At 39.3% G+C, this 72,089-nt stretch overlaps 3 protein-coding genes and 1 pseudogene across 3 annotated transcripts; 3 read left to right on the top strand and 1 right to left on the bottom strand.

Moving 5' to 3' along the window:
* Positions 1-4,578: 4,578 nt before the first annotated feature.
* On the top strand, positions 4,579-6,463 carry LOC124286498 (putative nuclease HARBI1). The gene is made up of 3 exons (XM_046722871.1): positions 4,579-5,109; positions 5,449-5,625; positions 5,930-6,463. Exons 1-3 carry the CDS (start codon positions 4,666-4,668, stop codon positions 6,461-6,463), a joined length of 1,155 nt encoding a protein of 384 aa, XP_046578827.1. The 5' UTR covers positions 4,579-4,665.
* Positions 6,464-7,921: 1,458 nt separating this feature from the next.
* LOC124286538 lies at positions 7,922-9,280 on the bottom strand. The gene is made up of 3 exons (XM_046722904.1): positions 9,190-9,280; positions 8,467-8,901; positions 7,922-8,386 (listed from the first exon to the last, which is right to left on the bottom strand). Exons 2-3 carry the CDS (start codon positions 8,822-8,824, stop codon positions 8,121-8,123), a joined length of 624 nt encoding a protein of 207 aa, XP_046578860.1. The 5' UTR covers positions 8,825-8,901; positions 9,190-9,280; the 3' UTR covers positions 7,922-8,120.
* Positions 9,281-17,985: 8,705 nt separating this feature from the next.
* LOC124286497 lies at positions 17,986-30,999 on the top strand (annotated as a pseudogene).
* Positions 31,000-55,661: 24,662 nt separating this feature from the next.
* LOC124286494 lies at positions 55,662-59,080 on the top strand. Its single transcript, XM_046722870.1, has 3 exons — positions 55,662-55,746; positions 57,153-57,332; positions 58,857-59,080. The coding sequence occupies exons 1-3, from the start codon at positions 55,662-55,664 to the stop codon at positions 59,078-59,080; spliced, it is 489 nt and encodes a 162-aa protein (XP_046578826.1).
* The last annotated feature ends 13,009 nt before the right edge of the window (positions 59,081-72,089 follow it).

Raw genomic sequence — 72,089 nt, 5'->3', positions numbered from 1 at the left:
GTGTTATTTCGTCCTGACATTTCAGTAATGTGAGGTGAGGTGAAATTGGGTTTAACGTCGTACTTTAGAATATTTCGCTCATATTACGACGTGCATGCGTGTGTATGTGTATGTGCAGCTGCTTGTACTAGCCCAGACTTAGCTGGTTTTATAGTGCTAGCCCACTGAGATACCATGCCGCAGTTAAGCATGAATACCCCACTCAGACACAGTATACTGACTCCGAGCCGACCAGTCCTTGTTGTACCCATTAATGCCGAGCGCCAAGCAGGGACCAACAAGTACCAACGCGTCCAGGGATCGAACCCGCGACCTTCCGTTCTCCGGGGGGACGCTCTAACCACTACACCACGGAGGCCGTCTGACATTTCAGTAATGTGATGGCCAATGGCAATACATTGTTCTTATTCCGTCTGGAACAATGTCAGTTGGATTAATGAATCACCCTTATGTCAAGCACAAGGATTTCCTTGCTGTTATTTCTCGTTGATTGTACAATTATTTTGATCAGATGTGACTCGAGATGCACTGTATGGTGACACATGTGCAAGGAGTGGCATCAATGGCAGGGATTGTAAGCATCATAAAACGTTTTGTTTGTTCATTTGTTTATTGTTTAACGTCGAACCCTGCAGTATTCCAGATATGTGGCGACGATCTGTGAATAAACAAGTCTGCGCCAGACAATTAAGGGTGGGTATTGCAGAAAATTTTCATATTGCGATATATTGCGATGCAAAAGCGTATATTGCGATATGTATTGCAATATACAATGTATTGCAAGAAGGGTTTTTTCAACAAGAAACTACGTATAATCGAGTTAATGCTTGATTTATAAAGCAAAAACACAACAAAATCACTATGCTTGATTAAGATTTATTAAACATTTTAATCATGACAAAAAACAAATGTAAATAATATTTGGCACAAATAAAAAAAAAGGAAAGGAACAACTTAAAAAACGGAAAAGATTTCCGAGTGTTACGAAGTTTTCCGAATGCATGTCAAAATACCGGTTTTCGATCAGAGTATCGCAATACGTATCGTTTTCATGTCTGGACCGGTAAACCGGTTATATTGCGCAGCACTACAGACAATCAAGTGATTTACGTCATGATGATCAAGCAGTTGAGATACAATGACATGTATCAACCATGTCAGCAAGCCTGGGCTGCTGAAGACCCGGATCTTCACCAGTGCCGGACAGTATAGACACACAGACATAGCGATGGACAACTGAACTGATAAAGAGACAACAATCAGCAAATAAAGAAACAGTAGTGTCGTTCAATTGAGATCACTTTCTTTAAATTATGTTATGATACAGATTTAGTCGCTTTGTTCCGCAAAGATATTGTTATATCCTGTTCAATAACTGGGTTTGCCTGTTCGAGATTTTGCCTGTTTGCGACTATAAACTAGATTTGCCTGTGTGCAACGATGCGCCAGTTTATGTATGGCGTCATGTATATGACGTGACTTGTAGTTTCACTTCTGGATTAAACGTTAAAGTAAAGAAGTTTGTTTGTTATCAATGTGGAATCGTTTAATGGAATCGTGTAATAGAATCGAACCTGTGAATGAACCTGAATACATAACAGATATATTCAAATAAAAGATGAAGAATGATCAAGCTGACCTGTCTGTTTTATGAGTGTGTAAGGGTAGGATTTTTTTTTTTGTTATCACATCAGTCATACATTTCCACAGTCGTTGGGAAATATTAAGAAAGAAACGTTCTGTTAGTTCACGTCAAATACATGGCAGACGGAGCACCCCCAAACAACAGCGAACGTAACATTCCAAATCTTTTGGGGAAACTAGCTTGTGTTTCTTCATTAACCCATGCGTTCTGTAAGAGGCGACTAACGAGACCAGGTGGTCAGGCTTGTCGACTTGGTTGACACATGTCATCCTATCCCGATGCTCATGCTGTTAATCACTGGGTTGTCTGGTCCAGACTCGATTGTTTACAGACCGACGCCAGATAGCAATATTGCTGAGCGCGGCGTTAAACAACAAATCAAACCAACCTTTATCCTGAATACAAGATAGGATAGTTTGTGTATGTGATACGAATGAGATTATACGTCGCTTGATGCAATATTCCAGCTTCAAGCTGGAGACAAAGCGATGGGCTGATATATTGCAAATCCGTTTGATTATCATACTCAACGTATATATCGGTGTTGAGGGGCAGGGTCGCCTTATCGAACAAAAAAATAAGTGTCCCAGAATATGCACAGACAATCTGACTTTACATTTGTATGTAAGGGAATGTACCATTTATCTACAAAGACGATATTTTCATCTATAATATTATGGTATTATAATCATATGTATGTCAATGAGGCTGCTATAATGTGTTGTGAGGTTACGACTAGTTGGGTATAGTTTACACAAACGTTAAACCAAGTCGTTTATTTCAAAATATATAAAAACATGATTTATGTTTGGCATGCTGCGTGTTGGTCCTGTATTTCCATTCGGTCTTTTCCGTATCAAATCATTTCAAAGTACAGTGGACTACCTCAAAACAGACATCGCTTGGACCGGTGGAAAATGATGGTTTAGAGGGATGTCGGTTTAGAGTTTTAAAAAACTCAGAACAAGCACTTAACATGTAATTTCAATTAAGCCACTGAACAAGTAATTGTCTGTTTGGCATTTTAGAAGTTGGTGCGTAATCTGCAAATTACAGTTAGTCCTATTATGCCTTCGCAAGCCACCTCTCGTATAACCGTGTTGATTGCTAAATACACACCATGTGTTGGCTGATGCAATCTCTTGTGAAATTACAATGTCGTTTAGAGAGAGTCAATTTGCAGTAAAACATGTTTTTAAGGTAAAGTAAAAAGGACCGGATTTGAGCGTCGGAATTTGGAATAGAGGGATGTCGGATTAGAGAGTTTCTTAAATGATATTGTATAGGGACAAATTCGGGACCAAATAAATATGTCGGTTTAAAGGGAATGTCGGACGAGAGGGTGACCACTGTATCAACGTTAAAATAAAGGAAAAGAAAAACTCAAATATATTCATTTAATTAAACTTCAACACATTTAAATGGTTGTAAAAACATGTACTTATTTCATCAATGGAATGATAATAGTGACAACACATGTTATACTTTGGGATTACACTCTCTCAAGTAAGTACAGATTCTAGTACTTTTGTTAGTTTTGAGTCTCATCCGAAACACGAACCGTCAATCTCAGAGTCACCTAATCGCCAGCACACAAAGTCAGCGTTCAGTCTAAGCCACTCCAGGTCACTATATGGCTGAAATACTGCCGATGTGACTAGAAATCTTAACTCACCCACTCACTAAGGCACTCCACAAGAATATAGGTAATGGGTTTTCTGAGTGTGAAGCACTGCTTGACTGAAGTCCAACTTCCTCAATTGTAGGAAACACATTAACCTCTCCTGAATGATAATAGTTCAGGGACTTGAACTCTTCTTCGGTGAAATGTCTTGTTTCACGACGATCCAGATTACATTGTTCATGGGACTAATTCCATATCCCATTTAGAACATTGTCAAATTCGTGATCTCCCCCTTTGTCGCCATTCTCTTCCCACGGAGGTTACTTGTCATATCTTCCAACGAACCTCTGTTCTAATACGGCTCTTTCATGGTGCGAGTGATCAGGATTTGTGATTGTTTGCAATTAGATTTAGCGACGTTGTTTCCAAAGTGACCAAAGCCTCGGTAATTTCCGTATGCTTCGGGACAACTAGAACCTCTTCCCCAGCGCGATGCGCAAACGTTTTTTGTAGACAGAACTCAGTCATGTAATGGCGGATCAGTGGCGTCTCCATCGCCCTCGTTGACAACGAACAAACCAGCCATTAAATGTCTCGTGTGTCACATCAACACAAGTCCCCGGCAGAGGAGGGATATTTGTGGCCCCACATTTGCATGTATTATTAGTCAAGTTGAGCAAGTGTGGGGAAGGAATATCAACAAGAAACAGGGATCGGGATGTAACTTTGTCTGTCTATCATGTTACGTGAAATTAAGCTATGCAAAATCGAGTACGACATTGGCACCACGTTACAGAAACTGAAGGATAAGAGATTGTCAATGCCATGCTATTCCTGCATGGGTGACATTCATAATCAATCAAAATCGTACCAGTAAATCATAAGGCCCCATTTGCAAAGAACGGCGACCACTCTGCCTTCCCTCTGCGTTCTAACAATTTTCAGAGCGCCACTGAACGCTCAAAGGAGGCACGGCGAACGCAGAGCCATCGCCATGAAAGCAGAAAGAAGGCAGAGCCAACGCCAAGACTGTACTGCTCAAAACAAACGCAGAGCGGTCGCCGTCATGGGTGATTGATCAAAGGACGCAGGGGGAAGGCAGAGCGTTCGTTGAACATTCACTCTGCCTTCATTCAGCGACTAGCGCATCCCTTTGAACAACCATGGCATTCGCTCTGCCTCACCTCTGATTTTCCAGATTACATATAAATAGGTCTTGTACTGCCGATTTCCACGGTATTTGAGAACTGCCGAGCATGCGATCAGACTTCTCACCATGCCTCTGAAAATGGCCGACTTCGCGTGCGAACTCTTGTTCGACTTGAGAGTGTGAAGTGCGCATGTCTTGGCAGGTTACTCGCTCGAACTCACGTGGGTTGCTCTCTAGTCAACAAACATGGCGTCCTTTCGCACGTTTCACAGACTCTACATCCTGTTTAGCGATCTCATGGGTGACGATGAAGAAAACTATGCTCTATTTCTAAGTAAATTAAGACAGTGGGGCGTGGTCGCCAGCATACCTCGTTCTGTGCCAAAAGCAGTCGACTACACTGACATCATTGCTGAATTATCCGTGAATGATGATTACTTTTCTGAGCATTTTCGTGTGAGTCGACACACATTTGACATTTTACTGGAATATATTGAACCGTCCATTTCAAGACACAACAGAGGAGGAAATGACCCTGTGCCACCAGAAAAGCAGCTGTATATTTTCTTATGGTATCTCAGTAATCTTTGTTCCATGAGAGAAGTGTCACAACTGTTCGATGTCTCAATGTCTACTGTACATAAAGTTGTAACCAATACTTCCAAAGTGATTGCATCATTGCAGAATCGTGTAAGTTGTCAAGTTACGTTTAAGTATTAACAATTAGCCCACCTACATTAAATATTAGTAGTTGCAGGAATCATTTAACTGATAATCATATCTTGGATAATTTAATCATGTGTATCATAATTATTTTTTGTCAGTTACATTGTCTGGCAGATTGAAATGAAAATGCTACATTCTTGTATGAAACGAAAAGTGAAGAAACTACAATAAAGACATGCTAGAGAGCGATTTTCCAGCTATAAATTTCTCAGATTGTTCCACCACAAGCAACTGTTTTATCATATGTCGAAATGAATGTTGTAAAATGTTTAACTGTATGTATATTAATCCACTTTTTAACAGATGATTAGATGGCCAGATGAGCAGAGAAGAGCTGAAATAGCAGCAACAGTACAGCAGAACTCAGGTTTTCCAGGAGTCGTAGGCTTTCTCGATGGAACACACATCAGACTGTCATCTCCCATAGGACAGGACAGAGATTACTATAATCGTAAGGGTTATCCCTCTATGCAGCTGCAAGTGAGTACATACTATTGTCTTTGTTTCTTCTGCATCTGCTTGACTGTCCTGATATTTATTTTGATGTGATATTATTAAAAATATTATCATACTTTTCTTTTTTTTGGCTCATTGGTAAGAACATGATCCACTAATGTCATGCTTCATGGAACTAAAACAGGGATGTTACTTTTGCTAGTCTGTTGACCCATCATTCAGTATGCACCTTTGTACACTTTTGTTACGTTACATTGCCCTGCAGCTGAAACATTGCTGAAAGACAAAGTTGTAGAAAATGTCTCATTTTAGAACAATTTTCTTTCAGTTAGCTGTGGATCATGAACTGCAAATAATCAGTGCATATACAGGTTGGCCAGGATGCTGCCATGATGCCAGGGTTCTGCGCAATTCCATGATCTATCAAAAGGCTGAAAGAGGACAGCTTTTCAGTAATGGTCAACATCTTTTTGCTGACAATGCCTACCCTCTTAGAAACTGGCTTATCACACGTTTCAGATGTGTAGGAAACATCACACGTCAACAACGAAGATTCAACAAGAGATTCTCAGGTCAGCGACAAACTGTCGAAAGGGCTATAGGTCATCTAAAGGGCAGATTTAGAAGACTTCGAGAAATCCCATTTCACAACGCAGATGACGTCTGTCATATGATAATTGCAGCATGCGTTTGTCATAACATCTGTGTCCTTGCAGATGATGATGTTGAACACTTCATCGACAATGATGGATTACTGCATCCAAACAACTATCAAAACATTTACCAGAATGGTTACCATGGTGTAGCTAGACGATTGCAGTTAATGAGATATGTGATACTGATGAGGCTACTTTGGAGTTAATATGGATTGCATGTGAATAAAACATGCAAGCTTCTGTGATATAAATGTACCAAAGAAATCTCAGCTACTTACACTTTCAAAAGCAGTAATTGAGTTATTGTGGTCTGAAATATGTACATTTTTTTTCATCTCTGCAATGTAATAGCTGAAATCATGTTACAGTACTGGTTTCTTTAAGTAACTGAGGCTTAACTCTTTCCCTTTTCAGGGTCAGCAACTATTGCAGTCAAACCATGTAGAAATATAAAATGCAAAGAAAATATTTCAGTTGTGTTTATTAACAAAAAGAGAAACAACTTTCCAAAGGAGTTCTCACAAAACTAATGCTTCTTTAACATTGTTATTTGTCATCAGTATATCACAACCATAATGACAGTACGTCCAGACAGGAACAATGTCAAAAATGACATATTTGGCACATCATAGAATCTCTGTTAAAAAGTCTAAAAAACAAAATAAGAAAAATAGCACCGCAGCATTCTAGCTTCCTGGTCTTCATTAAAACAAAGACTGCATATATTTCGTTTACATGAGCGAGTGAGATTTTCTTCTACACACAATTCACCAATATACCCAACTGAACCTTGTACTAGGACCATAACATTGGTTTTATATCCGTATCACAAACTACATGAAAGTTTCAGAACAATCGGTTAGACTGACTGACTCAGTTTGGTTTTATGCTGCTTTTAGCAATATTCCAGCTATATCACGGCGGGGGACACCAGAAATGGGCTTCAAACAATGTACCCATGTGGGGATTCGGGTCACGGGTCTTCGGCGTGTCAAGCCAACGCTTTGACGACTAGGCTACCCCACTGCCCCCAATCAGTTGGAAGAGTTGCTTTCAGAACAAGTATCCCTTTAGGACTGATTGACATAATAAAACTTTGCAAACCAATTTAACAGAGGCAACATTTACTTTATAACTAAATCACCTCAGTCAATCTGTGAGTGAGAGAACAAGTAGTATCTGAGTATACACTACAGATGCTGAATCACTGCTCAGTTCTATGAACTCATAAAAACATGAAAACATAGTATTTTAATTATTGTAACTCATCAATAACCATCTGATATCACAGAAATGTGGAAATCACAGAACACTAAATATGATAACTGGATGGCATACATTTGCTAACAACTTCAAAAGAAAAAATGTATCTCTTATCCACTTCACTTTGTGGCAGATGAAAACAAATAAATCAAAATCCTGTTACAGGTATTTAAGCCTTTCAATACGCTGAAGTGAACTGTGCAAGAATCAAGCTCTACACACTGTGAAATCGTTATCCACAGTTACATTAACCTGCACTGATATCACAGAAATGTGGAAATCACAGAACACTAAATATGATAACTGGATGGTATACATTTGCTAACAAACTCAAAAGCCAAATATATCTCTTATCCACTTCACTTTTGGCAGATGAAAAGCAAATAAATTAAAAATCCTGTTACAGGTATTTAAGCCTTTCAAGTCAATATGCTGTAGTGAACTCTACAAGAAACAAGTGTTGATATACTAGTAAAATCCAGAGTAACATTAAACCTGCAGAGTTCAATCTTGTTTGTAATGCAGGAATAAAAACAAGTAAAACAAAACATGAACTCTAAATGCAACAGTTTGAACTTTTTGAGTGCAGTAATCTCCATTTCACTCATTCTTAGTTACCATACATGTTTGTTCGACCTCTCTCTGATAAAGATCCAGCATTCTATCTAATTTAGTCATTTTCTCAGTGTGTTGATGTCGGAGTTCTTGCTTCATTTCAGCATGCTGTTCCCTCATCAGCGCAATCATCTCCTCAGACCTTCTTTTCAAAGCTTTTCCACCTTTTTTCGGTTTCTTCTCAGTTGAACTTTGATCCATCTCCTTCATTAAAGATGCATTTGGGTCTTTGTCAGTGTCTATTGTAACACCTGGTTTAGTGCCAGCCTTATTTCCATACATATTATCAAACGATGTTTTGTGTCCTCTTTGTCAGTGTCTATTGTAACACCTGGTTTAGTGCCAGCCTTATTTCCATACATATTATCAAACGATGTTTTGTGTCGAAAATACTTCACTTCACTACCAGACGGCGCATCAATGATTTCTTTCCACTTTTTCTTCAGAGAAGAATATTTGTTGAATGCCTGTTGTTGTGTAACTTTACAATTGATAGTTTCGAGTTCAGCCACAATCTCCTTCCACGAAGTAGAATGATTTCTAGTAGAAATGAAATCATCATTTCTCTCATGTCTGAGACAAACAAGGTATTCTTCTTCCTTGTCAGTCCAGAAGTGAAGGGCATTAGCCATAGAAGATGTACTTGGCACTTCTTCATCAACACGATGAATATCTGGGGTGCTGGACATTGTTGCGGGAGTATCCGAGGGTTGACTTGAATGTCTATCCAAAAGGCTTGTTAATATGGACTGCTTTACAGCTGGATCTGAAACAATCATGGTTCCAGTGAAATCCTATATTATGTTTACCAACATTAACAACAAGAAGAACAAAAGAGCATCTAATCTTTGATTATTTTGAGAATGCAAGTCAAAAGTAATGGAAATATTACATTATATGACACATAGCATATATACTTCTCTTCAAAGGTTTAAACTTTTAAGGTTCAAACAGAATTTTTAGTTTAATCTCAAATGCTAATTAACAGTACATGTGGCAAAGATGGATGTTTAACAATATTTACCTTCAAACAATAATATTTAATTAGCCGTACCTGTTGTAGCCTCAGTCAAAAGATCAGCAATATCTCTTGGACAAGGAATGCAGACATCTTTGCCTCCTTTCTTAACTAGGAGCTTTACTTGGCTGCTGAAGAAACAATGTAATCAGGTAAACATAACCTCTTCAGAAATAAATGACATTCTCTTGCACATACTTGTACGTTTTCCCGAGATATGTAACTTTAAAATATGAACCGAAAATGATGGGCGAGTGTTATAGGTTTCATGTAAGCATCAATCTCTGAGCGAAATGGGTACAGTTAATCAAATTTTGTGTATGCCTGACCAAAATGCAAACCCCTGCCACCAGGGCTACAAGATTAGTGCTCTAACCATTCTCCTATGAATCAAACCAACATTTACAAGGCTAACATTGTCAGATACAGTATTCTTACCACCTTTGCAATGCATGACAATTTTTATATTCCCTAAAACTATTCTTGAACATAATCCCCAACATTTGTTCTTATTTCCAGGTAACCCTGCAGACAGTTCATACTGTCCTAGTGGAAGTAGACATGGTGGTGGTGTGTTAAAGAAATTCACCTATTCTTTTCAGACATTTTCAAGGAGAGTGAGTGAGTGAGTTAAGATTTTAAGTCACATCGGCAATATTTCAGCCATATCGTGACTAAAGCAAGTTATAAATCTATCAACAATTTAAGTGAAATGATAAAATTCTGCCGACGAAGGACAGTAAAATAACTAGATTATCACAAATATACATGTAAAACTAGTAATTGAATCTAAAACATTTTAACTAGAGGGGACAACACAATATAAAAATGGGCTATAGATCGCTAACCACTGAAGTTAGATCACCATACTAGAGACCATGGGGACTTACAGTACATTTGCTTCCTGCATGGGCCCTAGCTGGATTTACATCATCCCTTCAGCTGTTAGCAATTGAGATAAATCTAGCCATACGTTAAAATTACACATATTCTACGATTAAAAAATGGAAAGTTGAAATTTACTTTGAATGTTTTGGGACTTACGTACCCTCTCGGGAGGACAATAATTTTACAGTACTTTAACCCCCCCTCGAGGATACAGCCACTAACAATCTGTGTTACTAATTCGAACTTCCAATCATAAAATATTTAGCTATTTACAAATCTGTTAACAAATCTAATTCTTTTAAAAAAGGCAATAACTAAATGAGAACTAACATTATTAAAAAGATCCTTCAATGTTTTGACATTAAAATACTTATCCCTTGTGATGGAATATTCAATGCAGTCAAGCAAGACATGCTTGACTGTGATCCTTTCATCACAAGGGATACAAAACGGAGGATCTTCGCCTTTCAATAAATATTCATGAGTATATCTGGTATGGCCAATGCGACATCGTCGCATAATGACCTCTTCAAATCTGGACTGACAACCCAAGTAGGTGTAACCAATATAGGGTTTTATTGCATGTAACTTATTAATACCTACTTGGGCGTCCCACTTCTTCTGCATCAGATCGCGGATGTATGTTCTAATGCCAGCTTTATAATCAGAGTATGGAATAAGAAGTGGTGTCACAGATTTGTTGAGTGCTGCCTTGGCAGCAAGATCAGCCATGGTATTCCCAGAAATGCCAACGTGGCTGGGTAACCAACAAAAGACGATGTCGCACTGGCCAGTAGCAAGCTCATTATACAATTCAATAATGTCTAATAAAAGTGGATGTTTACAAGAAATATTTTTAATAGCCTGAAGACATGAAAGGGAATCGGAAAAGATTATGTACTGTTTATGTTTAGGATGTCGTTGAATATATTTAAGAGCCGTTAATATGGCGTTTGCTTCTGCTGTAAATATAGAGCTGTTATCGGGTATTCTAGAAGATATTGTTCTGGGATCCAATGACAGTGGCACATGCCACTGCGCCACCATCCTTGGACCCATCTGTAAATAAGGATTTGTATGTAGTATATTTATTTCTTAATTGACTAAATTCTTGTTTATACTGTAATTCATTTGTTTCTGATTTTTTAAATGTAGTTAATGTTAGGTCAACTTGTGGCCTAACTAATTGCCAAGGTGGAGAAGAAAGAAGACGGGAAGGAGCTATATTTTCCAGCTCAATGCCGGCAGCAGAAAGAAATGGTTTAATTCTTAAACCAAGAGGCGGAACAAGAGAAGGTTTTTTTGTTGTACAACTCCTCATAAGAAGGATTGAAAACACAGTTAAATGCAGGATTAGACTCGTTAGAATAGAGTTTTGTTATATACTGTAAAGAGAGTTTGATACGACGGTGGGTAAGGGATGGCTCATCAGCCTCAACATAGAGACTATCAATAGGAGAAGTTCTAAAAGACCCAAGACAAAGTCTCAGACCTTGATGGTGGACTGGATCTAAGAGTTTTAAGTTGCTTTTACAGGCTCCACCATATACGATGGAGCCATAATCAAGCTTCGAGCGGACAAGTGATCTGTAAAGGTGTAGGAGCGTAGTTTGATCCCTCCCCACCTTGAATTAGACACGACTTTCAATAAATCGAGTGCCTTCAGGCATTTAGTTTTAGGGATTTAATATGCGGAAGAAAGGTTAAATGAGAGTCGAAAATCAGACCTAAGAACTTGGCCTCTTTACAACCTTGATGGGAGTGCCATTTAAAAACAGTTCCGGTCTTTATGTGGTTTATATTTACGGCAGAAATGTATGCAATTAGTTTTTGATTTAGAAAATTTAAAGCCGTTTTCAAGACACCATTTATTTATTTTGTTTAAACACAACTGTAGTTGCCGTTCAATGGTATGCATATTCTTACCACGACAAGAAATATTAAAATCATCCACAAAAAGTGATCCATCGATAGAATCATTTAAAACCTTGGATAAACTGTTGATCTTAATGCTAAACAATGTGACAGACAAAATACTGCCTTGTGGGACACCCTGATCCTGATTATAATGGTCAGACAGGGTAGAACCCACTCGGACTTGAAATTGCCTGTCTTTTAAAAACTGTGATATAAAAAGAGGTAAACGACCCCTTAAACCAAAATCATGTAAATCCTTTAAAATGCCATGCTTCCAGGTGGTATCATACGCTTTCTCGAGATCAAAGAATATCGATACTGCATGTTGTTTATTGACTATAGCATTTTTGATAAAGGATTCTAATCGTACCAAATGATCAATGGTACTACGATTTTTCCTGAAACCACATTGAATATTTGTTATTAGGTTGTTGGTTTCAAGATACCATGTTAATCGATTATTTACTATTCGTTCCATGGTTTTACAGACACAACTCGTTAAAGAGATTGGTCTGTAATTAGACGGATCAGTATGATCCCGGCCAGGCTTTGGTATAGGGACAACAATGGCATTACGCCACGAAGGTGGGAAATTCCCTGAAGTCCATATTGTGTCAAAAATATTCAAAAGTGTTTCCAAACATGATTCAGGTAAATGTTTTAAGAGCTGATAGTGTATATTATCAGCTCCTGTTGCTGTATCATGAGCTTGCTCAAGGGCGGTATGTAGCTCATGTAGTGAAAACAATTCGTTATAGTCTTCACCATTATCTGATTTAAAGTTAATCCTTTTCTTCTCCTGTTGTTTCTGGTGTTTCTGAAATTCAGGAACATAATTCGATGAAGATGAATGTTTGGCGAGAGTTTCGCCAAGCTTGTTCGCAATATCGGTTTTATTAGTTAATATATTGTCACAATCCTTCAGATGGTGAACAGTAGATTTGGAACCTTTGCCCTTAATTCTTTGAATCATGTTCCACACCTTTGAAATCGGTGTGCGTGAATTTATCTTAGAAACATATTTCCTCCAAGACTGACGCTTATTCTGTTTAAATGTACGTCGAGCCTTGGCATTTAAAATTTTGACTTTATTTAAGTTATGAACAGTAGGATGTCGCCGAAAATATTTTTCAGCTTTCTTCCTGTTCTTTCTGGCCTGTTTACATGCATTATCAAACCATGGCTTACGAATATGTGGAACTGCAGAGGACTTTGGTATAGTTTGGTCAGCAATGTCATTGAGCATATCTGAAAACAACTGTATGGGATCTTCACTGTTCGCAAATGCATCATGTTGTAAGTTGTCAGTACACAGTGTCTCATATAATGACCAATCAGCCCTGGCAAAGTTCCTTCTTGATAAAGGTGGATCATCACCAGGGTTGATTGTTTTGAGAATAGTGGGAAAGTGGTCACTCCCACATAGGTCATCATGGACCATCCACTCAAATTCATTATATAAATTGGAGTCAGCAAGTGAGAGATCAAGGGACGAATATGTTCCCGTAGCTGGATGTAAATAAGTGGCTGAGTCATCATTAAAAATACATAAATTATTATCAGAAATAAAATCTTCAATTACCTTACCTTTATTGCTTGTACTTGTACTGCCCCATAGAGGGTTGTGCCCATTAAGATCGCCCATGATGATACAGGGCTTAGGTAGTTGATCATATAGATTCTGAAGATCAGATTGTCGAAGAGCAGATGAAGGTGGAATGTACAGTGAGCATAGGGTAAATGCAATTTGCAAAGTAAGGCGAATAGCTACAGCTTGGAGATTCGTTTGCAGGTGAACGTCACTATGAATGACATTATTTCGGACTAGTATAGTAGCACCTCCAGTTGCTTTATCTCCTGGAGGAGAAAATGAGTGATGACACTTGTACTGCCTTAAATCAAATGTTTCAGTATGTTTGAGATACGTTTCTTGTAGACAGAATGCTGACGGTTGAAGATCTTGAATTAATAACTGTATTTCATTGAAGTTATTCTTCAATCCTCTGCAATTCCACTGAATTATAGCAGACAATTGACTCATGATGGTGGTTCAATTGGAGATCTCTCTCGCGCATGGGAGGAGGAGCTATTCCTCCGCTTGTCCTGAGAGGACAGTGTGACCTCCATGTCGAGAGGTCCAAAGGGGTTCTCCAGAGGGAGCTCTGAAGGTAAAGGGACAGAAGGTGTCTCTTTCCTGTGTTGTTTTTTTTCCTTTCCCTTTTCCTTTTGCTGAACTGGTTGAGTGAGGCTGTTTGTTTACTGATTGTAATTGTATCTCAGGCTGACTCACAGTCTGAGAAGCAGAAGTAGACTGTGTGGCTGGGGATATAGTATCTGTAACTGAGGATTTTCGTGGAACAGCTGAAACAGGTTTTTCTGACCTGACCCAAGTCAAGTCAGTCTGACAAGCAATAGAGGACATTGTTGCAGTGCGGGTGACTGCAGCGGAATACGTAACATTCAGAGGAGTTGAGGACTGATTAATGAAGATTTTTTTTCGCGTCAAGATAAGAAATGTTCTTTTCACACTTTATTTTCATGATTTTTGCTTCTCTCTGATACACAGGGCAGGACTTTGATGAAGCAGAATGCGGGCCGTCACAGTTTGCACATTTGTAGGCTCTGTCACAGTCGGTACCTTCATGGCGGTCTCCACACCGATGACACACTGCAGAGTTTCGACATGAGTGTGACCCGTGACCGAAACGTTGACACTTATAACACCGGAGTGGATTGGGGACATACACATCCACCCCGATGTTAAAATATCCTGCCTTGATCGACTGCGGGAGTGATGATCTAGCAAAAGTCAAGAGATACGTGTTTGTCTTTGTTACAATGCCTTCTTTCTTGATTGTGAAACGTTTCACGGCCGTAATACCTTGGTCTACAAGCTCCTCAGCAATATCCTCTTCACTCATATCATACAGACAGCGGGCCCTGTCACGTATGATACCACGGCAAGTATTAAGAGTTCTGTGCACAGACACAGCGACCTCAACGTTTGCAAACGTTTTAATTGATAACAAATTGATAGATTGCTGTTTCCGTACACATTCCACCAGAAGTGAACCAGTACGGAGACGAGTAACATTTCTAACCTCGCCACAAATCCCAGAGATCGCTTTCGAAATAGCAAATGGGTTTAGCTTAATCGGAAGAAAATCCGTAGCTTCAATAACCAGGAAACGAGCCCATGAGTCGTCGTTCGCAGAATTTTCAATAGAGTGATCTATTTCATTTAGACGCCTCTTTTTTTCATTTCTAGATGAACCAGCTTGTGTTTGAGACATGGTGAAAGGAAAGTGATTCGGCACCCCTGCTCCCCACCCACCACGGAGTGTCAACAAGGACAGTGTCAGATAGCACCGGGTATCCAAGATGCCGACACCAGGGATACAGGGCGTTATACTCCAGAAAAAACGACACAAACAGCTGCATTTATCTACCAGTTTAATGTCCGGCTGGTTCGGCCCATGACAAGAAACCAGAGACATACATCATTTGGAGGTCATTATCACTAGATTGGCCCATGAGCCACCGCCTTCTGGCATAGGACTCTAGGCAATTAAATATAATAATTGTTTGCATAATGATAATCCAAATAACCAAAGCCCAATGATAATTTAAAGTGCAAATAATATGACCATGCGCAGGGCTTGGCGTGACCAGCCGATTGGTAGAACCGGGCCAGTTCTACCACCCGTCTAGGTGAAGTAAGGGCCAAAGTGGTGTGTTGGGCAATAGGAACACGGTTCCAGGCTCCTACTGCCCTCAACCACCAGGCTACCGTCCTCCACCGACACAGGGGCGCAACCCACGGCAAACGGGTTGGTGGACCTAATATCCCCCCGGGTCCACAACGGGGGGTTGAAGGGCGCTTAGCGTGACCCAGCACCCACCACGAGGAGGTGGCCCTTCATGTGGCTTTTTTTGGCAAGAACTGCATATTAAAACATCCTTTAAAATTGTCATGGATAATTAAACATCACTATTTCATTTCGAATTCATTTCATTTTTGTCAGAAACTGTCTGTAAAATTGTACTAGCCGCTACTTTGCCGCCATCTTGGATCCAGAGCAACCCACGCCTTGCCGCAGGTCGAGCTATAGATCGGATGTGACGTCATTATGGTTCAACCAAACTGAGTTCGTTCTGTGTATAGATCGACCCTAGTCGCCAATGGTCTCGCGCGAAGTCAGCCAATGTGTGCCAAAAATGGAGATCTTGCTGCGTGACACACGATACTGGCACTGAAGGCTTGGGTATTTGTCCCTAATTTCAAGGAACCTGAGGGTTACGGCAAGTTTCAAACCAGGCTCTTAACTCGCTCACCAATTCGTGTTCTGTGTGGCGATTCTTGGGCCAACCCGTTGGAAGAGTTCGTCAAAAAGGACTGGCTCCATTCTCAGATAATTGTAGAATGACCCTTCATCTTCTAGCCGCAGTTCTTGCATTAGTTGGTTGTAGTCCCCGAAATGTACTGCATCAACCATGGGTGGACCCACAGGGTTCTCAATCTTCTTCTTCTACGTCTATGTATCCTTTTATTTAAGATGGCAATGGCTATCTGGTTGAAAAACTATGCTTGTTGACCTTGCAAAAAAGCTATTTGCAAATGCAGTTCATTGTTCATGTTTACTTAAGTCGTTATACGATGATTTCACTTAGCCTGCTCGTATGAAACTAATGATAAAATGTCGTAGCCAGGTACTTATATACCTATAGTATGCAGGTTGCCAAACAGTCGCCACAGAACGCAGAGAGAAGGCAGAGCGAACACCAATGAATGCACAAGGAAGGTACAACGGTCGGCGAGAAGGCAGAAGCAACGCTGAACGGACGCCGTTATTTGCATATGATGGTACAGAGTGGCAGAAGGAAGGCAGAGAGGACGCCTAGGACGCTCAAAGAACGCCACTGAAATGTCAAGAATTGGCAGCTTAGGTCGTACAAGGAAGGCACAAGGGACGCCGGAGCAGTTACACTGAAACATAGGTTTGGCGACCGTTGTGCTTTCTGGTAATTGTTTGAACGTAGAGAGAAAAGGCAGAGCGGTTGCCGTCCTGTGTAAAGGGTGCCTAAGAAAAATCCAGGATTGGCCATGGGCTAATGATCGGCATACCCAGGATATTAAGGCAACAGCAAGCAAAGAGTTTAATTCACTTTCTAATTTTGTTTCTTCTAATTTATATGTTCTGCATGTTATTTCGATAGCCCAGATCTCAATATAGCGACTAATTTGCACACATTTGTTCCATATTTTGTTCAGTTTGATCCTTATTGATATTTTTTTGACAGGAGTGAAATGCTCCTTGCTTTCATTTAATGTTTGCTACTTATTTAAGGTAAGTAACTGTAAATCCGTGGAAACATTATAGTTAATTATTCATTGATAAAAATAATATAGGTTACTTGATTTTAACTGGATTTTGTTTAGCTCTATCTGTTTGATTTTTAATACATTGTCAGCATTTTTTGCATGAATAAATTACATACAAAGTAAGCATAAATGTGAATCATGTATGACTTGAGAGCTCTGTTAATTGAGTCGGGGAACTACATATTTTAATTTTTCGTAATCCTTTTTCAAAATATATATTTACTCCCCCAATCTCATAACAGATTTTGTGAATCAGGATGTATTACTGATTTTTATATTGTTTCCCAATTATTCTTTTATACAGCTGAAATGTGCTGAGTAGAGTTGATGTTCATGGACCAGATGAAGTAAAAGGAAAGTACAGGTTTGTGTTTGTTGCTTTCTGTCTTGAGAACTTGGCATGATATTATGTTTATCAGCAAATATTTTTGGTTTCTGAGACCCTTGTCAAATTTGTGATTTTGCTATTCCCTAAGGATTTACTGTTCCATTTAGATCCACATAAGCTAGTTTTGAAGGTTTCAAAGTTATTGCTGAAAAGGTAATTAACAAAACCCACTTGGTTATAAAATTATTTATCAATTTGCAGGAGTCATTTGGCATCTGTTGAGGACTGTCTAGATGGATTCATTGTTGGAGCTTCCATGCATTTGCTGAACATGGAGTATACTTGATCTGAACCTCAGAGACAGCAAACGCTGTTCAGTGCCCGGTCCAGGGGAGACCAATACAAAATCATCAATCAAATAGCTCCAGACATTCTACAAACCATGTCAAAATTGGTGAGGGTAAGTAAAACAAACTTTCATTGCCTAAGATAGTGCATAATTTAAAATATGGTTTGCACATTTCCTACCAGTAGGTTACTTAGATTTATTTAACTCACATCTATTCATGCAACTACCGTTGGTTCTGCCACGATTCAACTCATGGCTATTCTAAAGTACTGTACAGCCTGTTTTGCCTAAATATTGGCTTGTAAACCTCAGTGAGCGCTAATACCTGATGCTTTATGTTAGATTCATTATGATTTAACTATCAGAATTTTTTACTAGTGCAGGACGGAAACAAGCTAGCTGAAGCAAAAGTAAAAGTCAGTGTTACGTTGTTTTTTTTGTCCTCATTCAAATGTTGGTGAAATTCAAGCTCAAGCTCAAGCATTGGATGACGAAAAGAGGGATTTAAATGAGATGTTCGAATCTGCAACTAAGAAATACACATGTCGTTATTGCCACAAGGTGTACTTGTACGACTTGTAAGAACTTAGAAAAGCAACATGACTTCGTTTTCTTTGCCAGAAGTAAACAGGATAAGTCCAAAATTGATCACATTGCTTTATTTAGGTCACCTTTTATGAAGGTTGCACTTGTACGTGATTCACAAGATGCCTACAAGATGGGAGATGGAGACAGACTGCTCCAAATGCTGTTGTCAGACACTGCACATCACATGAAGTACAAGATATGGCTGTTCAGCAGGTATATGGCATAAATATTTCTAACTGTTAAGCCCAAGATTAGCTGGGGAATACAAGTGGAATTGTACAGCCAATACTCAAGGAGCCAATACTCAATTTGGTGGAAGTTCTTGTATAGAAAGTAAAGAAGAAGATAGTGAGTAAGTTAATATTTAACCTTACATCGGCAATATCTCAGCCATATCGTGACGAGAACATATTTGATTTTGAAGTGGAACATTCGACGATGGACAGTAAAAATACTAGAGAATCACAGATATGAATATAAAACTAGTGAGCAAAGCTAAAACATTTAAAAAAGAAGAAGACAATACAGTATAAAACTCGGGCTATAGATCGCCAACAACTCAAGGTAGATCACCATACTAGGAACCATGGGGACTTACATTACTTTTGCTACTTGCATGGACCCAAGCTGGATTTACACCACCCCTTCAGCCGCTGGCGATTGTAGGAAATTTAACCGGCAGTTAAAAGAACAAAGATAATACGTTTAAAATATGGTAAATTCACATTTTACTTTAAAAGTTTTGGGACTTATGTACCCTCTTAGGAGGACCATAATTGTACAATACTTTAACCCCCTTTGAGGGTACAGCCACTAACAATCAAAGTTACTAATCTAAATTACCAATCTTTTAAATATGTCTATTTACAAAACACATTAATCAGAATTCATCAAACAAATCAATTTCTTTTAAAAACCAATAATTAAATGATATTAAACATTTGAAAAAAAAATCCTTCATTGTTTTACATTGAAATATTTATCCCTTATGATGGAGAAACTCAACACAGTCAAGCAGGATATCTCACTTCTTTGCAATTGATCACGGATGTAGGTTCTAATGCTAGCTTTGTAATCAGAGTATGGAATAAGAGTGAGTGAGTGAGTTATTATTTAACGTCACATCGGCAATATTTCAGCCATATCGTGACGAAAACATTTGATATTGAAAAAGAATATATATATATAGACATTATAAAAACCTGCCGACAAAGGACAGTAAAGCAACTAGAGTATCACAGATATATATGTAAAACTAGTAATTGAATCTAAAACATAGTAACTATAGGGGACAACACAATATAAAAATGGGCTATAGATCGCCAACAACTGAAGGTAGATCACCAGACTAGGAGCCATGGGGACTTACATTACTTTTGCTACCTGCATGGACCCTAGTTGGATTTACACCATCCCTTCAGCCATTGGCGACAGAAGAGACATCGAGCCATAAATTAAAAACACACTTATTCTACGATTAAAAAGCAGGTACACTTAGATTGACTAAATGTTTTGGGACTTACGTACCCTCTCAGGAGGACAATAATTTTACAATACTTCAACCCCCTTTGAGGATACAGCCACTAACAATCTCAGTTGCTAATCTAAACTACCAATAATAAAATATATATCTATTTACAAATCACTCAACAAATCTAATTTTTTTAAAAATGCAATAATTAAATGAGAACTGACATTATTAAAAAGATCCTTCAGAGTTTTGGATTTGAAATAGATATCCCTTGTGATGGAATATTCAATGCAGTCAAGCAAGACATGCTTGACTGTGATTCTTTCATCACAAGGGATGCAAAACGGAGGATCTTCGCCTTTAAGCAAATATTCATGGGTATACCTAGTATGGCCAATGCGACATCGCCGCATAATGACCTCTTCAAACCTGGACTGACAACCCAAGTAGGTGTAACCAATGTAGGGTTTTATTGCATGTAATTTATTAATACCTACTTGGGTGTCCCACTTCTTTTGCATTAGATCGCGGATGTATGTTCTAATGCTGGCTTTATAATCAGAGTATGGAATAAGAAGTGGTGTCACAGATTTGTTGAGGGCTGCCTTAGCAGCAATATCAGCCATCGTGTTCCCAGAAATGCCAACGTGGCTGGGTAACCAACAAAAGACGATGTCGCATTGGCCAGTAGCAAGATCATTATATAATTCGATTATTTCAATTAAAAGTGGATGTTTGCAAGAGAGATTTTTAATAGCCTGAAGGCAAGAAAGAGAGTCAGAAAATATTATATATTGTTTATGTTTGGGATGTCTTTGAATATATTTAAGAGCTGTTAAGATGGCGTTTGCTTCTGCTGTAAATATAGAGCTGTTATCCGGTATTCTAGAAGATATTGTTCTGGATCCAATAACAGTGGCACATGCCACTGCGCCACCATCCTTGGACCCATCTGTAAACAAGGATTTGTATGTATTATATTTATTTCTTAATTGACTAAATTCTTGTTTATACTGTAATTCATTTGTTTCTGATTTTTTAAATGTTGTTAATGTTAGGTCAACTTGTGGCCTAACCAACTGCCAAGGCGGAGAAGAAAGAAGACGGGAAGGAGCTATATGTTCTAGCTCAATGCCAGCAGCAGAAAGGAAAGGTTGCACTCTTATACCAAGAGGCGGAACAAGAGAAGGCTTCTTGTTATACAGATCTTCATATAGTGGACTAAAGACACAGTTATATGCAGGGTTTGACTCATTGGAATAAAGTTTTGTAATATACTGTAAAGTTAATTTTATACGGCGTTGTGTAAGAGATGGCTCATCAGCCTCAACGTAGAGACTGTCAACAGGAGAAGTTCGAAAGGACCCAAGACAAAGTCTCAGACCTTGGTGGTGGACAGAATCAAGTAGGTTTAGGTTGCTTTTGCAGGCTCCACCATACACGATGGAGCCATAATCAAGTTTCGAGCGGACCAATGAGCGATATAGGTGGAGGAGGGTAGCTTGATCTCCTCCCCACTTAGAATTGGAAACGACTTTCAACAAGTCAAGTGCCTTCAGGCATTTAGTTTTAAGTGCTTTAATATGTGGTAGAAACGTTAAGTGTGAGTCAAAAATAATACCCAAGAACTTGGCCTCTTTCATAACTTTGATGGGTGTGCCATTTAGAAATAGTTCCGGGTCTTTATGCGGTTTGTATTTACGGCAGAAATGTATACAATTAGTTTTGGATTTAGAAAATTTAAAGCCATTTTCGAGACACCATTTATCTATCTTGTTTAAACACAACTGCAGTTGCCGTTCAATAGTATGCATATTTTACAACGCGACAAGAAATATTAAAATCATCCACAAAAAGTGATCCATCTATTGAATCATTTAAAACCTTGGATAAACTGTTTATCTTAATGCTAAACAGTGTGACAGACAAAATACTGCCTTGTGGGACACCCTGATCCTGATTATAATGGTCAGACAGGGTTGAGCCCACTCGGACTTGAAATTGCCTGTCATTTAAAAACTTGGATATAAATTGAGGCAAACGGCCCCGTAATCCAAAATCATGTAAATCTCTCAAAATACCATATTTCCACGTAGTATCGTATGCTTTTTCTAGATCGAAAAAGATCGACACTGCATGTTGTTTATTAATTATGGCATTTTTAACAAAAGATTCCAAACGCACTAAATGATCAATTGTACTTCTGTTTTTACGGAAACCACATTGTATATCAGTTAATAGGTTATTTGTTTCCAAGTACCAAACTAATCGATTATTGATCATGCGTTCCATGGTTTTGCAAACGCAGCTAGTGAGTGAAATTGGTCGATAATTTGACGGATCAGTATGATCACGTCCAGGTTTTGGAATTGGAACTATTATTGCATCACGCCATGAAGAAGGAAATTCACCGGACGTCCAAATACTATCAAAGATATGTAAAAGTGTCTCTAAACAGGATTCCGGTAAGTGCTTCAGAAGTTGATAATGTATGTTATCAGCTCCTGCAGCAGTATCGTGAGCTTGGTCAAGAGCTTTATGAAGCTCATGAATAGAGAATAATTCATTATAGTCTTCCCATTATCCGTGTTGAAATTAATAGGTTTCTTTTCTTGTTGCTGTTGATATTTTGAAATTTAGGTACATAGTTGGAGGAAGAAGAGTGCTTAGCCAAAGTTTCTCACCTAGTTTATTTGCAATATCTGAAGTATCTGTTAATAATTCATTTCCATTTTAAGGTGGTGGATGCCAGTTTTAGAGCCTTTACCTTTGATTTTGTGTATCATATTCCATACCTTGGACATGGGTGTACGTGAATTGATGTTTGAGACATACTTTGCCAAGATTGACGTTTACTTTGTTTAAAAGTACGCCTAGCTTTGGCATTTAAGATCTTAAATTTATTGAGATTATGGACCATAGGATGGCGACGGAAATAGTGTTCAGCTTTTTTCCGTGCCTTCCTTGCTTGTTTGCAGTTGTCACCAAACCATGGTTTTCGTATGTGAGCAACAGCAGAGGACTTAGGAATACATTCATCAGCAATGATATTGAGTTCATCAGAGAAACATTTTACGGGATCAAGAGTGCCCATGAAAAGTTCAGGTTTCAATTTGCTAGTGCAAAGCGTTTCAAACAAAAGCCAATCAGCTTTTTTAAAATTCCATCGTGATGACGGAGGAACATCAGATGGGGACACAGGTTTCAAAATAGTTGGAAAGTGGTCACTTCCACAGAGGTCATCGTGGACTGACCATGTGAATTCATTCAACAAATTTGAATCTGCAAGAGACAGGTCTAGTGACGAATAAGTACCTGAAGCAGGATGTAGGTAAGTGTCTGAGTCATCATTAAAGATGCACAGGTCACTATTAGATATAAAATCCTCGATCACTTTTCCTTTTGGTTAATGTGGACTTCCCATAAAAGTTGTGCCCATTTAGATCCCCCATGATTATACATGGTTTGGGGAGCTGGTCGTATAGCTTTGAAGCTCATTCTGATGAAGACCCAAAGAAGGAGGAAGATATAAGGAGCAAAGTGTAAATGTAATATGCAAGGTGAGCCGAACTGCCACAGCTTGCAGATTTGTATTTAGGGGAACAGGACTATGAATGATGCACTGTCGCACCAAAATAGACGCGCCCCCAGTTGCCTTATCACCAGGAGGGGAAAATGAATGAAATGAACTGTATTGCCTCAAATCAAATTTATCTGTGTTTTTTTAGATATGTTTCTTGTAAGCATATAGCTGATGGATTTATATCTTGAGTTAATAATTGCAATTCATTTAAGTTATGCCTAAGTCCTCTGCAATTCCACTGAAGTAGATTGGAATAGTTCATGGTGGTTCGATAGGAGTTCTTTCACGTGAACGTGAAGAAGTGTTATTTTGGGTAGATGGAGTAACATCCATCTCTAATGGCTCAAAGAAATTTTGAAGTTCCACTGATGGTTCAACAGGAGTGGCAATCTTCGTTGTAATTTTTTTATTATTTTTTTTACTTTTGTTTTTTGGGACATTTCAGTTGAAGTTTTCAAATTAGGTTTCCCAGTTGTCGTATTCGCTGGTGTAACAATCTCACGTGGAATCTGAGTTGTTTCAAGAAGGATACATTGCTGACTATCTGAACAAGTTGTCTGGCTGTCAGATGTTCTAATAATAGGCACAGGACTGGTAGAGTTTGTCCACGTCAGGTCTGTCTGGCACTCTATCGATCTGGTGGAAGAAGGTCGAGAAACAGCAGCAGCATATGTTTGGATAGATGGAGATGATCTGCTAGCAACAAGCCTTTTCGCATCTTGAAAAGAAATGTTGTTCTGACATTTGACGGTCATAATTTCTTTTTCCCGTTGCCATATGGGACAGGATTTGGAAGATGCAATGTGTTGTCCCTTACAGTTAGGGCAGTTTAAGTCTGCTGAGCAATCTGAGCCTTCATGACTGGCACCACATCGGTGGCAAGCAATCGGGCGAATGCATGATTTGGAACCATGTCCAAATTTCTGACACTTATAACACCGGAGTGGATTAGGAACATATACCTCCACCTCCGATGTTAAAATATCCTGCTTTTATAGATCTAGGAATGGTAGGAAGAGAAAAATTGAACAAATAGGTGTTAGTTGGGACAATGTGCTCTCCATCTTTCCTGGTGAAACGTTTCACGGAAGTGACATGTTGTGTTGAAAGTTCGTTCAAGATTTCATCTTCTGTCATTTCTGCCAGACAGCGTGTTCTGTCACGGATGATGCCACGACTTGAATTTAGTGTACGGTGCTCTGAGATAACAACTTCAGTGTTAGCAAAAGTAGAACACTTTAAAAGATTGACAGCTTGTTGTTTCCGGGAACATTCAACCAAAAGGGTGCCGCCCCGGAGCCTTGAAACATTCTTGACCTCACCACAGATACCTTCAATAGCTTTACAGATAGCAAATGGATTTAGTTTCAAAGGAAGGTTATTCCTTGATTCAACAACTAGAAACCGCGCCCAAGAATTTGAATTTTGTGAAGCAGAAACATCATCATCGGATGATAAACTCTCAGCTTCCAGACGTCTTTTCTTTTCATTACGGTTTAAAACCAGAGTGGATATGAGCCATGGTAATATCATTGTGATTCAGCAATCCTGCTCCCCACCCACCATGGAGTGTCAAAGGAGACAGTGTTGGAATGCAACGGATCTTCAAGATGCAAACACTAGGGATACAGGATTGTTATACTCCAGCAACCAAGACACAAATAGTAATATCTGTACACCAATTCCAATGTCAGGCTGGTTTTGCCCCATGACAAGAAAATAGGTACGTATCAAATTTGGAGGTCAATGTTACCAGATTGGCCCATGAGCCACCGCCTTCTGGCATAGGACTCTAGGCAATGTAATATGATCATAATTTGAACAGTGATAATCAAAATGACCAAGACCAAGTGAGTGAGTTATATGTGCAAAAATATTAACTATGCACAGGGCTTGGCGTGACCAGCCGATTGATAGAACCGGGCCAGTTCTACCACCCGTCTAGGTGAAGTAAGGGTCGAAGTGGTGTATTGGGCAAAGGAACACTGTTCCTGGAACCAGTGCCCTCAACCACCAGAATCCCGTCCTCCACCGACACAGGGGCGCAACCCACGGCAAACGGGTTGGTGGACCTAACATCCCCCCGGGTCCACAACGGGGGGTTGAAGGGCGCTTGGCGTGACCCAGCACCCACCACGAGGAGGTGGCCCTTCATGGGTGCCTATGGAATAAGAAGTGGTGTCACAGATGTATTGAGTGCTGCCTTTGGCAGCAAGATCAGCCATTGTATTCCCAGAAATGCCAACGTGGCTGGGTAACCAACAAAAGACGATGTCGCATAGGCCAGTAGCAAGCTCATTATACAATTCAATAATTTCTAATAAAAGTGGATGTTTACAAGAAATATTTTTAAGATCTTGAAGGCACGAAGGAGAATCGGAAAAGATTATGTATTGTTTATATTTACGGTGTTTATTAATATATGTTAAGGCTGTTAATATGGCGTTAGCTTCTGCTGTGAAAATAGAGCTGTTATTTGGTAATCTGGAAGATATTATTTTGGACCCACCGCGCCACCATCCTTGGATCAATCTGTAAATAAGGATTTGTATGTATGATATTTACTTTTTAATTGATTATACTCTTGTTTATATTGTAATTCATTAGTGTCTGACTTTTTAAATGTCAGTGTGAGGTCAACTTCTGGCCTAACCAATTGCCAAGGGGGAGAAGAAAGAAGACGGGAAGGAGATATATTTTGAAGATCAATGCTTGCAGCAGAATGAATGGTTTAATTCTTAGCCCAAGAATTGGACAAGAGAAGGCTTTTTGTTGTACAAATCCTCACAGAGAAGATTGAAAACACAATTATATGCAGGGTTAGACTTATTTGAATATAGTTTGGTGAGATACTGTAAAGATAGTTTGATATGTCGTTGGTTAAGAGATGGCTCATCGGCCTCGACATAGAGACTGTTGACATAGAGACTGTTAACAGGAGAAGTTCTGAAAGACCCAAGACAAAGTCTTAGACCTTGGTGGTGGACAGAATCTAATAGTTTGAGGTTGCTGTTGCAGGCTCCACCATATACGATGGAGCCGTAATCTAGTTTAGAGCGAATGAGTGATCTGTATAAGTGTAGGAGGGTAGTTTGGTCCCCTCCCCACTTTGAGTTGGAAACAACTTTGAATAGATCAAGTGCCTTCAGGCATTTATTTTTTAGGGATTTAATATGTGGAAGAAAGGTTAAATGGGAGTCGAAAATAGTACCCAAGAACTTGGCTTCTTTAACAACCTTGATAGGTATACCATTTAGATATAGTTCTGGGTCTTTATGAGGTTTGTATTTACGGCAGAAATGTACACAATTAGTTTTGTATACATTGTAATGATCAGACAGGGTAGAACCTACTCGGACTTGAAATTGCCTGTCATTTAAAAAGCTGGATATAAATTGAGGCAAACGGCCTCGTAATCCAAAATCATGTAAATCTGTTAAATTCCATGTTTCCATGTCGTGTCGTACGCTTTTTCTAAATAACAAAAGGTCGACACTGCGTGTTGTTTATTAATTATGGCATTTTTTTACAAAAGATTCTAAACGCACTAAATGATCGATGGTACTTCTGGTATTACGGAAACCACATTGTATATCGGTTATTAAGTTATTGGTTTCCAAGTACCAAACAAGTCGATTATTTATCATCAGTTCCATGGTTTTGCAAACGCAGCTAGTCAGTGAAATTGGTCTATAATTGGAGGGATCAGTATGATCACGTCTGGGCTTAGGTATGGGAACAATAATAGCATCACGCCACGACGAAGGAAATTGTCCAGATGTCCAAATATCATCAAACATATGTAAGAGCGTCTCTAAACATGATTCAGGTGAGTGCTTCAGGAGTTGATAATGTATACATCAGCTCCTGAAACAGTGTCGTGAGCCTGGTCAAGAGCAATATGAAGCTCATGTATCGAAAATGTTTCATTGTAAGCTTCCCCATTATCTGAATTAAAATTAATATGTTTCTTTTCTTGCTGTTTTGATATTTTTGGAATTCAGGTACATAATTAGATGAGGAAGAATGTTTGGCCAACGTCTCACCTAATTTATTAGCAATATCTGATTTATTGGTCAATAATTGATTCCCATCTTTAAGATGGTGAATGCTAGATTTAGAGCCCTTCCCTTTGATTTTCTAGATCATATTCCATACTTTTGATATAGGCGTGCGCGAATTAATTTTTTATACATAGTTGCGCCAAGATAGGCGTTTAGTTTGCGTGAAAGTACGTCGTGCTTTGGCGTTTAAAATCTTAAATTTGTCTAAATTGTGTACCATAGGATGGCGACGGAAATAATGTTCAACTTTCTTCCGTGCCTTCCTAGCCTGTGTGCATTCATCGTTAAACCATGGTTTTCGCACATAAGGAATTGCAGAGGACTTTTGGATACACTCGTCAGCTATGTTATGTAGTTCATCTGAAAAACATTGTATGGCATCAGGTATATCATGAAAAAGTTCAGGTTTGAGTTTGTTAGCAGAGAGACTTTCGTATAAAGGCCAGTTAGCCTTTTTAAAATTCCATCTTGATGATGGAGGAACATCTGACGGAGTAATAGCTTTGAGAATGGTTGGAAAATGGTCACTTCCACACAGCTCATTGTGGACTGACCATTCAAACTGATTCAGCAGATCAGGGTCTGTCATGGACAGATCAAGGGAAGAATAAGTACCTGTACCAGGATGTAAATACGTGCTGGAAGTATCATTAAAGAGACATATGTCATTGGTGGAAAGAAAATCTTCCAGTACTTTTCCCTTATTACTAGTATGTGTGCTTCCCCAAAGAGGGTTGTGCCCATTCAAATCACCCATGATGATACAGGGCTTGGGAAGTTGATCATACAACGCCTGTAGATCAACATGCTGAAGAGATGAAGATGGAGGAACATAGATTGAACACAAACTAAAAACAATGTGCAAAGTTACACGGACAGCAACAGTTTGGAGGGGGTATTCAGACAAACAGGGCTATGAATAACACCTTGCTTCACCAGAATCGAAGAACCTCCAGTTGCTCTAACACCCGGAGGTGAGAAGAAATTGTAAGAATTGTATTGTCTTAAGTCAAGTTTCTCAGTATTTGTTAAGTATGTCTCCTGTAAACAGAAAGCTGAAGGTTTAAAATCCTGTATCAGTAATTGTAAATCATTAAAATTATTTCGTAGTCCTCTGCAATTCCACTGAATGATATTATGTGAACCATTCATGGGGGCTCAATTAGAGATCGGGATTGAGGTCTACTATCCTTCACAAACTGCGAAGGACTGACCTCCATGTCAAGAGGTTCAAATGAATTATGAACCTCAACAGCATTTGGAAGTGGAGAGTGCTGGAGGAACCTGGCTTTTCTTCCCATTTTTTCTTTTCTTTTCCGGATAAATGGGCTTCGCACTGAACTGAATTGCTTTTGGTTTTAGTCACAGATGTATTTTCTGGTAAAGGCTGTAAGGGCATAACATCAGTTTGAGATGCTGATGTTGAAATTTTAGCGTCAACTTGAGGATTTGGAGCAACTGTGTCCAGTGTAACGTGTTTGTCGACCCATGATAGTGTCGTTTGACAAGCTACAGAAACTTTCACCGCAGCTGGAGTAGGTTGTTGAGATGATACAAAGGCTGAAAAAGTTTTAGCTGACAAAGTAGACGATGATGATTGTGACATCAATAACTTTTTAGCCTCATGATACGAAATGCTGTTTTTGCACGTAAGTTGGAGAATTTTGCATTCATGGTCGAAAGCCGGACACGATTTGGAGGAGGCCAGATGTTTTCCGTTGCAATTTGGCCATTTTAAAGTTTCCGTAGCGCATGTGGAACTCTCATGAGTACCACTGCAACGGGAGCATACAGTGTCACGATTGCAGTTCTTAGCTCCGTGGCCAAACTTTTGACACCTGTAACATCGGAGAGGGTTGGGAACGTAAACCTCAACTCCGATATTAAAATAACCGGCTTTAATATTTGTTGGCAGTTTTGGGAGGGAAAACGTGAACAGATAAGTGTTAGTCATGATAATATTGTCATTTTGCTTTTAGTGAAACGTTTGACATCAGTCACTGAATTTCAGCGACGTGTCATTTTTTCACTCATGTCAGATAGACATCGAGCACGATCTCGTACAATTCCTTTACATGAGTTTAATGTTTTATATGCTGAAACAGAAAACCTCAGAAATTATTTGATAGATAAAAGGTTCAAGGATTGCTGACACTTTTCACTTTTTCACTTCCACAATATCCATTGACAGCCTTTGAAATCGCAAAAGGATTGAGTTTAATTGGACTGTGATCTAAAGCCTCGATGACAATGAATCGAGCCCAGGAATCTACATTAATGTCATGATCATCATCAGACGAACTTGCATCGAGATGTCGTCTTTTGGAACCAGAGTGTATTTGAGACATAATGAAAAAATGTGGGTCGACAACCCTGCTCCCCACCTACCATGGAGTGTCAACAAGGACGGTGTCTATCTCCAGCATGCAGGCACCAGGGATACAGGAATGTTATACTCCAGTGAGTATGACACAAATAGCAATACAATGTATTTGTATACCAAAGTAAATGCCAGGGAGGTTCTGCCCAATGACAAGAAATTAGACACATACTGAATTTGGAGGTCAACATCACCAGATTGGCCCATGAGCCACTGCCTTCTGGCATAGGATTCTAGGCACATATAAACAAGTACCATATAATTTTAAATGACAATTTTCAATATAAACATTATAGAAATGTACAGAAATTTAAATTTGAATGTTTCCATGCGCAGTGCATGGTGTGACCAGCCGATTGATAGAACCGAGCCAGTTCTACCACCCGTCTAGGTGAAGTAAGGGGCGAAGTGGTGTGTTGGGCAAAAAGAACACGGTTCCAGGCTCCCAGTGCCCTCAACCACCAGACTCCCGTCCTCCACCGACACAGGGGCGCAACCCACGGCAAACGGGTTGGTGGACCAAATATACCCCCGGGTCCATAACGGGGTTGAAGAGCTCTTAGCGTTACCCAGCACCCACCACGAGGAGGTGGCCCTTCACGGGTGCCCTAGAAGAAGATACGTGTACAAGGAGCAAACGCGTCTTATGCGACTGCCAAGAAGTGCAGCACTAACTACACAAATCCAGAATGAAATACGCACCAACGTTGGACACGAGGCAGGGGCCAGGATGAACGGGGGTTCAAGATCCAAGCAAATCAAATGTGCTGACATGCCTCTGATTGTGCATGCACGCAACTACAAAAGGCAGCTGACATTTTTTCATACATTCGTGGAAGGTCATATGCAGGATTTCACAATTTTCAGGATCTCTTTGGCAGAGTCGATGTCTTGAGCCTACACAAATGGATAACAGACCAGAAGAAGGGACTTTCCTTGGAAATGATATGAGTGCTTCTTCCCACTTCTTTGGAAATTGTTCAGTATTGAGAAAATACAAGTGATGTTTCTGTTTTCAATTTGGCCTCTGTGCTGGAGAGGCTACAGCCATATTGAAAACTTATTGAATATGTCAAATGAAAAAGGATCGCATTGCTGCATTGTTGCCCCGCCTCAAAGTGGAGTGAGTGAGTTTAGTGTTTATTCAAGCTACATGTATAGGTCTGTAAATAATCGAGTCTGGAGCAGACAATCCAGTGATGAACAGCTCAAATTGGAAGGCGGTTATGGGATGAGTGGATCAGGATTATACCTCACGACTGGTTAAAGATATTACTTTGAAATGTTAAAAAAGGAAGTGGTGAGCTGAAGTCTTTTGCTATTGAAAATTAAAAAATCAAAATGTTATTGATGCAACTACAATTTTTTCGGTTTATGATGTTGAAAAGTTGAGAATATTTCAAGACAGTTTTTTCATGTCATCAAAGTACTGTTACAATTGTGTTTTGTGCACATTCATTTGTGGTACATGTATGCATTCAATAATGACACAAAAAGGTGGAAAAGAAAAAGTAAAGGAGGATGACAAACTTCCCTGGATGTAATGTCGACTGTACATGAGATATTGTTATATAGGCATGAAAAACTAAAATTACAACACAGATATAACATGGTTTTGATACAGAGGAACTAATAATATTGCAAACAAGTATTCAAGTTATTACCAGGTACATTTAATGAGTTTAAGAATTGAGTCCAATAGGAAGTCAGTCTGAATCATCTGAATCACTTTAACTTTATTCACTTGAAATATCCTTATAATCAAACACTTCATTTAGTATTTTGCCGATTTCTCTTGAACAGTTTTAGGACGAAATAGGAAGTTTTTTGATGATGCCATCGATGGACAGTAGGGTCCAGATTTGTCCACGATTGCGCTGATGACATCCTCATTGATTCCAAATACAATATCTGGGTTCACAATTGTGCATGTTGAAAACAATTTGAACGTGTAAGAGTTCAGTTTATATGTCTCTTCAGTTTATCACTTCTCTCTGAAACATGTCCGATATGCCATCCTCTTGTGTGGTCATAGGCATAGCCCACAATCACATGGTTATTTGGACATTCTTCAAGATCACATTCGCAGGTCTGAGCACATATGTTGCAGCACCGATGCTTCGGCGTGATGACCTCGTGCTTGCTGCAGAAAGATTGACAAATCATTTTGTGGTGGCAAGATGTTTCTTTAACAATTTCTAGCAGTTCACTTTCTACTTTTTAAAGCTGACCTTTATGGGCTTTGTAGAGAACAAGCTCATGAGCTGGTGTGCCATCGCGCCCTGCTCGTCCCATTTGCTGTATCCAGCTCAAAGGGCACCCCATAGTGAATAACATGATTCACGTTGTAAACGTTGACACCCATTCCAGCTGCATTCGTGCAAATCAACACAGAATACTGTCTTGAGTCATTTTGGAACGAATGTCTTGCTTAATAGCATCTTTCGTCTTGCTATGATACATGTCAAAAAGACATGTCTGCCTTCCAAGGACTGGGGCAAAAGCAAGGTAACATTCAGCAATCGTCCCACATAACATGACAGTGAGTGAGTTTAGTTTACGCCGCACTCAGCAATATTCCAGCTATATGGCGGCGGTCTGTAAATAATCTTATATCAGGATATTATGTATTTAAGTTGCAATTATTTGTCAGTTCAGCTGCCTCTTGTCTTTGTGTTTCAGTGAGTGAGTGAGTGAGTTTAGATTTACGCCGCACTCAGCAATATTCCAGCTATATGGCGGCCTCTGTAAATAATCGAGTCTGGACCAGACAATCCAGTGATCAACAGCATGAGCATCGATCTGCGCAATTGGGAACCGATGCCATGTATCAACAAAGTCAGCGAGCCTGACCACCCGATCCCGTTAGTCGCCTCTTACGACAAGCATAGTCGCCTTTTGTAGCAAGCATGGGTTGCTGAAGACCTATTCTACCCCGGATCTGCACGGGTCCATAAGATAATTTTATACATAATAAGCAAGGGCAAACTATAAAACCTGTCAACGAAGGACAGTAAAATAACTAGATTATCACAGATTCGAATTTAAAACTAGCAATCAAATCTAAAACAGTCTAACTATAGGACAATACAAGGTAAAACTGGCTATATATTGCCAACAACTGAAGGTAGATCACCATACTAGGGACCATGGGGACTTACAGTACATTAGCTTCCTACATGGACCCTAGGTGGATTTACACCATCCCCTCAGCTATTAGCAATGTTAGATAATCTAGCCATATATTAAAGGAACATATATTCTACGATTAAAAGAGTAGTAGGTTGAAATTTACTTTGAATGTTTTGGGACTTACGTACCCTCTCAGGAGGACAATAATTTTACGCTACTTCAACCCCCTTTGAGGGCACTGCCACTCACAATCTAAGTTACAAATCAAAAGTACCAATAATTAAAATACATCTATGTACAGAACATATTAATCAAAATTCATTCATTAAATCAATTTCTTTAAAAAGCCAATAATTAAATGATAATTAACATTTGTAAAAAGATCCTTCATTGTTTTTACATTGAATATTTATCCCTTTGATGGAGATTCAACACAGTCAAGCATGACATGCTTGACCGTGGTTCTCTCATCACAAGGGATACAAAACGGAGGATCCTCACCTTCAATAGGTATTTGTGAGTATAACGCGTATGGCCAATGCGACATCGTCGCATAATGACCTCCTCAAATCTGGACTGACAACCCAAGTAGGTATAACCAATGTAGGGTTTTATTTCATGTAATTTATTAATACCTACTTGGGTGTCCCACTTCTTCTGCATCAGATCACGGATGTAAGTTCTAATGCCAGCTTTATAATCAGAATATGGAATAAGAAGTGGTGTCACAGATTTGTTGAGTGCCGCCTTGGCAACAAGATCAGCCATTGTGTTCCCAGAAATGCCAACGTGGCTGGGCAGCCAACAAAAGACGATGTCGCATTGGCCAGTAGCAAGTTCATTATATAATTCGATTATTTCAATTAAAAGTGGATGTTTGCAAGATAGATTTTTAATAGCCTGAAGGCAAGAAAGTGAGTCAGAAAAGATTATATATTGTTTATGTTTAGGATGTCTTTGAATATATTTAAGAGCTGTTAAGATGGCGTTTTGCTTCTGCGGTAAATATAGAGCTGTTATCCGGTATTCTAGAAGATATTGTTCTGATCCAATGACAGTGGCACATGCCACTGCGCCACCGTCCTTGGACCCATCCGTAAATAAGGATTTGTATGTATTATATTTATTTCGCAGTTGACTAAATTCTTGCTTATACTGTAAGTCATTTGTTTCTTGATTTTTAAATGTAGTTAATGTTAGGTCAACGTGTGGTTTAACCAATTGCCAAGGAGGAGAAGAAAAAGACGGAAGGAGATATATTCTCCAACTCAATGCCGGCAGCAGAGATATATGGTTGGATTCGTATCCCAAGAGGCGGAACAAGGGCAGTTTTTATTGTACAAATCCTCATAAAGAGGGTGAAAACGCAGTTGTGAGCAGGATTGGAATCATTAGAAGATAACTTTGTGACATATTGTAAAGACAATTTGATACGGCGAAGTGTTAAAGATGGCTCATCGGCCTCAACATAAAGACTGTCAATGGGAGAGGTTCTAAGGATCCAAGACAAAGTCTTAGACCTTGGTGGTGGACAGAATCTAATAGACTCAAGTTACTTTGCAGGCTCCACCATACACGATCGAACCATAATCAAGTTTGGAACGAATTAGTGCTCTGTATAAGTGAAGGAGGGTCGACTGATCACCTCCCCACTTAGCATTGGAGACGACTTTAATATATTAATGCCTTCAGACATTTTGCCTTAAGATATTTAATATGAGGTAAAAACGTAAGATGATGGTCAAATATGATACCCAAAATTTTAGCCTCCTTAACTACTTTAATGGGGTACCCGATAGATGTAAATATGGGTCCTTGTGTGGTTTATATTTGCGACAGAAATGGATGCAGTTAGTTTTAGATTTAGAAAACTTAAAGCCATTTCTGTCTCGACCACCTTTAATTTTATTGAGACAGAGCTGCAACTGTCTCTCAATCGTGTGCATATTTTTACCCTGACATGAGACATTAAAATCATCAACAAATAATGACCCATCAACAGAGTCATTTAACACTTTCGATAAACCATTTATTTTGATACTGAACAACGTTACAGATAATATGCTGCTTTCGGGACACCTTGATCTTGTTCATACAATTCAGACAAGGTGGAACCCATAATGCACCTGGAAATGTCGATCTGTTAAAAACTGTGATATGAAATTAGGCAAACGGCCTCTCAGACCCATATCATGAAGATCATCTCAAAATTCCATGTTTCCAGGTGGTATCATGTTTCCTTTTCGAGATCAAAAAAATATAGATACAGCATGTTGTTTATTTACGATAGCATTCTTAACAAACGTTTCTAATCTAACTAAATGGTCAATGGTACTTCTGTTTCTTCCTAAACCCACACTGGATATTTGTAATAAGATTATTAGTTTCTAAGTACCATACAAGTCTGTTATTGACCATTCGTTCCATGGTCTTGCAAACGCAACTAGTAAGCAATATTGGCCTAAAGTTGGAAGGATCAGTATGATCACGGCCTGGTTTTGGAATAGGAATAATGACAGCATTCCGCCACGAGGAAGGGAAATTACCCGTTGTCCATATTTGATCAAAAATATTTAACAGGGTTTCTAAACAAGAATCAGGTAAATGTTTAAGTAACTGATAATGAATACCATCAGCACCCGTAGCAGTATCATGAGCTTGCCCTAAGGCAGTGTGTAGTTCATGAATGGAAAACTCCTCATTATAGTCCTCACCATTATCAGACGCAAAATTGATTTTTTCATTTTTTCAGCTTGTTGTTTAAATTTTTGAAATTTTTTGTGTATAATTTGATGATGAGGAATGTTGAGCTAAAGTTTCTCCTAATTTATTAGCTATGTCAGATTTATCAGTTAATATGGTGTTTCCATTTTAAGATGATGAACACCAGATTTTGATCCTTTACCTTTTATCCTTTGCACCATATTCCATATTTTTTGGACATAGGTGTTCGTGAATTAATTTTGAAACATAGTCTCGCCAAGACTGACGTTTTGTTTGCTTGAAGGTACGACGCGCCTTCGCATTTAGTATTTTGAATTTATTTGCTTATGGACAGTTGGGTGATGGCGGAAATATTTCTCTGCCTTCTTCCTTGCTTTTCTAGCATTTTACAGTCTGCATTAAACCATGGCTTCCTGCATGTGGAGTTGTAGAGGACTTTGGTATACATTCATCAGCTATTACAGTTAAAACGTCAGAAAACATCTCAGTAGGATCAGCAACATCACTGGAAACATTCAGGTCTTAGTTTAGATGTACATAAAGTTTGAAATAAGGACCAATCTGCCTTGGAAAAATTCCATTTTGAGTAAGATGGAGAATCAGTTGGGGAAATTTGTGATAGTATCGTTGGAAAATGATCACTTCCACAGAGATCATTATGGACTGACCAATCAAATTCATTGAGTAGATTAGAGTCTGCAACAGATAAATCTAAAGAAGAGTAGGTGCCGGTTGCAGGATGCAGATAAGTGCTTGAATCATCATTGAATATACACAAGTCATTGTTCGTGATGAAATCTAGTAGTTTACCTTTAGTGTTAGTAGCTGTGCCACCCAAGAGTGGATTATGGCCATTGAGATCACCCATTATAATGCATGGTTTCGGAAGCTGATCATAGAGACCCTGAAGATCAGACAGATGAAGTGTGAAAGAAGGCGGGATATACAACGAGCATATTGTATCAATGCAAAACGGCGTGTGCTTCGTCAACTACAATCGTTCTCAGGCTTGCTCGATAAACTTCGTGTTGTAGTATGTCTCTCCATCATTTGTCACCAACAAGCAGCTCCGGGCTTCCGAAATACCCCTGCTCAAGTAGGTCATGATCGTCGGCATTTTTATACCCCCGCTACGAAGTAACGGGGGTATATAGCGTTCATTCTGTCCGTCCGTCCCGAAACTTTGTCCGGAGCATATCTCTTAAAGTTTACATGCTAGGTTCACCAAACTTCACACACATAGTAATCATTACCTATTTATGTGCCTTTTGCTATTTTAAAGTTTTTTCAGAATTTAGTTTTTTTGCTGTTTCCATGGAAACATGATTTAGGCTGTGACTATGAGGATGTCATCTTGTCCGGAGCAGATCTTCCAAACTATACATGCTACCTTCATCAAACTTGGTACACGTATCAAGCATGATCCCTAGATGTGAATTGTATTTTTTGCTGTTTCCATGGAAACACGACTTAGTGCCAAATGTGTTTGATTATTTTGTCCAGAGCATATCTCTTAAAGTTTACATGCTAGGTTCACCAAACTTCACACACATGTTAATCATTACCCATTGATGTGCCTTTTGCTATTTTAAAGTATTTTCAGAATTTAGTTTTTTTGCTGTTTCCATGGAAACACGACTTAGGCTGTGACTATGAGGATGTCATCTTGTCCGGAGCAGATCTTCCGAACTATACATGCTAGCTTCATCAAACTTGGTACACATATCAAGCATGATCCCTAGATGTGCCTTTTGGGGGTAGATCCAGATATGAATTGTATTTTTTGCTGTTTCCATGGAAACACGACTTAGTGCCAAATATGTTCGATTATTTTGTCCAGAGCATATCTCTTAAAGTTTACATGCTAGGTTCACCAAACTTCACACACATGTTAATCATTACCCATTGATATGCCTTTTGCTATTTTAAAGTTTTTTCAGAATTTAGTTTTTTTTGCTGTTTCCATGGAAACACGACTTAGGCTGTGACTATGAGGATGTCATCTTGTCCGGAGCAGATCTTCCAAACTATACATGCTAGCTTCATCAAACTTGGTACACATATCAAGCATGATCCCTAGATGTGCCTTTTGGGGTTTACATCCAGATATGAATTGTATTTTTTGCTGTTTCCATGGAAACATGACTTAGTGCCAAATGTGTTTGATTATTTTGTCCAGAGCATATCTCTTAACGTTTACATGCTAGGTTCATGCTAGGTACATGCAAAATGTATTTGATGGTGACCTGACCACGGCATATCATCGCAACTATACATGCTAGATTCACCAAACTTAATACACAAGTTAATCATGACCCACAGATATGCCATGTGCTAAAAAATAGCAATCTTCATCTACGTCCATTGTGTGCAACATGACACACTCAAGTTCAATTACATGTCAGGTTTCCACGGAAAACACAAAAAAATCTAGTTTCCATAAATTATTGCCGTAATCAGTACATGCCAAAACTATTATCTAACATTTATATAAAGTTTAGTAGAGTCAAAGAGAAAGTCTTGTGAGCTGCTGATCCTTGTCACATTATATATATCAATATCAGTCATTTCCATGTCCCAAAGTGGGAAGCGGGGGTATGTGAGCTTTGCTCACTTCTACACTTGTTGCCTATGTACGTTGCCTTGAACCCCAGTGAATTCAGACTGAATCTTCTATGGCATTGGTCAGGTTGTAGACTCTTTCGGTGAAATTCTTTTGGTTGTATCTCGTTCCATCGTGGTGATCCAAATCTTCCATTGTTGGGTCATCGTTTGATGCTTTTCATTATATTCTGCTCATTATGTCTCCCCATTATGTCTCCCCACGAAGGGTGGGGAGATATATTGGTTTTGGTTGAGTTTCTGTCGGTGTCGCCGTTCCCACTGTTTTTGGAACATGACTCTGAAACTACTTGAACAGTCTTCACCAAATGTAAGATACTGCCTCTCCATATCATATTTCTTTTCTGTTTTCATGGCAACAACTTGGACTTTATCATTTTGAAGGGTAAAGTTCGTTTCCGGAGCAAGATTCTGAAACTAATTGACCCATCTTCACCAAATGTGCTATACTTCCCTTCTTTATCATGTAGATGTGCCTTTTAGGGTGTTTTTGCAATTTTAGTTTTCATGGCAACAATTTTGACCCTGTCTTTCTGAAGGGTAAAGTTCGTTTCCGGAGCATAATTCTGAAACCAATTGACCCATCTTCACCAAATTTGCTATACTGCCTCTCCATACCATGTAGATGTGCCGTTTAGGGGTTTGAGCTGGCTGACTTGAGGGTCTGCTACCCGAAGTGCTGAGGGATCTTCTGTTAGTCCAATGGCTCCATCATCACCCCTTATCACTCATTGGTCTGTTCATGGGCTTGATCAATTGCCATAGCAGAAAACTGTCGTTTGGTTTTGTGGGCAAAGAACTTGCCATATCTAAATTCGTCAGCAATTCCTGGATGAAGTTGGTTTAGGCAAAGCATGTCCTTTAGATGAAAGGTGAGTCAGAGTGCATAATTCACATTGTTCTTAGCAAAGAACAGTGGGATCAGGTGTTTCACAATAAACTGCAAAAGTTTCCCTCTCTAAATGATCTGATCAGCGTAAGGATCAAGCGTTCCATGTCCAGTACCAGAATCCAATTCTGTAATAGAGGGCTTTCTGCTTCTCTGGTCATTCTTTTCAAAACTGAGAACTGCAATGATTTCAGTAACCTGCTTTCACAAGTCCAAACAGAGAGCTGGCAGTCGACTGATGTGCTTGGTGTGTTCTGGTAACATTCGAAGCTGGTAGAAATGAGTCTGCGGTACCAGACGAAGCGATGGCTGCACTGGTGAGAAAACTTGTCTACCCGCTGCCTTGCAAGTGCGTTCCCAAGGATCTAAAAGAGGCCATATCAATATGCAGTCCTCCAAATATGAACACAAACTTGTTCTCGCCGTGCTCTTCTGGCCAATGCCATTGGATTTGTTTCCCAAAGTGCATAGAGTGACTGATCTGTGGCAATCGCAGGTGTTTGTCCTGGATTAAGGAAGCTAACTACCTCCCTGACTTTGTTCATTACATGCTTGATGGTAGCAACTGAGTGAGCTGATTAGGTAACAAAGGCAACAGTGATGCAATTTTAATAAGTATCTTCATCATATATTATTATATTATTTATATATTTATAATATTATTGAAATATTTCCCTATGTATATATTATATTACTGCAATATTTTCACAATTGCCTTAAAGTATGTCTCTGTATAACACATTTAGGTATGAATATCAAGTCTGAAGAAAACCAGAAATTGAATAGGATCAGTAGTAGCCATCTTGAAAAATGGCGGCCATCTTAGATTGTTGAGTGGCCAACACTGTCTCCTTAAAGATGGATCCTTGTTGAGTTAACTTACCAGGTTTGGTCCTTTAAACATCTAAAACCTTAGGCACTACGAACATATAAATAGAGTAGAGTGAGACATACATAGTAGAAATTTCATTTATATCTGACCATATTCAGATAAAACCAGCCATATAATGCATTATTTGTCTCTTTTTCATGCAAGCTAATCTTAAGTAACATTAGACTTCTGGATGAAAAATATCTGTCAAAGAGGAGAGTCAAAAAGAAAGATATTATTTTTGCATAACCAGTGGTGGCCATCTTGGATTTTTGAGTGGCCAACGTTATTTTCTGAACAGGGAGCCTGGGCTGAGAATGCATACCAGTTTCTGTGCTTGTATCACAAAGTGAACGATTCGTCCTGTTTTGGTCTGTTATCTGACCTACCATAAACAACATCGAGGTAACTTACCCGTACCTGCACCTCTCAAAACAATAGAGGCGACAAAACCCTTTCCACATTCATAAGAAACCTCTGCCAAAAGCAGAGTCGATTGTACAACTATGACTATATCATGAGCAGCTATTTGTGTCAGCAGTATTATGTACAGCTCTATGGTGTTGTTTTTGTAAACAAATAGGGTCTGAACCAGACAATCCAGTGATTGTCACCATGTGATGCGAGCACATTGAAACCACGTGAAAAGGAACCCACAGAATGCCTTTATTCTTCTTTTTCCATTGAGCGCCAGTTTATTCAAATAGTCGACCTTGCGCTTTGTTGAAAGATTGCACGTTTTTTTCTGCACAACTGTATGAGTTTATATTTCATCTTTGAAAGACCTAAATCGGGACTAATTTCATCTGCCTTTGCTATAACATAAGCATAAAGATTGCGAAATAAATATCCCTTGTGATGGAATATTCAACACAGTCAAGCAGGACATGCTTGACCGTGATTCTTTCATCACAAGGGATACAAAACGGAGGATCCTCACCTTTCAATAGGTACTCATGAGTATATCGTGTGTGGCCAATACGGCATCGTCGTATGATGACCTCTTCAAATCTGGACCGACAACTCAAGTAAGTGTAACCAATGTAGGGTTTTATTTCATGTAATTTATTGATACCTACTTGGGTGTCCCACTTCTTCTGCATTAGATCACGGATATAAGATCTGATGGCAGCTTTATCAGAGTATGGAATAAGAAGTGATGTCACAGATTTGTTGATTTGCTGCAAGATCGGCCATTGTGTTCCCAGAAATGCCAACGTGGCTGGGTAACCAACAAAAGACGATGTCGTATTGGCCAGTTGCAAGATCATTTTACAGTTCAATTATTTCAAGTAAAAGTGGATGTTTACAAGAGATATTTTTTATAGCCTGAAGGCAAGAAAGAGAATCTGAAAATATAATATATTGTTTATATTTCGGATGTCTATTAATATATTTAAGAGCTGTTAGTATAGCGTTTGCTCCTGCTGTGAAAATAGAGCGGTTATCAGACAATCGAGAAGATATTATTCTGAAAGTCAAGGGATTGTCAAATACAAAGAAACTTGAATTCTTTCACTTTGATTTGAGCTTCATCCAACAGTAAATCAGGTTTATGAATGGGAAAGCATTTAGCTTCGAAAAGGTTTGTATTCTTCACAAAAAGTGTACAACCAAGTTCGAGAGACAAGTTATGCTCTTGTTCTAATCATAACTGGTTTCCTATGAAAGATATGTTTTTACCATGACAAGAAATATCAAAACTAGTGCCACTTCACCAGTGCCAATATACTGCACTGTGTGACACTCCGATCCTGATGACGCTTATGATTTTAAGGAAACCACATTGTTTATTTGTAACAATACTGTTGGTTTCCAAGTACCAAACAAATCGATTATGGGTTTTTATTATTATTATACTTCCTTTATTTTGAAAATGCACCTGTTCGATGAATTGCGTCGATAATCTGAGCAATCAGTATGATCACTCACAGGTGTAGAATAACTATAGCAACACGTCATGTTGATGATAAAACTTCAAGATGTCCAAGGTCATGAAATATGTTGAAGAAGGTTTCTAAACATGCAAATATGTTTTGGTGATGATATTAAATATCACCAACTCTCGCGGCAGTATAATCATATAATTCATTTCATTTCTATCTTTCTTTTTAAAAAAATTAAATGAATATTAGTTTCTCTTTGCTTTGCTGCTCTGGATTTTGTAACTGAGGCATAGATAAATGAGGATGAAAGTTTCACTAAGTTTACTTGTGATATCTAATTTATCAGAAAATAGTTATACACGCTTTTGATATGATGGATGACAGGTTTTCAGCAAAACCTTTTCTTTGTTTCACTTTCCTTATTTTAGACGAAGTCCGACGTGAACAATTTTTTTAAACATAATTTTGCCATAATTTGTATTTATTTTGCTTAAATGTCTGCCATGTTTCAGCCCATCAGAAATAAATATTGTTTGGGGTCAGAAAGCTAACGTCAGGTGTTATTTTATAAAAGTATTTTGATCAAGACCATATGGCTTGTAAATGGAAAAACACAGGATGGGGTAGGTTCTAATATAGTCGACACATCGTCACAGAGGTTGTAATGAACGGACATATACATTAATGAAGTTAAGTCTTTAATTTAAAGAGAGTTTATGCACCCATGCCAGAATTATTTAAAAAAGCTTCTTAGTTTTTCAAGTCCTATGTCGCAGACATTGTAGAAAATAAGATAACTAATAACTTCACTTCACAAGTTTACGAAGTTGCATCGTTCCCTTTTAAATCGCCAATAGTGAGATCGTTATACAATGTCTGAAGGTCATTTTTAAATCATGAAACGTGGAGAGACATGAAGTGATCACAAAAAAGCACTCCTTAAATCGGAGTATCGACTTAAATTGGAGCATCGAAAAATACTGTGTGGATCACACCCTACCTCACCGAAACAGAGGGACTTCCGGAGGCGAATACTGCTCAATTTCAATTTAACGAGTTATTCCAAAACAGATTTCGAAACACATTGCTGACAGTCAATAAAATCATTAAGTTCTCTCCAGTTCCACTATAGTCAAATAACTCAACCCGTGAAGATCCGGGGTAGAATAGTTCTTCAGCAACCCATGCTTGCCACAAAAGGCGACTATGCTTGTCGTAAGAGGCGACTAACGGGATCGGGTGGTCAGGCTCGCTGACTTGGTTGACACATGTCATCGGTTCCCAATTGCGCAGATCGATGCTCATGCTGTTGATCACTGGATTGTCTGGTCCAGACTCGATTATTTACAGCCTGCCGCCATAAAGCTGGTATATTGCTGAGTGCGGCGTAAAACTCAACTCACTCACTCAAGTAACTCATGGCTGCGCAATTGAAGATCTTGAATGGGATGAAGTTCCTTTCTGCCACCATGACAACAATTGACTTACATGATCTAATTTTTAAAGGTGTTATGATCTTCCTTCCATGCGAATTGACAAAGGGACTTGTGTAAATGAAAACTTATCTCACTTAAATGTTAGGGATGCAATAATACCTGCCTGCATAACACTACAATTCAATATTTTAATGAAGGCAATGCGCAGTACGCAATGATCCTCAATATTCTAAGCCACCACATTGATTATTGGAACTTTTGTTTATCATTACAAACTAACAAAAACACATGTGTTATGGAGACGCAATACACATATGAAACAGCAGGTCTTGTACAGTACTTCTTCATCGAATCAAGCAGGTTTGCAAGCTGATAACTATTTACTTTGTCGCATTTATTTACACACGTCATTGTCTTTAACATCAGACATGGTCTTCTTGTTGGTATCACCTTGAATTTTTATTGCGTCAGGTTCCTTGATTACATTAATCTTTCAATTCGGAAACCGACGTGTAAAATTTGTCATGACGAGTATGATGCCCATGTCACCAGTTACAATCTACCGCCAGCGTTAAATGTGATCGCACGTTCTTTATCTGAATAGAAAGCTTAAAAACATCCGAAAGATGCAAATTAACGTTCTGCAATATTGACTCAAACCTGGTGATCATTTGATGCAGACTCGATTATATGAAGACTGTTTGCGTCGATACTAAACAAAATACCAAGATAAATGGATAATGCATCGATAATATAACGATTGATTACCACCTCTGCCTTTGCTTACATTATGCAACATTTCATATGCATATTCCAAACATTCTAAATTTATGAAAAATATTTATCGGAGGAATGATTACTTTTGGCGGGGCCAATACATATTCTTCAGCAACCCATGCTTGTCGTTAAAGCCGACTAACATCCGAAAGATGCAAATTAACGTTCTGCAATATTGACTCAAACCTGGTGATCATTTGATGCAGACTCGATTATATGAAGACTGTTTGCGTCGATACTAAACAAAATACCAAGATAAATGGATAATGCATCGATAATATAACGATTGATTACCACCTCTGCCTTTGCTTACATTATGCAACATTTCATATGCATATTCCAAACATTCTAAATTTATGAAAAATATTTATCGGAGGAATGATTACTTTTGGCGGGGCCAATACATATTCTTCAGCAACCCATGCTTGTCGTTAAAGCCGACTAACGGGATTGGGTGACTCGCTGACTTGTCGACACATGTCATCGCGTTACAACTGTGTAGATCGTTGCTCATGCGGTTGATCACTGGGTTATGTGGTCAAGACAGTCGCCACATAGCTGGAATATACATGAAATCAAGTACCCCAGGAAGTGACGTCTAAGGAGGTCGGATCGGAGGACGTGAAGGCTTAGGCTGGCTCACCACTGGAAAGTCGCATCAACTACGTGAGAACAGAGATTGTCTCATCAACAGCGGGAGGATTGAACCCCGCAATTGGGATACGATGATACGTGTCAACCAAGTCAGCGAGCCTGACCATCCGATTCACTTAGCAGCCTCTTTCAACAAGCATGGGTTGCGGAAGACCAATTCTAACCCGGATCTTCACGGATACCAGTAGAAGTAGCACCGCATACCCCATGCATACACGTCGCTATGTAAGTGCAATAATCTTGAAATCGAGGAAACGCTTCATTTCATCGTGTTGACGACACGTCTATTGGGGACAACGAGTTTCCTGTAAAAGTGCATTTGACAAATACATCATTGCACATACGAGAACCATTGTCTGCACCCAAACACCCGCGTCCTGTTAATAAGGAAGCTGCCATCTACTGCTTGATAATATGAAGGACTGAATAATACCTTCAAAGATGTCCCTCACAGCCCTTTCCGCATCATATCATTAACTATTTTAACAAAGTAGAGTACAATCAGGAAGTAATGAATTACTCAATCTTCATCAACAGGTATTCACCAATATTTCATTATGCAGTTTACACTATTGTTAAAATACTACGCAGAAAACAGGGGCGTCTCTGATGGACACCCTGATGGCGTGAGAGAAGCAAAACGTCGATACTAACATCTCTAAAGAAAAGTAGGAGACACATGAATCAATAATACATAATTAGGAAATAGATGTTTTAGATGATGGCTAGGATGGAAACGTTATTATATGCAGTCGATCATCAACGTTGAATGTATACACAATCCTGAGACTTTTGTTATCTTTGGAGATGAGATCTATAGGGTTGTCCATCATTTAAAGGAAAATGCATCGTGTCGAACGTGTTGACATGAAATATAACTCAGTGTTTTTCCAACGCTATGAATTAATCCGTACTTTATTACTTTACTCACATATAAATAGCCGAGTATTTGTTGTCCTTTGGTTTTAACAATATGTCTCTTGATTCATCATTGACGACAAGAAGCGTTCCAAAGCCGACACTATCAGATTCCGGTACGTCTTTCCCGGACAATTTGCCGATTGATTTATAGTCTGTCATTAGCAAATGTTGAAATCTCTTATATCTGAATATGCTTGATTCATCAATAAAAAGAAGCGACAAACACTTTCCACATCCTGAAGATATCTCAGCTAGAAGCAGACTCAATTGTATAATTTGTGACAATGTCGTGAGTATATTTGTTTCAGTAGTATTACAGCTGTACGATGTTGTTTGTAAACAAATCGAGTGTTCGACATGCATCACTCAACCCTTACAATGTATGGGAACAGCGCGCAAAGGCATTCGATTGTTTTAAAAAGTCAAGTGATTTCAGTTGAAAGGTTATTCTGACCTAAATCTCTGCAGGAATAATTCACCATCAAATATTTCTGATAAAGCCAAATGGCAATTGCTATTTAGCACCCCGTCCTTGTGGCAAAGGGCGTCTAACGGGATCGGGTTGGCAGTGAGTGAGTTCAGAATTTTAGTCGCATCGGCAGTCTGTCTGTATGTAAATCGTGACGAAAATAGTTCGACAAAGGACAGTTAAAACATGGAATATCACAGATATAGATGCAAAACAAGCATGTACATCTAAAAGTATTTGACTACTGAGGACAAGAAAACATATATACAGGCTATAGCTCACCACCAACTGAAGGTAGATCACTATACTAAGGACCACTGGGATGAGGGACAGTGACACAAATCATCGTATCCCAATTGCGTAGGTCGATGCTCATGACTTTAATCATTGGATTGTTTGGATATTTACGAACCGCCGTCATATAGCTGCCGCATTACACAGAAATTGTATTGCGTCTAAAGTCTGGAGACCCCAACAAACCACTGAGTTCAATCTATTGTTTAAACCTTTATCAAACACATTTAATCACATCTGGAATAACCGGTGAAGATCCGGGTTAGAAATGTGAGTGACAGTGAGTTAAGATTTTAAGTCACATCGGCAATATTTCAGCCATATCGTGACTAAAGCAAGTTGTTATAAATATATCAACAATTTACGTGAAATTATAAAAATTCTGCCAACGAAGGACAGTAAAATAACTAGATTATCACAGATATATATGTAAAACTAGTAATTGAATCTAAAACATTTTAACTATAAGGGGACAACACAATATAAAAATGGGCTATAGATCGCTAACAACTGAAGTTAGATCACCATACTAGAGACCATGGGGACTTACAGTACATTTGCTTCCTGCATGGGCCCTAGCTGGATTCACATCATCCCTTCAGCTGTTAGCAATTGAGATAAATCTAGCCATACGTTAAAATTACACATATTCTACGATTAAAAAAATGGAAAGTTGAAATTTACTTTGAATGTTTTGGGACTTACGTACCCTCTCGGGAGGACAATAATTTTACAGTACTTTAACCCCCTCGAGGATACAGCCACTAACAATCTGTGTTACTAATTCGAACTTCCAATCATAAAATATTTATCTATTTACAAATCTGTTAACAAATCTAATTCTTTTAAAAAGGCAATAACTAAATGAGAACTAACATTATTAAAAGATCCTTCAATGTTTTGACATTAAAATACTTATCCCTTGTGATGGAATATTCAATGCAGTCAAGCAAGACATGCTTGACTGTGATCCTTCATCACAAAGGGATACAAAACTGGAGGATCTTCGCCTTTCAATAAATATTCATGAGTATATCTGGTATGGCCAATGCGACATCGTCATATAATGACCTCTTCAAATCTGGACTGACAACCCAAGTAGGTGTAACCAATATAGGGTTTTATTGCATGTAACTTATTAATACCTACTTGGGCGTCCCACTTCTTCTGCATCAGATCACGGATGTATGTTCTAATGCCAGCTTTATAATCAGAGTATGGAATAAGAAGTGGTGTCACAGATTTGTTGAGTGCTGCCTTAGCAGCAAGATCAACCATGGTATTCCCAGAAATGCCAACGTGGCTGGGTAACCAACAAAGACGATGTCGCACTGGCCAGTAGCAAGCTCATTATACAATTCAATAATTTCTAATAAAAGTGGATGTTTACAAGAAATATTTTTAATAGCCTGAAGACATGAAAGGGAATCGGAAAAGATTATGTACTGTTTATGTTTAGGATGTCGTTGAATATATTTAAGAGCCGTTAATATGGCGTTTGCTTCTGCTGTAAATATAGAACTGTTATCGGGTATTCTAGAAGATATTGTTCGGGATCAATGACAGTGGCACATGCCACTGCGCCACCATCCTTGGACCCATCTGTAAATAAGGATTTGTATGTATTATATTTATTTCTTAATTGACTAAATTCTTGTTTATACTGTAATTCATTTGTTTCTGATTTTTAAATGTAGTTAATGTTAGGTCAACTTGTGGCCTAACCAATTTATAAGGCGGAGAAGAAAGAAGACGGGAAGGAGCTATATTTTCCAGCTCAATGCCGGCAGCAGAAAGAAATGGTTTAATTCTTAAACCAAGAGGCAAAACAAGAGAAGGCTTTTTTGTTGTACAACTCCTCATAAGAAGGATTGAAAACACAGTTAAATGCAGGATTAGACTCGTTAGAATAGAGTTTTGTTATATACTGTAAAGAGAGTTTGATACGACGTTGGGTAAGGGATGGCTCATCAGCCTCAACATAGAGACTATCAATAGGAGAAGTTCTAAAAGACCCAAGACAAAGTCTCAGACCTTGATGGTGGACTGAATCTAAGAGTTTTAAGTTGCTTTTACAGGCTCCACCATATACGATGGAGCCATAATCAAGCTTCGAGCGGACAAGTGATCTGTAAAGGTGTAGGAGCGTAGTTTGATCCCCTCCCCCACCTTGAATTAGACACGACTTTCAATAAATCGAGTGCCTTCAGGCATTTAGTTTGTAGGGATTTAATATGCGGAAGAAAGGTTAAATGGGAGTCGAAAATCAGACCCAAGAATTTGGCCTCTTTGACAACCTTGATGGGAGTGCCATTTAAAAACAGTTCTGGGTCTTTATGAGGCTTATATTTTCTACAGAAGTGTAGACAATTAGTTTTTGATTTAGAAAATTTAAAGCCGTTTTCAAGACACCATTTATTTATTTTATTTAAACACAACTGCAGTTGGCGTTCAATAGTATGCATATTCTTACCGCGACAAGAAATGTTAAAATCATCCACAAAAAGTGATCCATCAATTGAATCGTTTAAAACCTTGGATAAACTGTTGATCTTAATGCTGAATAAAGTGACAGACAAAATACTGCCTTGTGGGACACCCTGATCCTGATTGTAATGGTCAGACAGGGTTGAACCCACTCGGACTTGAAATTGCCTGTCTTTTAAAAAACTGTGATATAAAAAGAGGTAAACGACCCCTTAAACCAAAATCATGTAAATCCTTTAAAATGCCATGCTTCCAGGTTGTATCGTACGCTTTCTCGAGATCAAAGAACAGCGATACTGCATGTTGTTTATTAACTATTGCATTTTTGACAAAGGATTCTAATCGTACCAAATGATCAATGGTACTACGATTTTTCCTGAAACCACATTGAATATTTGTTATGAGATTATTGGTTTCAAGATACCATGTTAATCGATTATTTACTATTCGTTCCATGGTTTTACACACACAACTCGTTAAAGAGATTGGTCTGTAATTAGACGGATCAGTATGATCCCGGCCAGGCTTTGGTATAGGGACTACTATGGCTTTACGCCACGAAGTTGGGAAATTCCCTGAAGTCCATATTTGATCAAAAATTCCTAAAAGGATTTCCAAACATGATTCAGGTAAATGTTTCAAGAGCTGATAGTGAATGTTATCAGCTCCTGTTGCTGTATCATGAGCTTGCTCAAGGGCGGTATGGAGCTCATGTAACGAAAATAGTTCGTTATAATCTTCACCATTGTCAGAGTTAAAATTTATTCTTTTCTTCTCCTGTTGTTTCTGATACTTTTGGAACTCAGGGACATAATTTGATGAAGATGAATGCTTTGCAAGAGTTTCACCAAGTTTATTTGCAATGTCAGGTTTATTAGTCAATAAATTATCACCGTCCTTCAAATGATGAACAGTACATTTGGAACCTTTGCCCTTTATTCTTTGTATCATGTTCCATACCTTTGACACAGGTGTACGCGAATTTATTTTAGAAATATAATTTCGCCAAGACTGACGCTTATTTTGTTTAAAGAACGTCTAGCCTTAGCATTAGTAATTTTGACTTTGTCTAGATTATGGACAGTAGGGTGTTTGCGAAAATATTTTTCGGCTTTCTTCCTACATTTTCTGGCCTGTTTACATTCATTATTGAACCATGGTTTACGAATATGTGGAACTGTAGAGGACTTAGGAATTGTTTTGTCAGCAATGTGATTTAGTATATCCGAAAAAAGACTGTATAGGATCTTCACTGTTCCTAAAAAGATCATGCTTCAAGTGTTCAACACACAGAGTCTTATATAATGACCAATCAGCCCTGGCGAAGTTCCTTCTTGATACAGGTGGATCATCACCAGGGCTGATGTTTTTGAGAATGGTGGGGAAGTGATCACTCCCACATAGGTCATCACAGACCATCCATTCAAATTCATTAAATAAGTTGGAATCAGCTAGCGATAAATCCAGGGACGAATATGTTCCCGTAGCTGGATGTAAATAAGTGGCTGAGTCGTCATTGAAAATGCATAAATTATTATCGGAGATGAATTCCTCAAGGATTTTGCCTTTATTATTAGTATGGACACTTCCCCAAAGCGGGTTGTGTCCGTTCAGGTCGCCCATGATAACACATGGCTTTGGAAGCTGATCATAGAGATTTTGAAGATCTGATTGTCGAATATTTGAAGAAGGAGGAATATACAAGCTGCACAGGGTCAATGCAATGTGCAGGGTTAAACGAACAACAACTGTCTGAAGATTTGTATTAAGTGGGACAGGGCTATGTATGACACCCTGCCGCACCAAAATTGAAGCACCTCCTGTTGCTCTATCTCCTGGAGGAGAGAATGAGTGGTAATCGCTGTACTGCCGTAAATCAAAATTATCTGTATTTTTAGATATGTCTCTTGGAGACATAATACTGACAGTCGAAAATCTTGAATTAGTAACTGTATTTCGTTAAAGTTATTTTTAAGTCCTCTGCAGTTCCACTGAATTATATTGGCCAACTGAGTCATGGTGGCTCAATTGGCGATCGTTCACGGGTATGTGAGGAGGAGCTATCCCTCCGCCTGTCCTGAGAGGACAGAGCAACCTCCATGTCTAGAGGTTCAAACGGGTTTTGAAGAGGAACCTCGGAAGGTGAAGAGACAATAGGTGGTTGTTTTCTGTTTAACTTTTCCTTTTTCTTGTTGGTTTGGTCAGTAGCTGGTTGAGAAGATGGCTGTGAAGCAGACGTCTTGGATGTCACAGGCTGAATTCAGTCTGAGATCCAGACGCAGTCTGAGTAACTTTAGAAGAAGGTGGAAGGGCTGACGCTGTAAGGGTAGGTTGTGTTGATTTGAGCCATGTGAAGTCGGTCTGACATGAAATGGAGGACGTTGCAACATGGCGTGTGACTGCAGTGACGTTGTTAGATGTAACAGCATGGGAATATAAAGTAGTTGAACTGGTTGGAAGAGGTACCAGCTTTTTAGCTTCAAAATATGAAATATTGTTAGTGCATTTGAGTTTCTGAATTGTTTGCTCACGATGATACAAGGGACAGGACTTGGAAGAAGCTACATGATCTCCTTCACAGTTTGCACATTTGATGGTATTAGTGCATTCAGTTAGGTCATGAGCATCACCACAACGGGAGCACACCGTATGATTGCGGCAGAACTTGGCTCCATGACCAAACCTTTGACATTTGAAACATCGGAGTGGAGTTGGCACATACACCTCTACTCCAATGTTAAAGTAACCAGCCTTTATGCACTTCGGAAGAGCCGAAAGTGCAAAAGTAAACAAGTATGTGTTCAGTTTAATAACTGTTCCATCCTCTTTCTTTTTTGAAAATCGCTTTACAGCGACTACCCCTTGATTCTGTAATTCAGTCACAATGTCCTCCTCACTCATGTCAGAAAAGACAATGAGCCCTGTCTCGTACTATGCCTCTGCAGGAATTCAGAGTCCTGTGTACAGAGACAACAACCGGTGTATTCACAAACTGTTTTAATTTCAACAGATTGTCCGATTGCTGCCTCCGTGTACATTCCACTAACAGAGAACCATTACGGAGTCGTGTTACATCCTTAACTTCTCCACAGACACCTTGTATGCCCTTGGAGATAGCGAAGGGGTTTAATTTTAAAGGATTTTCATTTGCAGATGTGATAACAATGAACCTAGGCCATGATTCAACAAATTCAGTAGATTCTTCATCAGAAGATGAAGATTCTATGCACCTACGTTTATGCTTTGAGGAACCAGATGGAATTGTAAGAGCCATAGTGTAGGGAAAGTGTTCAACATCCCTGCTCCCCACCCACCATGGAGTGTCAACAAGGACGATGGTACAGCGGAAACCAGCATGTTCCACCAGGGTTACAAGGATGCTATACTCCAGCAAATAAACACTTGAATAGCTGTCGAATCTAACAGAATAAATGTCAGACTGGTTCGCCCTTGACACCTTTCTGGAGAAACACAGAATTCAGAGGTCTCTATTGCCAGATTGGCCCATGAGCCACCGCCTTCTGGCATAGGACTCTAGGCAATTAAATGGATCAATAATTTATAAGTACAAATCAAAATTTCAATAGAACATTTTATTGATGACATTCATTTTAATCAATCACAATAGTGTTGAAAAATACACAATTTAAAAATGAATGTTTCCATGCGCAGGGCATGACGTGACCAGCCGATTGGTTGAACCGGGCCAGTTCAACCACCCGTCTAGGTGTGAGTAAGGGGCGAAGTGGTGTGTTGGGCAAAGGAACACTGTTCCTGGCCCCAGTGCCCTCAACCACCAGCCTCCCGTCCTCCACCGACACAGGGGCGCAACCCACGGCCAACAGGTTGGTGGACCTAATATCCCCCCGGGTCCACAACGGGGGTTGAAGGGCGCTTAGCGTGACCCAGCACCCCACCACGAGGAGGTGGCCCTTCATCATGGGTGCCTAATTCTACGCTGACTGGAATTCAATATACCCTATGCAATGTAAATAGAAAGCGCAGCTCGTAGGTAGGTCATCAACGTTAAGTCAAGTTATTTCTACTCGCGATTCTCCTCTCTTATATTATTTGTTAAAATATAAAGTCAAACTGAGAATTGCACAGAACATATTGATCAGTAAAACTCGTGTAATGTAATGTCAAGTCATGAAAGTCTTGCTTCCTTATGTGGATAAAGATGCGTTCATGAAACCAAATGTCATTTAAATGTCCTGAAGAAACATCATGTGAAATACAGGACTTCATAAACATTTCGACCAGAAATAGGCATGCCCATAGGCACTTATTGTGCTCCCCTGCTTGTGGTTCATTTTCTTTATGCATATGAATTAGAATTTCTGCTCGGGTTTGCTGAATCAGAGCAACGTACTTTTGTCAAAAAGTTAACTTAAGCTTCCGGTATAACGATGACTGTATATCGTCCAGTAGCAATAATCAATAGTCCTTCTTCTGATATCACACACACACGCACATGCACAAACAAAAAGAGTTTGTTTGATGACATGTGTCAACCAAGTTACCGAGCCTGACCACCCATATATAGATATATGCATAATGATTCAGGGTGACAAATCCTCTAATCAAGGCTGCATGACAAAAAGGGATGATTTCAGTTGTCAACTTTTCCTTCATGCTTCATCGAATATGCTCTTTTTACCAATACTTCCAAGAGATACTCTTCTCAGCTGTTCGTTCAAGTTACAATATCCATGGCATCATTGTTCAAACCATTTCATGACAGACGTGGAGGAAATTTCAAAATTTGTCCGATGCCCGATGCTATTCCCTATTTAGAGACTAGCAGCTGACTAGCCATTGCCTGTGTTTATGACGGGTGACACCTGTTGAGCTGGATACACCCATCTGGAGCACTATAGGTATCATCAATATATGATAGTGATTCATATGTATTTGTGGCAAGATATACTCTTACCACTGCCTACTCATTTAAAATTGATCTTTCTTCATTTAAATGTTCTAAACTCGTCTCCCGAAGCAAATCGTTTCCATCTGCATCATGAATAAATTTATAGCTTACCTGATGTTCTAAATTTCATAAAAATACAATTAACACAATTAATGAAAAAGTGAGGATGGACATGAGAAACAAAGAAAACAATATGGGCGACCTAACATTCTTTCATTGCAATGGCTGGCAGTATCTTTGCTTCGCTTTTCCTATTTCCTGTACCTATTACTGGCCCGTAATGCTGTGTAAAAAGCTGTCCTAAAGTAGAAACTTTAAAATATGTCTGTGTTATCAAAGCACCATCCACACAGTCTAAAAGTATGTTTTGTGGTAAACTGACATTGATATGGAATACACGTCGGGGCATCATCGCCTATTAAAAGGAAAGAATGGGTGAATTAAAAATGGCCTATTCGACAACATCTTAAAACAGCAGCATCTCTACAACACATATGATCGGTTCTCTCCATCATGTAGCTTGTTTGTGGTTTGTGTATCACGTTTCGATTTCCAGCAGTGATTAACATATTGCCTTATAACTTGCTTACAATCAGTATAAGGCATTGTCCACATTCTATGTGTGATGTCCGAGATTTCCATGTTAACAGTTTTGTATCTTATATTTCCAACGGTTTGGTTTACAGACGGAAGTACAGACGGAAGTGTATGATGAATATTGTTTCCACACTTGTCATTAAACATTTTCCCTTTAATAACCGCATACTGAATATTTTGATCGAAATTTAAAGGTTATAACAGTCACAAACAGGACCGAGATATACATATCCCGTAGTTTACACACATCACGTATTGGCAAGGCAGAGGCTCCTAAATTGAGACTCAAACATGGGCATTGGTTATTCCTAACATCCTATGCGTAATCCACGTTCAAAGACAAGAAATCTTTGAACCAGCTCGCCTGCGCTCTCAAGCAGGTCTCTTGGTACTTGGCTACTAGAATCAAAACAATCGATAAATTTACATATCTATAAGATAGAATGTTTCTACAGTTCTCATTGGTGTTTTGTGTATTCATCATGAACTGAATGGTTGCCAGTAGATATAAATGCCGGGACGATGATCAACAGAACAGAATGAATCGATCCTTACATGTTTATCAACTCGAAGAAACGTCTTTAAACTATAGACTTTCGCGATGCTTCAAGAAGGTTTATACCAACAGTTGCTTCCTGGTCTAATTCGTAAACTGGTGTTATTCATACTCAGTCTTACTTTTGTAGTCCACTACGCATCCCCTATTATAGTAACTACATACGGAGCTAAATGGACAAATTTCACAGATGTCGTCGTAAGGACACATATCATATCAGAAAGTGAGGGCATTGGAAGCAAATTTACTTGTGTGAGACTGTGTCTCGAGAACAAGGCCTGCATGTCCGTTTTCTACAGACACCAACACAGAATGTGTCAACTCCATGATGTGCTCTTCATGTCGCCGCAGGACGGAGACCCAGAGACTGGTACACTGTACTTCACCGTCGTTACAGGTGAGTGGATGAAAACAGTGGGTGAATGTTGTTTTACGCCGCATCAGAAATTTTCGAAGCGAGGGTTTGACTGATTTACTGTTGTTTAACGCCGCACTCAGCAAAATTATAACTGTATGGAGACGGCCCTGTAAGTAGTCGAGTCTGGACCAAACAATCCAGGGATAAACACGAGAACATCGATCTAAGCAACTGGGATACGATCGCATGTATCAACAAAGTCAGCGAGCCTGACCACCCGCCTCTTACGACAAGCGTGGGTTACTAAAGATCAGTTCTAACTAATCCGGATCTTCACGGGTCCTCTACTTGCACACACCCAGAGCAAATACGCTTTTCCGAGCCCTACACGAGTACAAAGAAATATATAACGATAGTTTGCAAAGAATGCACAATTTCTTTTAGAAAGTGGTCATCTAATCGCTAGCAAAGTCAGACGTCTAACCCGTTCAGCCACCGTGGTGCCTGACTCTGAGGGTGTGGGTTCGAGTCCCGAATGGGACTCAACCCCCCAAAAGTACTAGAATCTGTACTTTACTAAGAAAGTGTAATCCCAAATATAACATATGTTACAATAGATTGCAACTTAAATCACATGTGTATTTACTAACATAAGTATGTTATAGCAAACGTGAACAGCAATGTAAGTATGTCATATGTTGTATATCCTGTTTATGACAGGAATTATCCACACTTTGATAGGACGTAGTTATGTTATGTTACGTGTCAATATGTTTTAATATTGTGTACAATGTAGTTGTATATCACAGGAGTACAATGAGAGCAATGATGGCACGACCTCCCTTTCACTGGTTAGAAACGGCATGATGAAAGCTTGAGTTCCACTGACTGCAATTTGTTTGGTTTATTACAATGTATTCACTGGTGTGTTCAATGGATTCACAGATGGGTGAAATCACATATTAAGTGCCTGTTATGATTCATTGTCTCATGGATGACTGCACAAGTTCTAGTGGGTTGTGTAAAGCAATCACTGTGCTCTTGAGTAAAAACCTATAACCACCCGCCACACCACCATTAGATATTATTTAAAATATTTATCATTTGTTATGACACGGAGGCATTGATATAAACATACATTTCAGTGTGTTTGTTTATGTTTTTCTGTGTGTGGTTTCATTTGGGATTGAGTTTAAAAAAAACCCTGTAAACCGACATCCATCTAAACTGACATTTTTCACCAATCCCGAGCGATGTCGGTTTAGAGAGAGTCCACTGTATTTCCAATAGTATTTGTGACTACGAATAGATCCCAACATGAAGGTTTTGCGGCGAATTGAATAGTTTGTGCCACAAAATAATAGGATAAAAGCATGGAATTACTTATTTGCAGGAGAACATGTTAAAAACATCCTTAAACACGAACAAGGTCATGTCTGTTACAGGTGGATGTCCCTCGACCCATGCCCACAACCGAATTCTTAACTTCTGCTATGAGGTTCATTTCAATAGACTGAACTATGCCGATGGTGTCGCTGATTGTAACTCAAGAGGAGACCACTTCATCGTCATTGACAGTCAAGAGAAGCAAGACCACATGCTGAAGCAAATCACCGCTTCATCAGGTCAGTATCATGAGACTCACTAACCGCCTCACAATGAGAGAATGTTGGTTTGATATTTTATGTTACGTCAAAGCATGTCAGCTTTAAATGTAGGAGGCATGAGGAGATACAGGTCTTTGATAATTTATCCTCTTTCATGAAACTCATGATAGTGGAGGAAACCTTGAACCATGGTCATGACGAACCTGAACTCGCATTTACGGTCAGAGGTCTCTTGCACGCTATAAGGGGGACGGAATTGCAAAGCGTCAGGAGACACGGCTAGCCATACTCCTCTCCCTTGCGAATTCCAACATGTGCAACTTAGATGTAGACACATGTGCAAACGTTCTTACCTCGATAATGTGTTTAACTGTCCAACCACACTCCATTAACTGCCGAGGGGCGGTGGGGTAGCCTAGTGGTTAAAGCGTTGGCTCGTCACGCCGAAGACCCGGGTTCGATTCCCCACATGGGCACAATGTGTGAAGCCCATTTCTGGTGTCCCCCGCCGTGATATTGCTGGAATATTGCTAAAAGCGGCGTAAAACTAAACTCAGTCAGTCAGTCAGCCATTAACTCCCGAACAGGCAAACATTGGGTTGTTTGTTTAGTTAGTTATTTAACGCTGCACTCAGCAATATTCCAGCTATATGGCGGCGGTCTGTAAATAATCGAGCCTGAACCAGGCAACCCAGTGATCAACATAATGAGCATCGACCTACGCAGTTGGGAAATGATGACATGTGTCGACAAAATGGGCTACATGACCACCCAATTCCATCAGTCGCCTCTTACGACAAGCATCGGTTGCTGAAGACCCGGATCTCCTGACCCAGATGTTCGTGGGTGTGTCGACACTGAAAGGATCTACATGAACACTTCCGGGTCATCCGATATTTGACATAAATGATGACTGAAAAGTAATACGCCAATTTTATTATACTTCAAGACAACCTTATGTTCGACAGATGCAAGTTTATCATAACAATATTTGACTATTATGTTTCGTGTGTCCTTTAACAGTTTTCACTCACTCTGCCGATTGGTTAGGTGCCTGACTCTGAGATTGTGGGTTCGATTCCCGGATGTGACACTACCCAAAAAAGTTAATCTGGACTTTACTGAGGACGTGTAATCCCAAATGTAACATATGCGACATTTGGCCACTTTTTAATTGGGATGGCAGTGTGGCATCTGAAGGAATGGTGTAAATCCAGCTCGGGTCCATGTTGGAAGCGAAAGTATTGTAAAGTATGACTCGTTTTAGTTACGATATGGCTGAAATATTGCCGTTGTAACTTAAAATCGTAACTCACTCACTCAAACTAAGTGAAATAACACATGTAAAGGTGCTCACTCATAAACGATTTGTAAGTAGATATAACCTAACACGATCTGCAAAGAGCAACATGTGCTACATTCAAGAGTAAGTGATAGCATAAGTTTTGAAACAGAGAATGAGGTAACCAATTAGAAGCTTCTGTTAAAGGATTCACCTTAAAATACTTGCAGTTTCTTGAACAGTGTGTTTTCCTTCTTCAGAGGCTGTGGAAAAGAAATACCTGATCGATGGATCAAAAAACAATACTGGCGGAATTTGGCTATCCCACGATGGAACACCAATGACGTATTTTGCCTGGGTGCCCCCTTACCCAAAGAATTTGGCTAATCAGTTCTCTATCATCGCAGATCCAGGCGCGGACTTTCAGTGGGGCGACAAATCAGGGACATTACCCAAACGTTACATTTGTCAGAGGGATATTTGAATTAAATTACGTTTGTGACGTCATTTCATTGTCTGCTTGCTCCATTAGTTTCCAGGAAGGGAGCGATATGTACCAGTTTTAAATGTACGACTTTGTCAGTCCGTTTCAGTTTGACATTTAATTTCTATAACAAAAATATTACCAATATAACTTAGGTAGGGTAGTATCCTCGGATCCATTATTTTTAAGGAATGGAGAGTTAATCCCATACTGTGTGAGACTGGTATACCAGTGAAATGAACTGCTGGTTGTTTTTATATTGTATTGTTCTTAATCGTAATGTGTTTCTTTACTTAGAGATTGATGCGAATTATGTTAGAATATCACAGCAACTAAATTTATATGTGTTTGTACTGTTCTTTATAGACAGGTTGTTTTAATTTAACTGTATGATCATGAATGTATCAGTCTGCGTTTTGTGTTAGTCTGAACTGTTGCCGATGTGACTATAAATGTGAACTCACTCATTCATCCACCTGCTGCTCAACCCGTAAAGACCAAAGGCCCTCGTGTCTTTGCGAGGATTAAAGATATTTTATAAAAATATATAAAAATTTGAGATGAACCTCGACTCGAAATGCTTCACAGTACAAGACATTGTGTCATAAGGTATCGTACTGTGAAGCATTTCGAATCGGGGGTCATCTCAAAAACAATAGTTTTTTAACCCTTAATCCTCGCAAAGAATCGTGGGACGGTAGTAAAGACCCAGGTTAGCTTTCAGTAACCCGCGCTTGTCATAAGACGCGACTAAAGGGATCGGAGGGTTAGGCTCTCTGATTTGGTTGACACATGCCATCGTATCCCAATTACATAGATTGATGATCATCACTGGATTGTCTGTTCCAGACACGATTATTTACAGACCGCCAACATATAGCTGGAAAAACATTTTCATTTCTGTCTAAATCCAAGAACAATTCTCAATAGCTAAAGGGATGGTGAAATTCCAGCTAGGGGCCTTGCACATAGCAAAATTACTGTGAGTCCCCATTGTGCCTAGTATGGTGATCTACCTTCAGTTGTTGGCGATCTATAGCCTGTTTTCATATTGTCTTGTCATTTGTTACGTAGTTAAAATGTTTTAGGTTTAATTTCTAGTTTTAAATTCGTATCTGTGATAATCTAGTTGTGTTTCTAATCCTTGACAACAGGTGTTTTTTTTAAAATTCTATTGATATTTAGTTATAATATAATTAACTGACCTAGTCACGATATAGCTGACATATTGCCGATAAATATTAACTCATGATCATTCACTCATTCACAGTATATTTCATAAATGACTTCAGATAAATCAAAAAATATTTGGAGACAATGCACAACGCCAACACACAAATAAAAAGAGATCAATCAAGGTTTTGGAGTATTTTTTATGTGGCGCCGATATATGAACGCTTCAAGTTAATCGCAACATGTTGTATCTTTGCTCTAAATGATGTTGGCCGGGTTTTAGTGGAATTTTCTGTACATGACATCGTATCCAAATTGTGTAGAGCGATGCTCATGATGTCAGTCACTGGATTGTCTGGTCCACACTCGATCATTTACACAACGCCGTCTCGTTGGAATATTGTTGAGGGCGGCGTCTCGCTGGAATATTGTTGAGTTCGCCGTCAAACAAACCACTTGTAAATGTTTATGAGAAGATTCAATAATATGTCGTTATTTTACTAACGCTTCACTGATGTAATTACCTGATGTCTTGTTTTACATTATATTCACATGAAATGTAACATAAGTCATGTACATTTGCCTCCAGGGCCAGACTTTTTGTCATATTATTTGCTCTGTTTCTCCAGTTTTTGCATTCCTGGGGGTTTCTTCCTATATCCTCGAAGAGATGTTATGTTTGAAGTCTCTGCACATATGGTTGAACTACCAACTACTGGTAAGGGGTAAGGATTACACATGTACACATACAATAGTTCACTTATACATTAAAATACTCAACTACGGAACTCCCCGAATTACAATGTAAAATTACCAGAAAGTAGATCAGTACAAGGGAGGTAATAACGACATTAGTTCAAGTGTTTTATTGTCTCCCGAATGCCCTACGTGTCTCATAAAGGAGAGAGGGAATGAGGGAGGGAGGGAGCGAGAGAGAGAAGCAGGCTAATCGTAAATACATAAATTGAGAGAGTGTGTGTCCATTCTACACTGAATAATATTAGAACTTGGGGTCGGGTGATAATTAAAACTCTGTGAGACACGCTGGAAAATGATTTCAATCTTCAAACGTGTCTTAATAATATAACAATATCAACGGGTGGGTGTTAGCCGGTCATACCCATGAGGTCTATTATTGACTTAAACTCTTCATAGAGTACTTTAATTTCGTTACCGTGAAGATCCGGTTTAGAATTGTTCCTCAGTAACCCATGCTTGTCATAAGAGTCGACGAACGGGATCTGGTGGTCACGTTCGCTCACTTGGTTGACACGTGTCATCTTATCCCAATAGCTCATGCTGTTGCTCGACCCGTGAAGATCCGGGGTAGAATTCAGCAACCCATTCTTGTCATAAAAGGCGACTATGCTTGTCGTAAAAGGCGACTAACGGGATCGGGTGGTCAGGCTCGCTGACTTGGTTGACAGATGTCATCGGTTCCCAATTGCGCAGATCGATGCTCATGCTGTTTATCACTGGATTGTCTGGTCCAGACTCGATTATTTACAGACCGCCGCCAATATTGTTAAACAAACAAACAACCATAGATAACAGATTTGCACGACCTCCTGGAGGATTACACTTTGTTTACGATATTGGGTTAGTATACCCTTGTGATTCACACCAGGTACACGGTCATATTTTAACTACACATTACATACTGAAGGATGTCCTAGTGGCTTGTGATTCCTGAAAGGAGTGCAATATGTGAGCCGAATCTCTGTTTCTCAAGCTTTGAGGCCGAAATGTGTTCATTGCCTGGAGGGGCGGTGGGGTAGCCTAGAGATTAAAGCGTTAGCTCGTCACGACGATGACCCGGGTTCGATTCCCCACATGGGTTCAATGTGTGAAGCCCATTTCTGGTGTCCCCCGCCATAATATTGCTGGAATATTACTTCAAGCGGCGTAAATCTAAACTCACTCACTCACTCATTCCCTTGATGCAGTAATGCTACAGCTTTCCTCTATACATACGTGACAACGAAAAGACAGTCGAAACCGACATCGCTCGGGACTGGTGAAAAATGTCGGTTTAGAGGTTTTTGAAAACTCAATCCAAAATGAAACCACACACAGACAAAATTAAACTAACGCAACGAAATGAATGTTTATATCAATGCCTCTGTGTAATAACAAATGATAAATATTTTAAATAATATCTAATGGTGGTGTGGCGGGTGGTCAGAAGTTTTTGGTCAAGAGCACAGTGATTGCTTAACACAACCCACTGGAACTTGTGCATTCATCCATGCGACAATGAATCATAACAAGCACTTAATATGTGATTTCACCCATCTGTGATTTCACCCATCTGTGAATCAATTGAACTAAACCAAACAAATTGCAGTCAGTGGAACTCAAGCTTTCATGATGACGTTTCTAACCAGTGAAAGGGAGGTCGTGCTGTCATTGCTGTCATTGTTATCCTGTGATATACAACTACAGTGTACACAACATTAAAACATACTGACACGTAACATAACATAACTATGTCCTTTCAAAGTGTGGATAATTCCTGTCATAAACAGATGGGGTGAGGTGAAATTGGGTTTAACGTCGTGCTTGAAAATATTTCGCTCATATGACGACGTGCATGCGTATGTGTGTGCGGCTGCTTGTACTAGCCCAGACTTAAGCTGGTTTTATAGTGCTAGCCCACTGAGATACCATGCCGCAGTGAAGCATGAATACCCCACCCAGACACATTATACTGACTCCGAGCCGACCAGTCCTTCCTGTAACCATTAATGCCGAACGCCAGGCAGGGACCAACAAGTACCATATTTTAATGTATTTTGGTATGACGCGGTCGGGGATCGAACCCGCGACCTTCCGCTCTCCGGGCGGACGCTCTAACCACTACACCACGGAGGCAGTCGTCATAAACAGGACATATAACATATGACATACTTTCATTGCTGTTCACGTTTGTTGTATTAGACTTATATTAGTAAATATACATGTGATCTAAGTACATGTGAACTATTGTGACATGTTATATTTGGGATTACACTTTTTTAGTAAAGTACAGATTCTATCGTTATACATTTCATTGTACTCGTGTAGGTCTCGGAAAAGCGTATTTGCTCTGGGTAAGAGCAAGTAGAGGACCCTTGAAGATCCGGATTAGTTAGAACTGATCTTCAGTAACCCACGCTTGTCGTAAGAGGCGACTAACGTAGCCGGGTGGTCAGGCTCGCTGGCTTGCTTGATACATGCCATCGTATCCCAGTTGCGTAGATCGATGTTCATGTTGTTCATCACTGGATTGTCTGGTCCAGACTCGAGTATTTACAGACCACCGCCATTTACATGGAATATTGCTGAGTGCGGCGTAAAGCTAAACTCACTCACTCCTTGAAAACAAATAGGTCGCCATTAGTTCCGGTTTTTCGTCAAACAGTTCGACCCTTACCCGAAAGCACCATTACGGCCCTGCTAAATTGTGTTAGTGAGTGTGTTTAGTTTTACGTCGCTTTTAGCAATATTCCAGCACGGCGGGGGAACACCAGAAATGGGCTTCACACACTGTACCCATGTGGCGGCCCTACTAAAGGTATTCAGGTTTTGAAGATACTCCGATACGTTTCTGTATTTTGACTTTGGCTAGGGTATATTTCTGCGAACAGAGAAGTACCATAGGTTCGGGACCAAGATCGTCACGGGGTTTACACGTGTATTGCCATGGTCATCCCGTTGTAGTCATTTGTATTGATTTCTGAACTTTGATGGTTTTCTTTCACGCCTAGTTCTTTTGTAGACTCATTCCCAGTGAACGTCACAGTTTAAACGTACGTGGAAATCAACTCATGCGTGTCGCAAGACGGACTGCCGGAATCGGGTGGTCAGGTCCGACTTGGTTGACACATGTCATCGTAGTCCAATAGCGTAAATCGATGCTCATATGTTGATCACTGGATTGACTGGTCCAGACTCTATTATTTACAGACCGCCACCATTGAGCTGGACTATTGCTGAGTGCGGCGTTAAACAACAACCAAACAATGAAATAGTAAATGGGTTTGTTCAGGTAAAGCAAGTACTGATATCCATTGCTACATAATGGCATAATAACAGATTGAGGTGGATTATGTCTTGAGATCTACTGAGATTTACTACAGTAAACGATGCACTTTCTGAAGTCAGTTGATGCGATTAGCAGAAAAATGCAGTTTAGCTGATAATGCAGGTAGACTATATTTTATGTTCGTTTATCAACGTGTGCTTTGTGAACACTTTTAGCCTTGACATTGTCCATTTTAATGAATCTTTTCACTGTGTGTAACGTTTATTGATTTGACATCGGGCAGTAGCAAGTCTCATTAGAGATTAATGTAAGTATATATACATACTGTGACAGTACTGTGATTGTGAGGTGACGCGAATGATTGAGGCGCTTGTAAAATATTGAGGGTTTCGAGGTCAGATTAGAATGGAAGACATAAACTCGTCGCTCATATGCAATCTTTGTTTTAGTGAAGTCTTTGCTAACAGCAAAAGAAGACTGCAAAGATATAGATATCCAGAATTGGTGTGCAAAAATCACTCCTTCGTCATTCATAAATCTGTACTTGAACCTGAAAAATAAATACCAGAGTTTTGCTATGATAAAGATCTCTAACGTGTTTTATTCAAATTCAGATGCATGAGTCATAAACGTAAAGTTCAACACAGCCGTTAGACTAAGGTAACTGCTGATTCCAATAAATGTGACACATGTAATTGTAATTTAATACAAGATAAGTATAATTTATTGCTCGTGTGTCCATTTTATTCACAACAAGTCTTTTCCACTGATATGGCAATGTCCCCCGCCGTTAAAGAATGGAATATCTATATTTACTACTTTTTATTTTTTGGTCACATAAAAGATGCCTGAAATGACGGGTGTCTGCATAATTACCCAATGTAGGCTGTCAACATACTTGAAAACATTGGGTGCAATGTTTTATGAGATATCGCTTTTAAAAAGCGGTCAAAGTATCTCGGTGACCTTGACGATAAGGTCAAGGTCACCCAAATAAACTGGTGTCTGTGTAATACCCCAATGTAAACTGTCACCAAGTTTTAAGACATTGGGTACAACAGTCCATGAGATGCCGTGTTAACAAGAGTTAAAAGCGTGTAAAGTGTCGTGTTGACCTTGAAATTAAGGTCAAGGTCACCCAAATCGACTGGTGTCTGCGTAATCCGGCCCTAATGTAGGCTGTCACCAAATTTGAAGACACTGGGTACAACAGTGCATGAGATATCACGTTATCAACAGTTTGAAGAGTGGTCAGTGTCGTGGTGACCTTGAAAATAAGGTCAAGGTCACCCAAATCGACTGATGTCTGCATAATCCCCTAATGTAGGTTGTCACCAAATTTCAAGACATTGGGTACAACAGTTCATGAGATATTGCGTTAACAGGAGTTTGAAAAGTGGTCGAAGTGTCGTGGTGACCTTAAAAATAAGGTCAAGGTCACCCAAATCGACTGGTGCCTGCGTAATCCCCCAATATAGGCTGTCACCAAATTTGAAAACATTGGGTACAACAGTTCATCAGATATTGCGTTAACAAGAATCGGGACGGACGGACGCCGCTGAATACATAGTCCCCCGTTCCGTGTTACGGCGGGGGGACAACAACGCTCTTTCTACATTCCTGATTTTCATATTATATCTCCAACCAGATCAAAGTACGTGTAATCAAAATGTAAAACTCCTAGAAAATATTGCAATTTATCTTAAACTATATTTACCTGCTTAAATTGTAAACTTTTCACCTGTTCATGGGCTATATTTTGCTTATTGAATTGTACTCTTGGTCATGTGGCCATAAATACTGAATAAAACTCTTTTATTGCATCGGCTGTCAGTGTCTATGTGTGATTGATACTGAACATCACAGTGTGCCAATGCTTTTTTATGCTTTCACATCATACCATATGGCATCAATTCGCCCTGCAGCATTGCGTCCCTTTTTGTCCTTGACTTGCCCAGAAAATCCATATTTTAACTTGTACCATAAGTTCCCGAATAATTTCAGATGAACATTTGACTAGACTTTGCATATGTTTATGACGGTTGCCACCGCCTACAAGGCAACAATAATATTGACGATTGGAATCGATAGTTCAGCTTTCCTAGTTTTTCCATTGTCTCGGCATACCCATCCTGCTATAGAAGGGAAGAGTGCACAATGTGATTTGATTTGATTTGTGTTTTGTTTTTTCTACACGTCGTGGTTATTTTTATGAAAAGATGTGGGTCACCCAGGTAGGTATCAATAAACTTGATGAAACTATTGGTTATACCTACATGGGTTTTCGGTCCAGATTTGAAGGTAATTATGCGACGATGTCGCTTTGGCCATACAAGATATACTCATAAGTATTTATTGAAAGGCGAGGATCCTCCATTTTGTATCCCTTGTGATGAAAGAACCATGGTCAAGGTTTTGCTCTACCAAACTTTTAATCGTAGTATAGTTATCGTTTTAAGTAATGGCTAAAACTCAATCACCAGCACTCAAGGGATGGTGTAAATCCATGCATGTTGCATAATCACTGGAAGGCTCCATGGTCCTAAGTTGCTGGCAACACTTAGCTCGTTTTTTATATTGTATTGTTCTGTTTAGTGTTATGGTTTAGAAATTACTGGTTTGTCGTACCCTTTAAACCAGCAAAATAAAAACACAAACAAGTCTATTATAGTCAATGATATATTGAATACAAGATGAACAATGTTAGAATGAATGACAATGTACAGATTTCTAATGCAATACAATTGAGTCACAAAACTAAAATATTTATTCACCAAAGTATTGATACTCCCAGAAGTAACGGATGTTCTGCCTGAAGATTGTTGACAACTGATGAAAGGACAATGTAGACGAGAGGTACATGTAGGTGTCTTGAGTGGTGAAACGTCGATGTAAGCAGACAGATGAGCGTCCAAAGCAGTAGTCCCTCATCTGAACAACCATCCCTTATGTACCTATTATACAGTTCTGGAAAATTCTAGCCAAAACCACGCCACAACACAACCATTAAGACATTTCTCACAGCATCCACCGGAAGCAAATCAACAACAAAGAGCCCACTCTTAACAGGTGAAATACACAGCTTAAATTCAAGGTGCAAGTTCAAATCCACACTCAGCTGTCCCTAGTATGGCGATCTACCTTCAGCTGTTGGCGATTACTAGCCCTTTTTTACATTGTATTGTCCAAAAATAGTTTTCTACTTTTAAAGATATATGCTAGCTAGTTTTAACTCATTTTGTGATAATCTAGTAACTTTACTGTCCTTCGTTGACAGAGTTTCATATTACACACACACACACACACACATATTTATATATATATATATATATATGTGTGTGTGTGTGTGGTTAGGTCTACTAATGCCTACAGTGAATAATGCCTACAGGGAATAATAGCTACAACGTTTGCAGTGACAGCGATACGCTTACCTGCACACAAGTAGATTGTTCCACTTAGTGTGCACTATTGCCTTCAAAGGGATTAGGGGAGGCCAGCAAGGAGAGTAAAGAGTAAGATCAAGAGTATTAAATCGTTAGCTAGCTTATGAATCTACCCGACTTCTTCAAGGAGACTACAGATGGACTGCCCTTCCTCTGCATTGATGACGGTGATGATGACAAGATTCTCTGCTTCGCCACAAGTGACCGCCTGGCCCTCCTGCAAGAAGTGGACACCGTCTACATGGACGGCACCTTCTACTCCTGTCCTCCTCTCTGGGATCAGCTGTACGTCATCCATGGCCTAGTCGGAGGGAAGCTGACCCAGTTGGTCTTCTGTCTACTGCCGAATCGTCAACGCCGCACCTATGAACGCCTGCTACGTCTCCTGAACGACAAGATCCAGCAGACAACGGGATCGCCCCTTCAGCCTGATGTCATCCAGACGGATTTCGAAATCGCTGCCATCAACGCTGTTGAGACCGTCTTCCTCAACTGCGACGTCCGTGGATGCTATTTCCACTACAGCCAGGCTCTCTGGAGGAAAGTACAGAACCTCCACTTCAGCGAAGCCTACCAGCAGGATCCTGAGGTCCACAGATGGGTCCGACGAGCAGCAGCACTCCCCCTCCTCCCAGTGGCCATGGTACAAAATGCCTGGATAGAGGTCATGGACGACGCCCCTGCCATCGGACAGAAGGATGAGTTCCAGGACTACATCACCAGCACCTGGGTAGACGACCATGCACGGTTCCGAGCCGGACTATGGAATCACCACGACACCAGCGGCCCAAGGACGAACAATCCTCTCGAGGGTTGGCATTCGCATCTCAACAAGACCGTCCAGAGAGCCCATCCCAACATTTTCGCTCTTGTGAAGGTTCTGCAGAAGCTGGAGAAAGCGGAGAGAAATAAGCTGGTGCAGATGGCTCATGGCGCCCGTCCCCCACCCCGCAAGAGGACGTACACAGAAATTGACCAGAGACTCACTCGTCTGAAGGCCCAGCTGACATCTGGTATCAAGAAACCCCTGGAATTCCTGACCGCTGCAGGATATTTGATCAAGCTAGCTTGAAAACCAAATGACTATGTTGATGAATGTGTGAAACTGTGTGTATACATGTAAATTACTTTTGGTTACCATAATGACTTTATTAATGAATGTGGTAGTTGACTGTGTGAAAGATGTATATATGTATATATAATCATGAATCAAATTAAGTTTTAATTACATTTTAATCCAAATAAATGATTATGTTTATTTATGTAAATTTATTTATCTCAAAAACAAACTACTATGTGAAAGATATGAATAAAGTTTAAGAAAATTAAGAAAAATATGCCAACAATGTGAAAGATATGTATATGAATGTACATATGTATATGAATGACCAAATAAAATGTCTCTCAACATAGAAAGTTACTGTTTTCTATATACTGTAGGCATTAGTGCACTTTGAAATTGGACCATGCCACTTTATTGAAAGGTTGAAGGCAGGTGCAATCAGCAGCACTGGTGCGTAAAGTTGTTTATTTAACACTGTAGGCATTATTCACTGTAGGCATTAGTAGACTCCACCGTGTGTGTGTGTGTGTGTGTGTGTGTGTGTGTATTATGAATTTAGAACTGGTTTTAGTCACGATATGGGTGAAATATTGCCGATATGACTTTACATTTTAACTCACACACCACACTGAGCGCTTTAAACTTTTGTGACCCATAACAACTATAAGTGACATAATTAACAAAACCACGTGCTCCTCCAATATTAGAAATCCACTTTTAGAGTCAGATACAAAATTTATCTTTAGTAACAATATGAGAGAGTGACTGATTCTTCTGGAACTATGATGTGGATGTGAATGTAATTTCCATGCCTGTTCGGATGTGTTTTTTTTCAGGTTGGATGACATGTTTAGGTGCCCGTATAATACCCTGTTTTCTCATTTGCCCATTTTTTTGGGACACACCCTTTCGATCAAGTTTCTTTTAGAATACCCTTTGGCTGACATTTCTTCGTTTATTTCTCTTCCAATGAGAGGACCATTCTCACCTTTTGGCCCCCATTCGGACACTTTCTTTAAGCACATACCATTCTATTTCGTGATATATAATGAATATTTGTTAATGGTATGCACAGAGTCTGTTTTCCTTCCTTCTTTGGATCTACTAACAACTAGGCGACAGTAACACAGCAGGAAAGATAAGTGACCCAAGTTTTATTGTTATACAACTTTGAAGTTGCTATAAGATGTAAACAAGTTAAGAAATAAAAGTTATTCAAGAGTCGTTTGCTCTATCCCCCTGTGTAGCTGTCTTCTAGTCGAATGTTTAACAAGTTCTCTGTGATGGAAATGACAACGCCGTGTGCAGCTTTAGCTACAAACCTGATGTCGGAAGTCTAGATATTTTACGATGACTTCACTTACTATAAGTTACGTGCACAGGTGAATGATTGAGAGTGGTCTCCCTTCACTCTTTGTGGCTGTTTTACCATCACTTCGAGCTCGTCTTTAATGGGTGAGTCGGATGTTACGCCGCTTGTAGCAATATTCCAGCTGTATCACGGCGGGTGACGCCAGAAATGGGCTTCGAATCAAAACCGGCCCTTCCACAAGATGAACGAACGCTTTGACCACAAGGCTACCCTACCGCCCCACCTCGTCTTTAGATATTTGTACATATTCTAAGACTGAAAGAGGGGTTGTGCTCCTCGTCTAGTGGTCATTTTCAATCCAGGTATTGAAGGAAGAAAACACAGTTGTGTTTGAGAAACGTGAACCAAACCTACAAGGACAGCCAGTTTGACTAGGTCTAGACTCCCTTTGATATTTTAGACAAGGAAATCGCCAGGACTCCAAAGTGAGTAAGTGAGTGTAGTCGGCTCCTAGCAACAGAATGGTTTTCACACGTTTTATTTGACACGTATCATCTGGCACATACGGGAGTACAGAAAGAGCACGTTACCTTCATGTCACGAATAGAAATATATATTGTGTGTAGCTCAGGGGCGTAGCTACCATTATTATGTTTACTAAACATCACCATGAAAGTTGGGCAAGCCCTCAATACTATCTAACAATAAAGCTTTACACACCTTTGCCAGATGATAGGTCAGGTTCACTGACCAAATACAGGCACGGACAACCAGTGCTGACTGTCAGAACATGTCGATCATTCATTACAAGCAACATCACGACGTCGCAGAATTAAATAGTCGTTTGACACTTACATCCAAAAACCTTTTTTGTTCTCTTTCTATTTGTATTGGAGTTGTGCATCTTCTAAAAAAAATTGTGCATTTATCTCAAGTCATTTTTAAGTCATTGAATTTAACAAAGGTCGTATGTAATCATGCACTATTGAACGAATATTAAAAAGGCGTAAGTGACTCCCAGAACTCAGTTACGACCTTCTGCTGTTAGGTTTATGATCTAGCGGAAGTCGTTAGTGGTACATCTAGTCGTTAGTGGTACATCCGACAAAGTAGATATATTGTAATTGTACATGGTGAAATTATGTCAAATTTGAAGTTCTATGAAAGTACAGTATGAACAGGATGGATCTAATATTACATTTCATTGACCAAAGTATCCATGTTTTGTTTTTGATGCATTTACAATATCATACCGCCGAAACTACATCATCACGTGACCATCGAGCCCAGGAAATGTGTGAACTATGACAGAAATTAGGTATGTATACAGTCTACATGCAATGCAGGGACTTAAATACCTGAAATATAATGCTGTGTGTATGGTTGCTATTGGACATTTACACAAACATGTGGAATATATTTTGATATTATTGTACATTTTGTGAGGAAAGTTGTGATAAATAATAAGGTCGTAAGTGTAAGCCCTATACTGATTCTCATATATCATTTCAGGGTCGTAACTGACACTTGCGACTCTTTGTCACCTGATTTGATAGTCATATAATAATTATTTCATCAATACATTTACACTAATAATTTCATCTTCTACTGTACGAACATGATTCTTGTGTATTGTATGCATTACTTTATTCAATGTCCATCTGTTCAACATGTCCATCCGTTTCCAGTTCTAATTCTAATATTCATATTCAATTCCTGCATGTTGCCTTTTACAGTAGATTAACTGAAATCAGTATAAGAACTAAATAAGTTTTAGAAAGTAATAAGCCATAAACAGAATTTAACTTGCTACATGAGCAAATGGTTGTACTGCCACTTCCCAAAGTCATTCAAAAGATAAAATCACAAAATATTTTTATATGCTCCTAAGCACGTTTGAAATACAATAAAGCACTGAGAGCATGAAAACTTCTTCAAAAGCACTGAGAAAATGTTAACCTTATGCCATGAAAACATGTATTCATATAATT

Source organism: Haliotis rubra, unplaced genomic scaffold (genome assembly GCF_003918875.1).
Source record: "Haliotis rubra isolate DU_JTF1 unplaced genomic scaffold, ASM391887v1 Scf385, whole genome shotgun sequence".
NCBI classification, from domain to species: domain Eukaryota; kingdom Metazoa; phylum Mollusca; class Gastropoda; order Lepetellida; family Haliotidae; genus Haliotis; species Haliotis rubra.
Note: the sequence above shows the minus strand (reverse complement) of the source record. Positions and strands in the feature narration are given on the sequence as shown.

Coding starts and splice junctions, on each gene's coding strand:
- LOC124286498 (XM_046722871.1), top strand. CDS start 4,666: ATGGCGTCCTTTCGCACGTTTCACAGACTCTACATCCTGTTTAGCGAT. Junction 5,110..5,448: donor TTGCATCATTGCAGAATCGT/GTAAGTTGTCAA, acceptor ACTTTTTAACAG/ATGATTAGATGGCCAGATGA. Junction 5,626..5,929: donor ATCCCTCTATGCAGCTGCAA/GTGAGTACATAC, acceptor ATTTTCTTTCAG/TTAGCTGTGGATCATGAACT.
- LOC124286538 (XM_046722904.1), bottom strand. CDS start 8,824: ATGTCCAGCACCCCAGATATTCATCGTGTTGATGAAGAAGTGCCAAGT. Junction 8,387..8,466: donor TAAGGCTGGCACTAAACCAG/GTGTTACAATAG, acceptor GCACTAAACCAG/GTGTTACAATAGACACTGAC.
- LOC124286494 (XM_046722870.1), top strand. CDS start 55,662: ATGTGTCAACTCCATGATGTGCTCTTCATGTCGCCGCAGGACGGAGAC. Junction 55,747..57,152: donor GTACTTCACCGTCGTTACAG/GTGAGTGGATGA, acceptor TGTCTGTTACAG/GTGGATGTCCCTCGACCCAT. Junction 57,333..58,856: donor GCAAATCACCGCTTCATCAG/GTCAGTATCATG, acceptor TTCCTTCTTCAG/AGGCTGTGGAAAAGAAATAC.